Genomic DNA, 57,412 nt, shown 5'->3' with positions numbered 1-57,412 from the left:
GCCATTTCCTTCTCCAGCTTATTTTACAGATGAGGAAACTGAAGCAAACAGGGTAAAGTGACTTGCCCAGGGTCACACAGCTAGTAAGGGTCTGAGGCCAGATTTGAACTGATTCCAGGCCAGCACTCTATCCACTGCGCTACTTAGCTCTCCCATACAATCAAAATCCTCCAGGCAATAGCTGCTACAGCCATTCTAATTGAGGAAGCCTCTAAACTTCCACTTGGTTAGCCCCTGGAAGTTCTAAGTCCCCATCGAGTTCAGAGCATCCTGAAAGCAAAGGGCCACCAGTGGCTGGCGAGTGGCAGGCTCACCAAATATCAAGCCTTGCTATTAGATAGATACCCCTGACCTAACCCTTCGGATGTGCTGCACACTTAACCCGGCAACCCTCCTCCCAGACAGTGCCCACTCAGATGTCCCGGTTCATAATTGTGAGGAGACCTTGGACTGTATGTATGACAATCGAGCTGATTTGAAAGATTCTCCTCTCCTGAACCCTGAAGCAGTCTCATACATAGATGGTTCATGCTTTATTGAACAAGGGGTCAGGAAAAGTGGATATTCAGTGGTCACCAAACCATAGAAGCCAAACGAGTAAACATTTTCACTGACTCAAAATATGCTTTCCATGTTCTACATGCCCATGGAGCAATTTGGAAAGAAAGAGGATATCTCAAAGCAAAAATTCCCCTATTAAACACAAACAGGAGATTTCACATCTCCTCCAAGCTGTTCAAAAGCCCTCTGAAGTGGCTATTATCTTTTGCAAAGGCCACCAGAAAGGCTGTGGTTGCCTGGCAGACACCGAAGCAAAGAATGCTGCCCACCAGTTGACTATACTGGCTCTATCACTCCCACAGCTCCCGGATTTCTTCACACCTTTGGGAACAGGCTCTTGCTTGATAAGGAAAGGGGATACTCTCTTTCCTCCTCTGGGTGGTTTCAAACACCCTCAGAACAACTTCTTATCACAGAGGAAAGTGAGTGGAAGCTTCTTTTTGACTTACACCAGGCCACACACCTAGGGAAGAATGCCCTCCAGTCTCTGAGAAAGCCCATTTTTACTGGCAGTAAGCTAGGAAAAAACATCAGACAAGTGTCAGGCTTGCCCAACCTGTGCTCAGGTGAATCCTGAAGGGGCAGTCAAACCTCCCCTTTTAAAACCTGTTCAGAAGAGGTGAAGACTGGCAGATAGATTTTACACATATGCCCCCATGTAGGGGTTTCAAATTTCTTTTGTTTTTTGTTGACACCTTTACTAAATGGGTAGAAGCTTCCCCTTGCAGAACTGAAAAGGCTCAAGAAATATCAAAATTCCCGTTAAAGGAAATTATATCTCGTTTTGGCTTGCCTGACTCCTTACAGAGCGACAATGGCCCAGCTTTTGTTTCACAGATAACCCAAGCAGTGGCAAAGACACTTAAAATCAATTATCACCTCCACTCAGCCTGGAATCCAAAATCCTCTGGTAAAATAGAGAAAATGAATCATACCTTTAAGTGAGTCCTTACTAAGTTATGCATAGAAACTCGAGAAGATTGGGTTAAGAATCTCCCCATTGGGCTGTTCAGAGATCGAATCACACCTCGGGGAAAATATCAAGCTTAGTCCCTTTGAACTCATGCATGAACTCATGCCCTTCCTAAACTCTGACATCCTGGTGGACCCAGAACAGCATTTAATTACCCAATTTGCAACTCAGTTAGGAGCTGTCAGGAATGCTCTGACTGAATATGCCAATAAGTATCTCCCAAAACCTGTTGGCAATGAAAAGGAGTGTCCTGCTGCAGTACAACCTGGAGACTGAGTCTACTTAAAGTCATGGAAAACCCAAAAAGAAGAACAGTTAGATATCAAATGGAAGGGACCCTACCGAGTCATACTCACCACTCCAACGGCAGTAAAACTCAAAGGTCTCCCCAGCTGGACTCATAATTAAACCAGTACAACCTCTTGTTTCCCCCCAAGAGACTCCAGAATATACCTGTGAGCCAATGGAGGACCTCAAGCTACTGTTTAGAAAGACCCCTTCCAGCAAAAAAGATAAAAAGAGGTAAAATTATAACTGCCCTTTTCCTTTTGGCCTTGCCATAGTCATCTTTAATTCCAACCAGGAAAATTGTCCTTTATACCAGGGAAACTGTCTTTTCTCTTTTTTTTTTTTTTATGGCTTTTTTGTCTTTGTTTGCTTAACCTCTTTGACAGGTTTGTCTCCTCCAGGGTTCAAGCCATCAACCTCTGGATGACCACTAAGGCTATGCAAATCTCCGACAATCCAAGTTCTCCAGCCCACTGGACCTGGGATCATCCATGTTTCAGAGTCTGACCCTTTGAATGTGAAGGCTGACCTCTTTGAACAGCACCCAAAGAGGCAGGGACATCTCTATGCCCCTTGCCAGCAGGAAGCACTTTCAGAAGCTGAGACCTTCACCCCAAAGGAATTTGGGTCCCATTTGTTTGAGGGGGGAATAATGAGGTACAGGCTCTGGGAATCCCCCTTGAACTCTAATTAAATCATCTCATTTGATGAGGCATTTGCATGAGGGAATAAGCCTTACATTGTGGCTGGGCCCAAACCTTTGTTACTAGACTTCCCACTCTTGAGCCTATCAAAATATCAATCCACCCTTGAACTGGCCTAGCTCACCATTGTCTGTAGTCTCCAGGTAGCCTCCAGCAACTTCCCATCCTTAACCTCTCACTAACCCTCCCCAAACTCCTCCTCTAGACCACCCCTACATTCCTCCCACAACCTTCTGTATATAAGACCCCATCTTGTCTGTGAGAGCACCATAGAATGACCTAACCCAGAATTAACTGTGTCTAATACAAGCGAACTTTTAATAAACTTTTCTTTGGCTGAGACGAGTCGAATTCATTCAGCAGGACCTGGCATGTTGGCATTTTGGGGTCTCCAGGGCAACCCTAACCCTCTTTATGGGTAACCTCTCCAAAAAACAGTATCCTATCCAGATCTTTTCACTGTCCCTTTTTTGTATATAAGTATCAGTCTCACCCCATTAAGTTATAGATTCCTTAAGAATCTCCATAGTTACTATTGTGGTTACAATAAACCTTGTCATTTGACTGGAAGAAGGTTTGAGTGTGTGAATTCATTCCAGGTGGACACCAGCCTATACCCTATACATTTTGGGGTGGCCTACATGGGGATCAAACCCAAGACCTTGGCATTATTAGTCTTCCTAGGTGCTTAGAGTAACCAACTGAAGAGCAAGGAAGGGAGAGGGGAGGCTTTCATGCCAGATTTGACTGGAAAAGGACTTGAAGAAGGGGGTCAGGCAATTCCCCATACAGAGCCACCAAAATGATGTAGCTTGGCTTTTCTGGGAACCCTGAAATGTCAGGGCACAGGGAAGCATCTGCCTAGAAAGAATTCATAAACTGAAAATGTCTGCCAGTCAAAGTTGAAGAGGTTACCCATAAAGAGGGTTAGGGTTGCTCTGGAGACCCCAAAATACCAACACTCCAGGTCCTGCCAAATGAATTAGAGTAAGTCTGTGCTAGGTCACTCTATGGTGCTCTCTCACCATGTGTGAGATGGTGTGAGATGGGATCTTATATGCAGAAGGTTGTGGGTGGAATCTAGGGGTAGTCTAGAGGAGGAATTTGGGAAGGGTCTTCAGGAGAAGTCAGATGAGGTCAATGAGTGATTAAGGGTGGAAAGTTGCTGGAGGCTACCTGGAAACTAAGGCTGTGCAAAATCATGAGGCTCACTTTCACCTCCAAGGCCTTCCTGGTCCAATGGTCAGATAGTGATCAGGACAACTGGAGATGGCCCAGAATGCAGTGGGAAACCTTGGCCTTTTCAAGCTAAGGTCTCAGTTTGACTGAGACAACACCTATTCACTAATTAAGGCTTAATAAGAAAAGAAGCAAAGAATGTCCTCATTAAAAAAAAAATAGATCTGAAAGTAGAAGACCCTTAAGATTTCTGGGCAAAACAGAAAAAACTTGCTATTTACATTCATTCAGAGCCAATAAGGGTCCAAACAATGACCAAACAGGGCTTGGCTGGAACCTATTATTGGTCCATCCAGAGAGCTGGAGTGATTTAGGGTTAAAGGTAGTCTTTAAGAGAAAAAAACTTTCAGATTAAAAGTTTTACATTCCCTTTGGGCAAGAAATAAAGTAAGGAAGGAGGGAAGAGAAAGAAAGAAAGAAAGAGAAAGAGAAAGAGAAAGAAAGAAAGAAAGAAAGAAAGAAAGAAAGAAAGAAAGAAAGAAAGAAAGAAAGAAAGAAAGAAAGAGGAAGAAAAAGAAAGAAAGAAAAAGAGAGAGAGAAGGCAGGAAGGAAGGAAGGAAGAAAAAGAAAGAAGATAGGGAGGGAGGAAGAAAAAGAAAGAAGAGAGGGAGGGAGGAAGGAAAGAAAGAGAAGTGTTGCCCAACTGGCCAATTCTAGTTTGGTTGCCACTGAGCAGCTCCTTTTCTCCTCACAGAGGTTGCTGTTTGTCCTTTGTTTTCAAAGAGGACCATGGCATCAGGATGGAGATGCCTTGACATGCAAGTGAATTGGATTTGAGGGATGGAGGGAGGATTGTGCAAAGTCACCAGCCTCACTTTCACCTCTGGAGCCATCTGGGTCCAGTGGCCAGATAGAGATCAGGACAACAGGACATGGCCCAGGATGCAATGGAAGCTTGGCCTTTTCAAGGATAATAGGAATCCTTAAAATGAACTTCCCTGGCCAAGAAATGCATGATCAGAGGTAGAGGATCTTGGGAATGCTGCCTGAGAGAGGGGCCCATGGGGGTTATTTCTGAGTTCATTCCTCTTAGAGCAGTTGGGTTTCTAGCAGCAGGCCCAATATATTGTACTTAGAGCACAGAAAGGAAAAAGCAAAAAGTGGCCCATAGTCCTACTAGATAGGCTAGTGCAAATGAAGAGGTTACCCATAAAGAGGGTTAGGGAGATCCCAAAATACCAACATGCCAGGTCCTGCAGAATGAATTTGATTCAAGTCTTTCACAGTCAAAGAAAAAAAAGTTTATTAAAAGTTTGCTTGTATTAGACACAGAGTAAGTCTGTGCTAGGTCATTCTATGGTGCTCTCACATGGAGAGAAGATGGGATCTTATATACAGAAAATTGTGGGAGGAATCTAGGGGTGGTCTAGAGGAGAAGTTTGGGGAGGGTCTTCAGGAGAAGTCAGATGAGGTCAATGAGAGATTAAGGGTGGGAAGTTGCTGGAGGATACCTGAAGACTACAGACAATGGTGGGCTAGGCCAGTTGGAGGGTGAATTGATATTTTGATAGGCTCAAAGGTGGGAAGTAGATGGACAATGGAGGGTTAGGCTAGTAACAGAGGTCTGGGCCCAGCCACAACTTAAGGTTTGTGGCCTCATGCAAATGCCTCATCAAATGGGATGATTTAATCAGAGTTCAAGGCGGGTTCCAGAGCCTGTACCTCAAGGACTCAAGGAGAGCTGAAGGGGGCTCCCAGAGCCCACACCTCATCACAAAGAGGTGGTTACTTCAACAAGAATCTGTCTTCCCAAGATTTCAAGACAACCATTTCACAGGAAATATCTTTTATCCTTTAAATAAGATACCAATGGAAATATTCACTCACCTTCTGTAGGAAGAGGTATGACTACAATTAATTTTCTACATACCTGCAAAATCGTCACTCTGACCATGTCATCATTCCTTTGCCCAAGAGACTTCATGGGCTCCTTCTTGCAACTGAGATAAAATACAAACTCTTCTGTTTGCCATTTTAATGCCCTTTACAATCAGGCTCCAAGCAATCTATCCAGGATGATTTCACATTTCTCTCTCTCTCTCTCCCTCCCTCCATCTCTCTCTCCCCCCACCCCTTCCCTCCTGCATTCTTTGTTCCAGTCACACCAACCTACTTGCTGTTCCCAACTATCTCATTCCTTTCTCCCAACCCTCTGCCTTTGCCAGGCTGTCTTTCATGCCTGGAATGTTCTCCCTCCTTCTCTCCTTATCCTACAATCCTGACCTTCCTTCAAAGCATAGCTCAGCTGATTCCAGCAGTGATTGGTGGTCTCTTTCTTTAACCATATATCATGGTATCTTTCTGAGTCTTTTCATCATTCCTGGTTCTGGACATCCTAGTTTTTCTCTATCACTCTTAAAAAGATTGCCTCTAGAGTCAAATATAAATTATGCTGCTTGGCATTGAAAGACCTTTACAATCTTGGCTCTATCTTTTGGACTTATTTCACATTTACTCCCCTTCACACAATGTAAACTGGTTCACCTACTGGGCTGTTCTCTATGCACAATATCCCATTTTCCATTTCTGTACCTTTCTACAGGCTGTCCCCTTATACCTAGTATATACCTATATACATTCTCCTTAATCTCAACCTCTTAGAATCCCTATTTTTTTTTTCAATGCTTGAGAGCCACCTATTATTTATGAAGCTTATCCTGATCTCCCCAAATGCTAGTGGTATCCCCTTTTTGTATTTACTGTATATTTAATGTACAGCTTGTTCCCTCCACCTTGCCTCAAGTAGAATTAAAACTCCTTGAGGATAGGGATTAATTTTTAGCTTTGTATCCCCAGCGCTTAAAGCATTTCGTAGTACATAGTAGGCAGCTAGGTGGCATAGTAGAGAGAGCGCTGGACCTGAACCTGGGATAGGAAGTGAGATCAAATCCAGGTTCAGACACAAGTTATGCAACCTTGGGTGAGTCATTAAACTTTTGGCAACCTCAGAAAAAGCACTGTTCAATTTCAAAGATGTAATCTCGCTTACTCTCTTCCTTCTATTCAGTTCTGGTTTAATCAAGAAACACTTATTAAAATCACCTACTATGGGGGATATGAGACGAAAGACAGTCCCTGCTCACAAGAACCTCACAATCTAATGGGGAAACAACATTCAAACAATTATAGATAAACAAGATATATAGGACAAGTATATATAACAAGATATATAGGACAAGGACAAAGTAGATGAGTGAAGAGATAGAAAGTAAAGCCAATAAAAATCTCATCCACAACCCAAGAACTCAAGGGGATTTCACACACAACGCTAATTCCTTGTACATGTGTGTGCACACGTATATGTGTATATATGTATAGATACACACGTATCTATGCATATACATATATGTAGACGCATGTGTATATATGTATACACATGCATACAATACTTTCGAGTTTAATTTGTTTTATTACTAATTTTCACCATCACTTTTTTAAATCTCTAGACAATCAACAAAACAATAGATTAAGAACTGCCTTTAAGCAAGTCATTTCGCCTGCTTAGGGCCTCGGTTTCCTCATCGGTAAAAGGAGGAAGTTGGCCCAGATGGTTTCTGAGGTCCTCTTGCAGCTCTTTGAGTCTATGAAATACGATGGAAAGCTTTCCGAACAAGAGCCCCTGGGCGGCTGTCGCAGAGGTGTGTGAGGCACCTAACAAAAGTCCCGTCATCTCCTGGTCTAGACAGGGCGAAGTCGCAAAGAAAGGCCCTCCGCCCTCCGCCCTCCCAGCGCCAGCAGCGTCTCCAGCACCCTGGGACAGCCCACAGTTCCCCAGGCGGCGTTTATCAGCCCGGAACGGAAGTACTTGAGCTTTTAGGACCCAGAGGGGAAACTTTGAGGAAGGACCAAGATGGAGGCGCCCAATTCTGCGCCGCCGGTTGCTGCCGGAGGCGAAAAAACTCGGGGTTCCGCGGTCCGCCCCTCAGATGGGACCCCCCAGAAAATCCGGCAGTTGATAGACGAAGGAATCGCCCCCGAGGATGGAGGGTCGGACGCGTGAGTTTGTCCGGGCCGCTTGGAAGGGGTCAGGCTCCGGGGGTCCTGCCCAGGAGAGGGGGCTGGATGAACGCAGGCCCGGGAGGCCGCTCGTCGTCGTCTTCCTCCTCGTCCTCTGGCCGTCGGGGGCTTCGGTTGGGGGGTGGGTGAAGAGGACGGCCGCCATTTCTGCCCCAGGAGGAAGGGACCGGAGGCTGGGTCTGCTCCGAGTCGCCCGAGCTGCGCGCTCTGAGCCGTTAACGTTAACGGAACGTGCCCTCGGCTGCGCAGGCTCGCGAGGCCAAGAGCTAGCGCGGGGCTGCGGCCTGGCGGGCCTGGAAAGCTGGCGTCGGCAGCCTGGCCTGGGGGCGGAGGGGTCCCCGGGGCAAAGGAAAAAAGATGGACAGACAGCCAGATTGATTGATTTATATCGTTGCCTTCTACCTTTTAAACAGGAAGGCACGATCTCTTAAAGGATTCAGACGTATTTCACAGGTTCTTAGAGTCGGAAAGGGACCTTAGAAAGCATGCAATCCAGCCTCCTCTTACAGATGGGGAAACTGAGGCCCCAGCAGGTTAAGTGACTTTGTTCAGGGTAGCACAAATCGTTAAGAACATCAGGAGTAGGATTTGAAGCCGAGTCCTCTCAAGTCAGAGCCAGAGGAGCACAATCCAGGGTGCAAAAAATAAAAAGGAAAGAAGGAAACGAGCATAATTAAGTGCCTACTACGTGGTAGGCGTAATCATACAAATATTCTTTCCTTTGCTCCTCAGGACACGTCCCGGAGGTAGGTGAAAGGGTTTCACCAGACTGCCACGGAAAAGGTTCAGAACCCCTGATTTAAAAAAAAAATAAGGACCCAGGTGGAGGCCTGGTTTTCTTGCAAAGAGAAACTTGAGGTCAGAGAGCTTTCCTGTGTTTTACAGCATATTCAATGTCAGTTCAGTGCAATATGTGCTTATTAGGGACATCTAACTGCAAGGTCCTCAGGAGAAAAAGGCAGACGTTCCAACCCTCAAGGAGTTTGATGTTGGACTGTGGGAATACAACAGGTACACAGATAAATGCAATGCAAAATAGAAAACAAAGGGGGCAAAGAAGAGACCAAAGCGTTCTAGAAAGAATGAAGGGTATCAGTGCTGGGAGGAACTGTAGAACCCATCTAATACAACCCCTCTCGTTTTACAGATGAGGAAATTGAGGCCCAGAGAGATATAAGTGACTTGCCAAGTTCACACAAGGTAAATAGCATAGTCAGGATTCAAAACCGAGTCTTTTGAGTGCTTTTTCCCACTACAAACTCACCCAATGTCTCTTATTTCCTCATCTGTAAAATGGAGGTGATAATGCTCTGGCCTCACAAGCACATAGTGGTGGTTATGAGGAAAGTGCCATGTAAACTAGAAAGCACTATATAATTGTGAGTTGTTTTTAGGCAGAGGCTGTTGGAAAGAATGAGATGTATGAGTCCTCCTGGCCCCACTCCCATAGGTCTTAATCCACTGAGTTGTCTCTATTTTGCTGTGATCAGATACTAGAAGAGTTTTCCTTAACTTCTAATTATTAGTGTAGGGACACCAGTCATCGAATTTCTTTTTCAAGAGTGATACTGAAATGCCTGTGCCCTTCCAGGTCCTCTTAGATATTAGGGACTTGCTTTGATGTTTTCTCCTATTATTTTTCATGAAATCTCCTAAGGCTCTTTATTTTGTGATTATTAGTTTCTGTGTAGCTTTGGGGGTAGGTGGATTGGGAGGTCAGTTATAAAATAAAATGTGTCATCATGTGCCTCGACCTGGGCCAATCTGGACTGCTATAGGATCCTCTTATTTAAAAACTTAAATATTTTTATTACTGAACTGTAGAGTGCTCAACTGAAGACTGGAGCACAAGATTCATTTATTTAATATATTTTATTAAGTATCTGCTGTGTGAAGCTTTGTAAAAAAATAATAAAATGTTTAATGAGGATATCTGAGAATAGATGTTAGATTTCTGGACCATTGCTTAAAATATGGTAATGATAAGCTCTTGGTCAAGGGTGGAATGTGCCCATTAAGGGCTAGTAAAAATATATTTGCCTAGAGCTTTGTAAGTCTAATCATAAGGGCTTTAAACAGAAAAGGAAAGTAGAAGAAAGCTATATCTGTACCAAGCTAGTTACCATAGAGAGAAGCTATACTTTTTTTTTTTAATATAAAGCAATTAGGGTTAAGTAACTTGCCCAAGGTTACACGGCCAATTTTTTTGTGTGTGTGGGTGTTAAGTATCTGAGGCCAGAACCAATCCCAGAACCAGTCCTCTCGACTCCAGGGCTGGCGCTCTTACTCATTGTATCACCTAGTCGCCCCGAGAAGCTGTGCTTTAAGAGTAATAGAAAGTAAGTATTTTATATACTCCAGAGACAGAAATCCCAGAAAGGACATAGCAATAAAACCTGTGACTTCAGATACAAAGAATGCTCCAAGTATAGGGATTAAGCAAGAGACAGGGTGCTGTCATGGACAGGAAGAGGACTTAGTGAAAGGAAGACCTGGGTTCAGGTGTTGCCTCTATTCTAGGAGTGTGACCAGGACAAGCCACTTATCCTCTTGGTACCTCCAGGCAGCTCCCTAAGACTATATAAAGTTGCAGACAAGTTGCTGGTCTTTCCACAGTATAAAAAAGTTACTTCCATTGATGAAATCCAAAATTTGGACCCTTTCAAAAAAATAGGTGGGGAGTAATAAGCAAGGTAAACTAGAGATCCTAATACAAAAAGGCAATTTGATTTCAAAAGTATCACTGAGACTTAGGGGGAAGGACCACTAAACTAGACTAAACTGTGATTCTGGAAAGGTTCTGGAAGGATACTCTATTCAAAAGGCATAGGATAGATTCAGATGGAGTAGCAACTTATTAAGGTATACTCAGATGAGGAAATTCAAGAACCAGAGAGAGGAAGCATGGTAGAGAGAAGCTGGGTGAAGACCAATAAAGGCAGAAACAGAATTATCATAGATTTAGAGCTCAAAGAAACTTTTAGGATCATATAGTCCAGTTTAAGTGTTATACAGATGAACTGAGCGAAAGAAAGAAATCAGAAAAGAGATTACAAGCCTAGCAGAGTTTGTATCATGATATTTTTACTTGATGATGTAATGATAGAGGACTTCAGTTATCCATGTATAGGATCTAAGGCTAGAAATTGTTGGTCATTTAGTCTAACCTTTTCATTTTATAGATAAAGAAACTAGCTCACACAGAGCCGGAGTGATCTGCTACAGCCAAAAGCAGAGCAGCTAATGATTTCTTGGCTTGCCTTAATGATAACCATAACTTTCATAAGGTGGAGGAGGCAATAAAGGGAACTACTTTTCAGTATTTTATTCTTACCAGAAAGGAGAAACTGGTTGCTTGGAGAGAAGGAATGGGAGCCTTGGTGGGGCAGTGATGACACCATCTTGGAATTTGTGGTAGAGGAGAGGAAGACTATGCTTCATTTGACACATACCCTAGATAGCAAACTTTACAGGGTACAGAGGAAAGATAGGATTTTATGACCCAAAATTATACAGGGAAAAGCAACCAAAGAGAAATAGGAAACTCTCAAAAATACAGTTGTGAAAATACAGTGAAATGTTTCCTCTGAAAAAAAAAGGGGGGGAGTTGTCTTAAGGGAACAATATGAATAAACAAAGAACTCATCTACCAACTTAGATGTTTAAAAAGCTGTACATAAGATGGAAGCCAAATGGCAAGTCTCTTTACATTTGTATTAGGAATGCTAAAATTCAGAATGAGCTGCATCTTGTTAGGCATACTAAAAAGACAAACTATTATGGAGGAACAAAGAAGGAAAAAGACTACTGGGTGAGGTGACTAGGACAGTTAAAATAGCTAATATTTTTTTCCCTTTTTAAAAGATAAATTTATTTTTAGTTTTCAACAGTCACTTCTGTAAGCTTTTGAATTTAAAATTTTCTCCCCCTCCCTCCTCTTCAAGATGGCATGCAATCTGATAAAAACTATATATATACATTCATATTAGACATATTTTCACATTAGTCATGTTGTAAAGAATTATAACCAATGGTATGAACCATGAAGAAGAAACAAAGCAAAACAAAAAAGAGAGCAAATAGCATGTTTCGATCTGCATTCAAACTCCATAATTCTTTCTCTGGATGTAGATAGCAAAAAATAGCAAATATTTATATAGTGCATGAACAGGTTACAAAGTGCTTTACAAATGTTCATTTTATCCTTACAACCTCACAAGGTAGGTACTACAAATATTATTATCCCCTTTCTCTACCTCCTGTTTTTAAGGAAACAGGCATTAAAGATATTGAGAAATATCTTTATTATCCAAGATCACACAGCTAGTAAGTTAGCAAGTATTGAAGCAGGCTTCACATACAAGTGTCAAGCTTAACTCAAGGCTTTATCAGTCTTTCCACTCTACTACGCTGAGGGAATGCTGAACCACTCTGGTTTTATTTTGCTTCTCTTTTCTGTGTCAAGGAGCTTTACTTTTGGTCTAGAGAGGACAGAAGAAATGGCTAACAGATTTGAAACCCAGAATAAGGAAGGATATAGTTAAAGAGCACCAGCTAGTCATGATTAGTTCTTGTTACTTAGGATCAAAGAACGGCATCCCAGGATATTAAAAGCACCGATGGCTGTGATTGCTGAGCTGCTGTCGATTGAACTTGAAAAATCATGGAGAATAGGAGCAGCTCGATAGTACAGTGCATAGAGCACTGGCCCTAAAGTCAGGGGAACCTGAGTTCAAATCCATCCTCAGACACTTACTAAGTAAGCTGTGTGATCCTGGACAAGTCTCTTAACCCCAGTTGCCTCCAAAAAGAAAAATCGTGGAGAATGAAAACCATTGTCATTGTATTTGACAAGAGCAAATGTCCCAGTTTTCACAAAAGTTAAAGAGAATGGAGTCTGCAAGTAGTTGGTCAGTAAGCTTGACTTTTGTTCCTGGCAAAATTCTAAAATGTATTATTAAAAGGAGGGTTAGTGACTATCTAGGAAAAGAAGCAGTGATTGCAGATCTAATATGGTTTCCTCAAGCTAATTTCTTTTTTTTGGCAGTGTCAGATCAGGAGAATGCTGTAGATATAGGTTACCTATATTTGGCATTTGTCAGGGGAACTGTTTGTCTCCTCTGTATCAGATGTGTACCCTTTCCCCAGGGACAAAATCTCTCATACTATTCTTGTGGAAAAGATGACGAAATTTAGTGTTAGACCAGAGAGTAATACAGGAAGGTAGATTTGGAACGGCTTAGATCGCCAGATCAAAAAAAATAGTTATATAGTTCATCATCTTGGAGGACTCTGTGCTTGGTCATGTGCTATTTAACATTTTATCAATATCTTGGATAAAATCTAGAAGGCAAGTTTTTCAAATTCACAGATGGTATAAAGCCATTACATTCAACATGTGTTCATTTCTTTAAAAATTTTTATTATGAACTTTAAAAATATCTTTATGAACTTAAAAAGTGTAAACATACAAAGAACAGACAAGAGGATTGTGTGTTGAGATGAACTTCTAATTTTACAGTTTGAACAAGCATTGATCAGGCACTGGCCAGGCATTATGCCAGATTCTAGAGATAAAAATTGAAAAATGAAACAGGCCCCACTTTAAAGCGTTATATTCTCTTGGGGAGAAAACAACATGTGCACACCTATTTAAATGCATACCATACATCTTCCACAGTGAAAGCACAGGCTTAATATAAAGGGCAGTTTCTTAACATGTTTAAAACAGGGTTTCCAGAGAGCACAACAGAAAAATAGGAAAGAGTGGGATAAGGGACATCAAAGACTGGAGCCTACAGGGATAGGTTTGAGGGAGGAGGGAATCAGCAAACATTTATTAGGTGCCTACTATATGCCAAGCACTGTTTTAAGTGCTAGAGACAGAAAAAAAGACAGAAGACAGTCCCTCCTCTCTAGGTACTCATAGTCTAGCGGGGGAGACAACATGCAAACAGCTACGTACAAACAAGCTGTATATAGCGTGAATTGGATATAATTAACAGAGGGAAGACATTAGACTTAAAGAGAATCAGGAAAGGCTGCTTGTTGAAGATAGGATTTTTGTGGGGACTTAATGGAAACCAGGGCAGTGAGGAGGGAACACGTTCTGGATATGGGGGGCAGTCAGTGAAAATGACCGAAGTCAGGAGATGGAGTGTCTTGTTCTAGGAACAACAAGGAGGCCAGGGTCACTGGACTGAAGAGTACATGGATTAAGTATAAGATATAACAAAGTGGGGGGTGAGGACTGTCAGGTTATCAAGAGTTTAGAAGGCCAAAGGATTTTATATATGAACTAAGAGGTAATAGGTAGTGACTGGAATTTGCTGAATTAGGAAGGTGACGTGGTCACACCTGCCCTTTAGGAGATCACTTTGACAGCTGAATGGAGGAGGGGGGACTGGAGTGGAGAAAGGCTTGTAGAAGGGAGACCAGCTAGCAGGCTTTCACAGTGGGTAGTAGCAGTGTCCAGATAGAGAAGGGACACTATGTGAGATGTTACAAAGATTAAATCAAAAGGCCTTGGCAACAATTAGATATGGAGGGTAGAGAGAGTGAGGAGTTGAGGATGATGCCTAGGTTGTTAGCTTGGGTGACTGGGACAATGGTTGTGCCCTCCACAATAATAAAAAAAACTAGGAAGAAGGGGGAGAGAGGGTTTGGGGAGGGAGTTAATGAGTTTAGTTTTTGACAGGACCAAGAAATAGACCTCTGTTCACTTGCTCCTCCCATTCCATATTAACCTGAACAAAGTCCAGGAACAAATACTTCTCCTTCCCTCTCCTCTCTCTCCCTTCTTCCATCTCTTCAAGGAAGGAGAAGAAGTAATTTGTGTTTATGGTGATCATGGGATGCCTCATGGAAGAGATGAGATTTCTTTCAAATCCTTGAAATATGAATAGTTTTTGACAAGGAGAAATGAAGGGAACATTCTCTGTGAGGAATTTATATTAGTTAGTAAAACATGGGGAGAAAGCAAACAAATCAGTCTAAGTTGTAGTAGAAAAGGCTGTCAGGTGAGGAGTGGATTTGAATATTAGAAAGGTATATTGGAGCCAGTTCATGGAGGGTCTTAATGTTTCTAGCAGGCCACTCAACAGAGCAGGATGGTGCAGTAGGTAGAGTGCTGGACTTAGAAGATGGGATTCTCTTTCTTGTTTTAGGCAGATTGTGTCACTTCTTGGAGCCTGTTTCTTCACTGGTCAAAATAAGGGTTTGGACTATGTAATCTGTAAGGTCCCTTTCATCTTTAAATTCAGTGATCCTTTAAGTCCCAGTTCTAACATTTACAAGCTTTGTGATCCTGGGCATGAATGAACCAACAAACAAATGAATGAACATTTAAAAATCTTTTGCTATTTCCCAAGCACTGTGGTCAGCACTGAAGATACAAACAGAAAAAAAATTAGGCAGTCCCTGCTGTCAAAGAGCCCATATTTTAAATAGGAGAGATAGCACATAAAACTAAATTCAATTGGAGGATGTATGAGAAGCTCTGTAAGTCTTAAGGGTGCCAGGGTGGGGGAGTGGAGTTGGCAAGGCTTTCTGTTATGTCAGTAGGTCAGATAACAGTGCCAGGGTCTGAAGAAGGTATAGAGGAAATGCAGATGGTAAGATTTAGAGCAATGGTTTCAAACTCAAATAGAAACATGGGCTACTAATTCATATATGAACATCCCTGTGGGCTGCATATTGACTTAGTTTTAAAATGTAATGTTATCTATGTTTTATTGCATTTTTTAAATTTTATTAAATATTTTCCAATTACATTTTAATATGGTTTCAGCAGCACTGGGAGTGTTAAAGGCTATATTTGACAACTGTGGTTTAGAGGACCTTAGGATGCAATGGCAAGGAACACAGTAAAACTTGGTAGTCTTCTATCTCATCAGGATTAGAGGTGGTGACTCCCATCTCATCCAAGCACTTTGAGTGGTCAGGCAGTCTAGATAAGTTTTGAGCAGTCTGGGATGGGGGGGAAGGAGCAGTGGCAGAAAGGCTCCCCTGGGGGTGGCAGCCATGTCCCTTAACCTCTCTGAGCCTCAGTTTTCTCATTTGTAAAGTGAGTCTGATAATAACTGTACTATCTTCCTCATTAGATTGTTGTGAGAAAGAACTCCAAACCATAAAATATTATATAAATGTGAGTTGTAAAAAAATATGGCCTGAAGATATTTACCTGTATATGAGACCCCTTTGGCAAGCAGTCTGGTGAAGCCTATGGACTCCTCCAAGAAAAGAGTTGTTAAATTTTTAGACTAGAATATGTAGGATTACAAAGGAAATAAATTATATTGAAATACAGTTATCAAAGAATGTTTTTTTCTTTTTTAAATTCATAGATTCTAGCTTAAGACCCCCCTTTAGAAAAGAGACAGTAGGAGCAGCTAGGTGGCGCAGTGAATAGAGCATCATCAGTCCTGGTCAGGAGGACCTGGGTTCGGATAGGGCCTCAGACACTTAACACAAAAAAACTACCTTGGGCAAGTCACTTAACCCCAATTGCCCTCCAAAAAGCAAAAAAAGAAAAAAGAAAAAGAAAAGAGACGGTAAGGAACTCAAAGGTTTTTTTAGTAGGAGTAACATTATGAAAACTGTGTTTTTGGAAAATCACTTTGGTTGGGGGGGTATAGGATAGACTGAACATTAGAGAATTTGGAGACAGGAAGGAGAAATATTTTTACAGATATGTCATTTTGTCTTTTAGGAAGGATACATCTGTCTTGTCCCAGTCAGTTAACGGATCCCCTCAAGCAGAACAACCTCCTTTGGAATCTACAAGCAAAGAAGCCTTCTTTAACAGAGTGGAAACATTTACTATATCCTTTTAAGGATAGATATCCAGTGTGAACTTTGATGTTAGAATTCTTCAGAAGCACCATATTCCTATCCCCAACCCCAATTTTATCTTTTTATACTTGGAACAAAACCCACTGAAAACCACCAGATACAGTCTTTTCTAAAAGTCTTGTATTTGCAATTTCAGTTTTACTTTACCTAGTCCAGAGACAGTCTTGAGGAGCTTCTTCTGGTGCTTTTACAACAAACTTACCCACTTTAATGCTTCTCTTCTTTATACCTAAGTTTTGTGATATAGAGTTTAAATCCACTTACTTTTTTTCTTTCCTCAGTTGAAATGGAAGAGTACACCACCATCTGGGAGGTGAATACTTTTGTATGGTTTAAATCAGTTTAAGTCTCCACATAGTAGTTTTCTTTTTTTCTGACTGAATAGTCCCAGTTTCTTTAATCTGTAGGTCTAAATTCTGTTTTCAAGCCTTTTAATCAGTTTTCTTAGTCTTACAGTGCCTTTCAATCTTCTCATATATATCTTAAACATATAGAAACTACTTATTCTGTTAAGAATTAACCAATTTTTTCCCCTTTTGTTCTGATTCTTCTTTCACAACACTACTCATGCGGAAATGTTTAATGTGATTGTACATCCTTAGGGATAGAGAAAGGGGTGAAAAAAAAATTGGAACTCAAAATTTTACAAAAATGAATATTGAAAACTATCTTTATGTAATTGAGGAAAAAATAAAATATCAAGGAAAAAAAATAAAATAAAACTATTATCAGAAAAAAAAAAGTTAGCCAGTGCCCTGGATAATGGAAAGATTTATTCCCAGCATGCTTCAAGCCTGTTATAGCATGTATTAAAAGGGTCCCCAAACAATTAGTGGTTACAAATTTAGTGTTCATTTTTTTTTCATCTTTATTTGAGTAACTGTATCTATAGATGTATTACGTTTTTTAGAGATTTATATACAGGGTGTCTGAAAAGTCTTAGTGTAGTTTTAAGCTTTAGTAGCTTTAATAAATTGCACTAAGATTTTTTGGACACACTGCACATCTTTTATCATTATTATTACCAGTATTACTATTATTTATTATTAGTACTATTTATTAAATAGTTTTAATAACTTAAAATTGTACTACAACTTTTATGATACCCTGTATGTCTTTTTTAATGGTTCTACAGGTGCTGTTATTTAAATGGATACCAAAAAAAAGAATATTGAATCCTTATTGCTATTATTTTAGGATCTTTTTAATACCAATTCATAGACATTTTTCCAGGTATTTGGTCCCAAGAGACAGCAAAGAGGTAGCCAGAGGTTTGAAAACAACACTCTTATTTGTTATCATTTACCAGAAGCTCTTTTTGAGATGTCACAGTAGCAGATGCAGCTTGGTCAATTATAAAATAAATATGGGTACCATTAATATCACTGTCATTTCCAGTACCTGTGATGTTCTCCCTCCCCCACCCCCATTCCCACCTCTTCCTTAAAAGAAAGAAGCCAAACAAACCAATACATTGATCTTGTCTGACAGAGGAGGTCTTATTCTGTACTTATATCTACCACCTTTCTCCAGAGAAGAGGAAGGCATTTTTCCTCACTCATCTGGAGCTAAGATTGGTCATTATATTGATCTGAATTCTCTTCTTTTAGCAATGTGTACCTTTACAAAGTTGTGGTCCTTGTATATATTCTTCTGGTTCTGTTTACTTCATTCTGCATCAATTTTAAAGCACAATATCATTTCCCAACTGATGAGCACCAACTTTGTGTATAGTTTTATAGTTTTTTGCATTCTTCAGTACATGAGAACTTTGACCTCCTTGGGATATATGCCCAGTATTCATTGCTCTGCCTCCAACATTGACTATTCACATCTTTTGTCATCTTTATCAGTTTTGGATTTATTTTTGTTTCTTTTATTATTAGTAATTGAGAGCAGTCTTTCATATGATTGTTGATAAGGAGACCTTCTTTTGAAAACTCCATATCCTTTGACCATTTATTTAGAGAATGATTGACTCTTGGTCTTACCTGTTTTTGTCAATTCCCTAAGTACCTTGGATATCAGATTTTTATCAGAGATATTTGATTTTTAATTCCCCTCTCCACTCAACATGATCTTTTTTGGTCTTTCTTTGGTTATGAATCTTACCCCAAACCATGGACCCATTCTTTAGGCTTTTTTTTTTTTTAAAGCAATCAGGGTTAAGTAACTTGCTCAAGGTTACACGGCCAGTTATTGCTGGGTGTGGTGCTGAGTATCTGAGCCCAGATTTGATCCAGGTCATCCCGACACTGGAGCCAGTGCTCTTACTCGCTGAGCCACCTGGCCGCCCCTAAGCAATTGGGGTTAAGTAACTTGCTCAAGGTTACACGGCCAGGTGTTTCTGGGTGGGTGCTAAGTGTCTGAGCCCGGGATTCGATCTCCAGGTCTTCTCAACACTGGAGCCGGTGCTCTTACTCGCTGTGCTACCTGGCCGCCCCATTCTTTGGGCTTTTTAAAGAAATATGTAGGGGCGGCTAGGTGGCGCAGTGAGTAAAGTGCTGGCCCTGGAGTCAGGAGGACCTGAGTTTGGTTCCAGCCTGAGACACTTAACACCCACACAAAAATACTAGCCGTGTAACCTTGGGCAAGTTACTTAACCCCAAATTGCCCTCCAAAAGGCAAAAAAAAAATATGTGATCTTTTACATTAAGACTGCTTTCTAGTTTTTCCAGTGCTTCTTGGTGTATAGCAATTCCTTATCCCAGTAACTGGATTTTGTTTTTAATTCTTCACCTTATTAATTTATTTGTAGTACTCCACTAAAGTCCCAATCCAGTGTCTTATCATCTTTGATGCTGAGGAGACTATGACAATGAAGCATAAACTCTGGCAGGTTGTTCCAAGGTGGAAAGAATTGGTGGCAAGTACAGATTTAGTGATAGACTGTATATCTGTTGTCTAAGAACCAGTCTAATAAAAGTATTGGAAATTGAGGGGATGCCCATCAATTGGGGAATGGCTGAACAAGTTGTGGTATGTGAATGTAATGGAATACTGTTGTTCTATAAGAAATGATGAGAGGTGGATTTCAGAAAAACCTGGAAAAACTGAGATGAACTGATTCTCAGTGAAGTTACATTGTATACATTAATAGCAACATTGTGCAATGACCCACTTTGATAGACTTCGCTCTGCTCAGCGATACAGTGATCTGAGACAATTCCAAAAGACTCATGATGGCTAATGATATCCACATCCAGAGAAAAAACTATGGAATGCAGGTTTGAATGCAGATCAAACTATCTTCACTTTTTTTGTTTTTTCTTTCTTGTGGTTTTTTTTTTTCACTTTTTCTTTTTCTTCTTTTACAACATGACTAATGTGGAAATATGTTTTACATGATTACATATGTATAACCTGTATCAGATTGTTTGCCCGTTTTGGGAGGGGAGAGGAGAGGGAGAAAAATTTGGAACTCAAAATATTTTAAAAAATGAATATTGAAGATTGTCTTTACTTGTAATTGGAAAAAATAATATACTATTAAATTTTTTAAAAAGAGTGAATAACTATGATAATAAACTATGATAAACTATATAATAAACTTAGCCTAGCTAAGTTTATAGAGGCTTATCACAAGATTGGATAAATGGTGAATTTGTTTTTAGCCACACCACAAGAGACTTTCAAAGACTTCACAGATCTGAATCAATGGAGGAAGTACAAACAATGATGAAATCACAGGTCATTAAAGTATTGAAGTGTGAAATAATATATTCACAATGTTTTCCTTAACATGAAAACTCCTTGAAATGGGCAGGCAAACCCCATGAGCTGTCTCCCCTGGTTTGTGCAAAATATGGTTGGGTCACAGTTGAGTGTGACATGCTTAGGTGTTCGAGCTGTCAGGCTTTCCTGTGTGCCAGCCTGCAGCCAGCGTTTGACTTTGACAGATGTAAGTATAAAGTGGGCAAATGACATCACTGTCTTCCATATCTATTCACATAAAGGGTACTAGGGGCTGCTAGGTGGCGCAGTGAGTAAAGCGCATGCCCTGGAGTCAGAAGGACCTGAGTTTGGATCCAGACTCAGACACTTCACACACACACAAAAAACTAGCCATGTAACCTTGGGCATGTTACTTAGCCCCAATTGCCCTCCAAAAGGAAAAAAAAATTTTAAAAAAGAGCTGGTACTTTCTTGGTATAGTATATAAACTTTTTTGAAATGTTTGAGTCTGTAGTTGCCACATTTTAATTTGTATCCTCTTCATTGTTATTGGCCCCACACTTCTGTGAGTTTTTGGGGTGTTTGTATTCAAAGTAGTTGAGAATAATATGTTTTTGCTTATGGTTCTAAGGATTAATCTTCTGGGGTATTAATGTTTTCTTTCCATGCTTTTCTTTCCATGTTATTTTTAGCACTCCTTGCCCGATGATAATCTGACAAAGTCCTAATTTGTCTACTTAATTAATCAGGATCAGTATAATCTGGAATATACTTGGGAGTTTGAAATGTATTTTGAGTTTTTTCTTTCAATTATTTGCTGTTTACTTGTGTATATACTTTTTTTTTTTATGAGCAATTGGGGTTAAGTAACTTGCTCAAGGTTACACGGCCAGGTGTTTCTGGGTGGGTGCTAAGTGTCAGAGCCCAGATTCGATCCCCAGGTCATCCCGACACTGGAGCCGGTGCTCTTACTCGCTGAGCCACCTGGGCACTCCTATTGTGTATATACTTTTAAGGGATCTTTAGCATTGGCATGCATATTTAAAGGTCCACAAGTATATTAGAATATTAATAAGGATTACATGTATCTTTTTAATGTTTTTTAAATATATTGCTTTTGATATTGGTTGCAGATATTGAAAGATGTGCCGAGCTGAAGAAAGCTTTGTGTACTGCTCATGAGAAGTTCTGTTTTTGGCCAGACAGCCCTTCCCCAGGTACTTGTTCCTGAGACCAGCTACCTGCCATTTAGTTTGGGTCAACATCTTCCTCATGTCATAATTATTTCTTTATAAAAGACTTATTTATTGAGTATTGCTTTAAAAAGAAAGTATAGATGGAGAATTCCTTTGATCCAGGCCTCCTTTGGAGAATTGTCTAGAATTGCCTAGACATGTCTAGGAAGAAAAGAGAGGGTGGGAGGTGACCAAAGAATTCTGTCTAATTTGGGGGGACGAAGTAGGAGTTCAGCAATATTATACATACACCCCACCCCAAAAGGAAGAATGGCAAAATGAAGAAAAGGAAGCAGAGGTAACATGCTATAGGTAAGATAAATATATTGTTAATTGCTTTATAATAAAGATTTCTTCCCTATGGTTTGACTATTTAAGAAAATAGTTAATACAACAGAATTGTAGTAAAATAAGCATTTGAATGGTTTTCTGTTCAATGCCTTTAGTCTAATCTTCTGGTATTAATTTGGGGACTAAGAAAAGAGTGCAGAAAGAACTCTTTACAAAGTTAAAATGGTCATTTAGGTGTATGGTGTTTTTACATTCCATCAGCCTCTAAGTATGGGAAATACTCTATTGAGCCAGATTCTAGAGTCCAGCAAAATTCATTTCTAAAGTGCAGAGCAAACATTGATGGGAACTATAGTAGTATTCTTGCCATCACTACAATTATATTTGTAACTTTCAGTGTTCTTGCTTGCCAAGAAAAAAATTTCAGTGGGAACTGTCATTTTAACTCTCTTTTTGATTATCTCTTCTTTCTGGAATCTTCAGATTCTGCATCATTGTCTCCAAAGGCATTTTCATTCCTTGCTCTAATAGATAAGGTGGTGTGGATTCTATTCTGTCACTTCCTGGTTTTGCTGGCTCTTCTGAGGGGAGGGCTCATAGTAACCCACCAAGGCCTGTCAGTATTTCTGCACATTTTGTAGAGCATATCAGTGGACATGAGTGCTTGTTCTAGGAATCAAGTTTAAATTCCAGAATATCTGTAATGGGTAAAACATGAATTTTCAAGCAACACATTATTTCTTTCCAAATTTATGAATAGTCTTACTGGTTTTTTGGAAGGTGGGGAATTGATTTGGATCACTGTTCATTTGTGAATGAAACTTCTGGTGAGCATGTTGTTCCCTTTACCAATGCAGATAAGACAAGTGTCGTGAAACTTAGAGTCTTAAAGAGTTACCTGAGGCACTGAGAGGTTAAATCACCAGCCCAGGGTCACACAGTCTGTGTTTGTTGGGGGTGGAACTTGAACCCAGGTCTTCCTGACTCCAGGATCCACTGAGTAACTCTGGCTCTTTTGTTTCTCATGATCAATGAATATGTTTTTATTAAGTGCTTGCTATACACTAGGTACTGAGAATACAAAGAAAAAATCGGCATTCTCTGCCCATTTTAAGGAGGATAGGGGAGAATATGACAACATGAATCTATGTCTAAACCACATAAAAAGCAAATACAAGGGAACCCTGGTGGATTGCAGGCCTAGTAGCTAGGGAGACCAGGAAAAGCTTGATTAGAAGGTGGTACTTGATTTGAGTCTTGAAGGAATATTAAGGGTTTAAGAGGGGATGGGGAAAAATTGAGTAAATGGCAGGCTTGGGAGGCAGCTAGTGTAAAGGGAGATGGAAGGTAAACACTAAGGCCAGTATGACCAAACTACAAAGTTTGTGGAGAGGAGAATATGAAATATATAATAAGGCTAGAAAGGTAGGATGGGGCCAGGATATGTAGCGTTCTAAGTGCCATACAGAGGAGTTTCTGTTCAATCTTAGAGGTGATAGAGGCTAAGAGTTTATCAACTGGTGAAGGAGTAAGATATGGTCAGACCTGGGCTTTAGGAAAATCAAGATGTCTATTTTTAGGGTAGGTTGGATTGGACAGAGATCATTAGTCCAGGGAAGAAACAATACTTAAACTAGGGTGGTGACTGTAAGTGGAGAGAAGGGTACATTTACAGAAGATGTAAAAATAGAAAAGCAAAATATGACCCCTGATTAGATATGTGGGATGAGGAATTCAGGGTGATGCTAAGACTGGGTGACTAGAAAGAAGAATGGCAGAATAGAGGAGATAGGATTAGGAGTGGGTTTAGTGGGGATGGTAATGATTTTTGTTTTGGACATGTCGAGTTTGAGGTGCTTATAGGACTTATTCTCATATTTAAATGTCTAGTAGGCAGTAGGTGATAGAGGTTGAATTCAGGAGAGAAACAAGACCTGGACATAGAGATGTGGGAGTTACCAGCTTAGAGATGAGTTTATCTAGGCCAATAAGATCACCAGATGAGACAGTGCAGGGAAAGAGGGGAAAGAGGACCCAGAACAGAGCCTCGGGGGGGAGCACAGCCACAGCTAGGGGGTATGACAAGAGTGCAGGTTCAGTAGAGTGACCAAGTCAACAGCCATACGGCAGAGGGTTTATTTTTCTGTTTGGTTCCATCCCAACTTGTCTATTCGAACTGTTTCTTAGTCTAGTTTCGCCATCAGGAACACCTTTCTACATAGCAATTGATTAGTATACTGTTATCTTTCACATACTTATCATACTGACCCATTCACAATTTTAGCTGTTATTTTCATCTAGGCCCTCTAGACACATTCCCTCCTTTCCTACCCCCTACCAGTCTAGTTGTGTTCCAGATGTCATGTGAAAAAAAGTTCATGCAGAGCTCAAGAATGTGCTAGCTATGAAAATTTGGTTTAAATTTTAGATGTCCTGGGAAAACTCATTTAGATGCTGACTGGAACAGCTGTTGATGAGCTAAGTGATTTTTAACGGCTCTTTTAAAAAATTATTTATTTATTTTTAGTTTTCAACATTCATTTCCACAAGATTTTGAGTTCCAAATTTTCTCCTCACCTCTCCCTAACCCCCCACTCCAAGATGGTAAGCATATTAATTACCCCTTTCCCTGGTATGTTCTTTCTTCTATCCCCCAGTTCCCCCCTTCCTCCCTTCCCTCTTTCTTGTAGGGCAAGATGGATTTCTATACCCCCTTGCTTGTATATCTTATTTCCTGGTTGCATGTAAAAACCGTTTTTTTTAACATTTATTTTTAAAACTTTGAGTTCCAGATTCTCTCCCTTCTTCCCTCCTCATCCACCCCCATTAAGAGGACAAGCAATTCAATATAGGTTATACATGTGTAGTTATGCAAAACATTTCCATAGTAGTCATATTGTGAAAGACTAACTATATTTCTCTTCATTCTATTTCGCCCCCCATTTATTCTATTTTCTCCTTTGACCTTGTCCCTTTTCAAAAGTGTTTGCTTCTGACTACCCCCTCCCCCAGTCTGTCCTTCCTTCTATCACTCCCCCCTTTTCCCCTTCCCCCCAACTTTCCTGCAGGGTAAGATACTCAATTGAGTGTTAACAGCTCTTTTAGCCAGACTTTCTTTACCAGTTGTCCATTCCTTGATTGTAACCCCTGGAGCCCACGGAATAGCCAGTGGTATTAATGTATGGAACTCCAAAGCTGTACCAGACACAGTTTGGGCTCACTCACTCTTACTTTGACCAACACCCAGGAAATGCTTTTAAGTGGCAGAATTGAAAATATGCATCTGCCCAAGAAAATAAAATCATCTCTAGCCAAGGTCTTAAGGATGTACAGCATTGTTGGTTGTAGAAGCATACAACTGATAAGTAGCTAGGTGGTGTAGTGGTTAGAGTGCTGGGCCTGTAGCCAGAAGACCTGGGATCAAATCCAGCCTTACATACTTATTATCTGGGTGACCCTGGGCCAATCATTTAATTTCTCTTTGCCTCAATTTCCTCAACTGTAAAATGGGAATAACAGTACCTACCTCCCAGGGTTATTGGGAGAATCAAGTAATATGTTTGTAAAGCACTTAAAATGTTTGCTTTTATTGTTAAGCCTTATCCACTTATCAGACTTGTAAAGTGCATCCCAAGTTAGTGAGAGTGACCAAAGGGAAATGGTTCCACTGATGACCTCAGACATAAAAAAACAAACAACTCCAACCCTTGGGGATGGGGAAGGAGAGAGTAGAAATACAGTAAAAGGCAAATAGAACACTTCTAATCTCCACCCCCCCAGATCGCTTTGGGATTTTGCTATTGGATGAACCTGTTGCACTTCTTAATGAGTTGTTAGATCGTTTTCAAAGCCTCTGTCACCTGGACCTCCAGCTGCCTTCCCTGAAACCTGATGACTTGAAAAATATGGTAAATTTTCCTTGGCTATTAGACATTGTACTCAGTTATTGCAATCACTCATACATAATACATACTGCTTTGAGTTTTCTTTTTTAATTTAATGTATTTCAATGAACAAATAATCTATTTTTCCTCCTCTCACCACCATTTCTCTCCTTCCCCCATTACTGGAAAAGTATAAGAAAAAACCCATGTAACAAATATGCACAGGTCAGTCAAACATTCTTCCAGTGATCATGTACAAAAAAATGTGTTTCATTCTGCCCCTGAGTCCACTGTCTCTTTCAGGAAGTATAAGTAGTGCGCTTCATCATCAGTCCTCTGGAACTGAATGAAGTTGGTCATCGTGTGGACCAGAGTTCTTTAAGTAGAAAGAGACATTTCATATTGTCCTAGACCAACACACCTCTTTGTTATCAATCAGGAGGGCTTTTTCAATGAAATATACCTGCAGTAGGCTAGTCGGACATTTAATAAATTATTCCCAATTTTGTACCATTGGGAAATATTTCATATTAAATAAAATAATTCAGTTATTCTTGATTACAAATTAAAACTACTTGGCACTAGTTAGCATCAGGTGAGGAGAACACACTGTATTCTCTAGGACTATGTGATTTAGACCATGCTTTCCTTGTAAGCCTGTGAGGTAGGTAGTATAAAGTATTATTTTCTTTATTTTACAGATAGAGAAACTGAGATTTGGAGACATAAAATGACTTTCTAGTAATTGTCTGAGCCAAGACTTGAATCCAGGGCTTATAATTCAAAGTCCAGTATGTTGTCCACTGTACTACATTGCCTCTAGCTTACCTGACTTTAGAATAATCCATTTGCTGCTTTTCTCCCTTGATTCTCTAAATGCAGATCTAAAAGAGAAGTAAGAACCTCCTTCTTGAAAGGAAATATTGAAATATTTTGACCCATTTTAGTCCATTTTGCCACTGTGTACTTCCTGTCACTTCTGATCACTCTTGGGATGTGAAGGTTAATTTCTGATTAGCCTCTCCACTTGATGCACCAAACTGTTAACCTCGGTGATTGGTGTAGATTAGGAATGTCCTTCTGTCCCTACCAGGGGAAGTGTTCTTTATTATTCATAATGACAATTTAACATGTGGCTGAGTCTGTTCTTATGACCAAAAAAAAAAAACCCAACCTGCTGCCCATTCCAGGACATGACTGATTATTGATATTTGACATTGAGGTTTTATAGGTTTCAGAGAAAAGCCTATAATCAGTGATTTGAAAATTACTTAATACTGGAAAAAAATATTGCTGTCATATTTTTTTAAAATCTCATATTAACATCTTTTGTTTTTTATAACTTTCATCTTTAAATATTTCCCTACCCACAAGCCATTCCTTGTAACAGATTATAAAAAGAGAGAAAAAAGCTCAGCCAAACCAAGTATACATTAATTTTATCTGACTACGTATGCAGCATTCTACACCCTGGTCCCCCACCTCTGAAAAAGAAGGGAATATAGTGCAATTTTTTAAGCTCTTCTCTGGGACCATTTTCTCAGTATCATTATGCTGTCATGTTTGGGTTTTTGTGGGGGTTTTTTCTAAAATTTATTTATTTTTAGTTTTCAACATTGATTTCCACAAAATTTTAAGTTCCAAATTTTCTTCCCATCTCTCCCCTACCCCCCACCCCAAGATGGCAAGCATACTGATTATCCTTACCCAAGTCTGCCCTCTCTTCTATCCCCTCTATTCCCCCCTTACTCCTTTCCCCCTTACTTGTCTTGTTTGTTAATCATCTGTGCCACAAGCAAATTGGAAAACTGTCTCCTTGCTGGTTGCCTCAGCCTCAGCTTTTTTTTACTTTGGTTCATTTGCAGTGCCTGACTGAGGACAAGATCAGTCTTCTTTTGCACCTGATTGAAGATGAACTTGAACACAAAAGTGATGGGGAAAAAGCTCCAGCCAAACTGGGCTCAGACATCCAAGTTCATGTCACTGCCTGTATTCTGGCTCTCTGTGGCTGGTCATGTAGGTTAGTGTGTGAACTATAACTACGGTTTATGAGTGGTAACACATGAATATGCATTCCTCATTTTGAGAGTCAGTAATGGGGAGAGAGTGATGTTACTTATTAGTATCAAAGAATACTGGAGTTGGAAGGGACCTGAGAGGTCATCTAATCTAGCTTCCCTGTGGATACATATGCCTTTCTAAAATATCTCCAGAAAGTGGTCATCTTGCCTCTGCCTGAACATTTTCAGTGGTAGGGAGCTCACTAACCCCATTAGGTGGTCTACTCTCTGCTCACAATATTCTGTAATTCTTAGACCATTGTTCTAAAATCTGATTCTCTGTAACATGAGGATAATCTGTGATATTTGAGTAGAGCTATGCAAACTGATCACAAGGTGATTCAGTCACATGTAAGTTGAATCATTAGTACCAACACAGACATAAAAAAGACATGTCCCCTGAACTGAAGGAGCCCCAGCTCAGTATGGAAGATGACATGAACATGACTATTTGTAATGTAAAATGTGATAAATGCAGCACAGAAGAGAGAGAATAGGGAAGGTTTCGGTAAACACAAAGTAACCTATTACCACTTTTAGTAAATTGATCTGAGTTTTATGCTCTCAGGAAATGTTTAACTGATATAAATTCAATGAATGCAGTATTTTTTTGAGGGGGGGAGAGGAAGGCGAGGCAGTTGGGGTTAAGTGATTTGCCCAAGGTCACACAACTAGTAAGTGTGTCATATGTCTGAGGTCAGATTTGAAGTCAGATCCTCTTGACTCCAGGGCCCATGCTCTATTCACTACACCACCTAGCTGCCCCGAGTGAACGCATTATTTATTTGGGATCATGCAGGTAGGTAGCTTGAAGGGGAGAAATCAAAACAAAGATGGAAAAGCAGTTGAATTTGATTCAACAAGTTGACCGTGTTTCTATTATATATAAGGATAATATGCAATATTTTTATAGCTCTTAAGGGTTTGCAAAATGCTTTAAAAACATTGTCTTATTTGATCCTCATTACAGCCCTATGAGGTAGGTTCTCTTCTTATCCTCATTTTACAGGTAAGGAACTATGCCTGTTAGAGTTTAAGGGTTTATTGTGATTGTGGAAGGTTTCAAACTTAGGTCTTCCTAACTGCAAGTTCAGTACTTTCTATCTAATATGTCACCTCGCTTCCATTTCTGAGTGCATATAGTGCCCAACACTGTACTCAGGAGCCTGGGCTTGATTCTTTAGTGATTTTGTAGTGCTTCTTGTGAACAAACTGAAAGAGGGTGCTGGCAGTTCATCTAAAAACTGAAACAAAGAGAGCCTAAATAGAATAGCAGAATTCAGGAACAAGACCAGAGTGAGGGCCCCAAGTCTTGGCTTCTGCACTTTCATTTTGCTGCTTCTGTCTGATGCAGACACAGTAGCCAGCTGGCAGTCTGTGTGCCCACAAATGTAACGTTCATCGGAGTCCCTTGTCTAATCTTAGTAAGGAACAAAATCAGTTTAATTGATAAAATGACCAAAGAAAATGCCAGCTGGAGTGCTCTGGGCTCCCAGGTTGCTGTTTGCATTCCAGCTGCTTACCTTGGCACAAACTCCCTCAGAGATGGGGAGATTGTCAGATCCAGGCTTGATTTATTTAAAACATATTTTCTTTTGACTCCAAGGTTTTAAGGAATGCTTTTAATTTAAAAGAAAAAAGTTTTATGAGGGGCCAAAGCAATATATAAATTGCAAGACATCCTTGAAAAAAGAATACCGTAATGCTTCCTAAACTTTATTTCAGAGACCCCTTGTGGCATCTGGCAAAATTCTGAGGTCCTCATTTCTGAAGTTAACTTCTTTTATGCTCAACAGTCAGTGGAGTCCTTGTCCCCACAATAGCATCAACTCTCTTCTGCATTCTCTCAGAATAATCCTAGACTCTTCTTTTCCTTCAAAATAGTCCTATTGTTTTTCCTTTATTCATTCTAATAATATATTCGTCTATTTGTTTACATGTGTGTATATATACATATATGTATACTTATACACGCATAAATATATGTGTATGTGTGAATATATATATATATATATATATATATATATATAAACTTTAGGTGCTGGGGGTCCTTACATTAGTTATAGTGATCATTAAGATATCTCTGGATATTACTATTAAAAATATATGATCCTAATATGAAATTTAAGGTCTTAGTGTTAGGGATAGTTGGGATTATCCTTTTTGAGATCTCTGTGAACTGAACAAAGAGAACTCAGTTCTCAACAATTCTAGAGATTTTTATTGGTTTTTGGTATAATTTAATAAAAAATCTTGATTAGACACCCTCTCTCCCCCACCCCCCAGTAGTGGATTAGTGGATTGTAGGTGTTAACTCTTTCATACAATTTTCTTTCCTTCCCTTTCCCATATTCAGTTCTTCCTTGGAGTCCGTGCAACTTTCTCTAATCACATGCTCCCACTGTATGAGAAAGGTGGGGCTTTGGGGCTTCCAGCAGATTGAGTCTGCCTTGGCTGATCTAGATGCTTCCTTTGGCCTGACAAGCACCCCTATTGCTGTCCCTGATGGGCGACTGGAGCGCTTTCCTTTGGCTTTAGTGTCTCCAAGGAGAATGATGACACGTAGCCAGGATGCCACATTTTCCCCAGGCTCTGAACAAGTATGAACTTTGATTGTTTTGTTAACTCCTAGTCTTAAGGGATTGATCAAAGAATTTAGTCTTCTCAATATCAGAGATTTTTAGGGTAGAGGAGAAGGCTTAAAGTCTCCTAAAAAGGGTGGGCTTCATCACATCTCCATGTGGAATTCTTATATATCACTGTTAAAAGGAGGCCAAATTCATAATTTTGTATTGCAAATCTAATGTTTCTTTGAAAAACTCAATAACTGACACACTGCTGAAAGAAATTCCACAAGATGAAAAAAGAAGTAGTAATAAATGCAAGTTCATAGACCCCAAGATAAGAACCCCTGCCTTAGATTAATCCTGCTTTTTAATGTTTGAAGATGTTTTCTTCCTGTCCTCCCTTCAGCTGGAAAAGAGTCCAGGTCTTGTCATCTCCCGAACACGGAGCTGGGACTGCTCCAGTCCTATTGATCGCCCTGAGTCAGAGGCTGCCAGCCCCACCACCAGAAGCCGCCCAGTGACCCGAAGTATGGGACAAGGAGATAGCACTGGGTTGGAGGTGCCATCTAGCCCTCACCGAAGAGCCAAGCGGGCACGCCTTTGTTCTTCCAGCAGTTCAGTAGGTCTATCAGAATTATTTGATAGTCCTAGTATATAAATTGCTGGAGGTCCCATGCAGTCCTTAGAATTAAACTTGAATCCATTCAGTAGACTTAGGTTCTGAACATGAGCACAATATAATTAAGTAAGCTAGTAAGCATACATTTTAGGATGGATTCTGGGGAAGACTTCAAGGAAGGAACTAATTTGGAAGTTCATTTTGAAGGGAGGGATCAAATATTTCAGGCATATGTGTAAAAAAAAAATGTAGATGGAAAGGAGAGGAGAGAAAAGGACAAATGATGAATAGAACTAGTTTATATCCAGCGTAAAGAGGGAGAGGCTAGGGAAGATGAGGAAGGAGATAACAGCAAAATGTGAAGGACACAAAGGGGAAAACCACATTATGGCAGATAGGTGACTCAGTGTGAGTGCCAACAGTTGCCATCTTCTCTTGAAACTTTAGTAATGCCGCTTCATGGGTATAAGCATTCTCAGCCTCTGGTACTATTTCTTTTTTTTCCCCTTCCTTCCCTAGGACACATCTGCCAAGAGCATTTTTGACCCTGTTTCTCAGCACCGAGACTGGTGCCCCTGGGTCAATAACACACAGATGGAAGTAGCCAGAGAGAATAATGAGAACGAGTTAGGTCTGTGCACACCAGCAGGACCAGGCTGGAAGGCCGTGCTACACATCCTCTTGGCTCACAGACAGTCTAACTCGCCATCTGATACAGACTCAACGGTGAGAAACGTGGTCCTTGTCTCTGTGTGCATGTGCATATATGGGAGGAGAATGGCAGAGACAGGGCCTATAAATAGCCCCAGTGGGCCTGTAGCTTTCTTAAGCTGAGCTGTGCCGTGTCTAGTTTCATCACGGAAAGAGAAGAAACTGATTGTATCTCTGTAATTTATTGAACAGTCATCCATCAGGTTCCAGTTAATTCTCTTGTGTTCCCAATTGGAATTGCTAGGGGTTCGAAAAGAAGTACAGAAACAGATGAGCATCCAGCTGCTCAGGCCTCGTGTTGCAGAACAGCTGCTCCTTCCATTATTTGCTGTCACTTGCAATTGAGACCCTGGCAGATTAGCTTAGTTGTTTAGAGCACTGTGCTATGATGTCAGGGTCATGAGTTCATTCCTCATATGGGACAGTTAACTTCTCCCTGTTCCATGGTCACAGATTGTACCCTTATCCCCAGGAAACAAGTGTGAATAATTGAGTGCAAATCCATCAGAAGAACTTCTGGGAAAAAAACTCAAAATGCATATAATCTTTGTGTGTATATAGAAATTGAGAATTTTAAGTTATAATAATAGCAGTTAAGAGACCTGGTTCTCCTATTTCCAACTCACTAACTAGTTTTCTACAAAGTAGATGATTATAAACCCTAGAGCAAATAGTTATTGACCTTATTACGAAGATCTGTCTCTGTAGAAAGTACAAAATAATACTTATAAGCAGGTAATATTTCCGGGGAGTGTTATAGGGAGACAAAGCAATGCCATTAACACCCCAAACCAGAATTTATTGCAAGGTTATATGCATGTGGAGAGAGATGATAATACCAAAAGCTCAAGAATTATAATAGTCCTTTATCTATGAACAATGTTTTCTAGATTGAAATTGTATTATTTGAGTTTTCTCCAGAAAATTTTTTACAAAAATCTTGCTCTTCGTCTTTTTTGTCTATACTTGAGTTGGAGGTGTTAAATATTTGTTCCAAATATTAAGTCATAAAAATAAAGCCAAGCCATCTCAGCTTATTCCATAGCACTCTCTGCCCTCTTATCCCCCAGGAAAATGGCCTACATTTTCAGTGAAGGGTTCTGTTGGAAATTTTTATTAAAACTACCCTGTTACTCTATATGAGAGAAAATGGTTTCATGATTGGAACTGACTTTGCAATGAGTGGCAGTTACAGAAAGAAAGATTTAAACTCTATGGAAAATGTCCTAACATTGAGAGCTATACAAGAGAGTGATGGACACTTTGGAGGTACTTAGTACTCTCATGAAAGGGCCTCCACAGAGGTTAGGAGATCACTTGTCACCAGGGTTGTGAGGGTTGGATAAAATAAATGGCCTCTCTGGGGGCACTTCCTGTTCTAAGGTTCGATTTCGTTATTGGAGAACCATAGGATTTAGAGTTGAAAAGGACATAGAAATACTCATTTTACAGATGAGGAAAATGAAGCTCAGAGAGGTTAGTGACCTACCCAAGGTTACACAGGTGGCAAGTGGCAGAGCCAGGATTTGGATACATCTTCTGACTCTAATTCCATTGTCCATTCCACTACACTTCACTGTGTTCCATTGTTTTATTCTGTGTTCCACCTTACTAGCACCTGGTTTCTACTGTGGTAACTGTCTTTTAGGCAGGCATTTAATGGACTGGTTAATACAGATAGCCTAATGTCCTATTTTATAAATTGAATTAGGTTGACCATAAGGGTTTGTGGCTTGTTAGATACTGTAATTGCTTATATTTTCCCTGAAGATTCCACAACATGGAATATAAGTGTTTTTCTTAATTTTCTGGATGACTATTTGTTGGGAATGTTGTAGAGGACTCTTTTTTTGGGGGGGGGTAGGGATTGCACTAAATGGCTTTTTTTGTAAGTCTGAAATGTGATTCTCAAGTGTAGAAAAGGCCAAATCTTATGAATCACTTGATAATATCCTTTTTAGTGGCGTTGAACTTTTGTTTCCCTATAACACTATTTCTGGACATTTCAAACCATTTTGTTGGTGTGATCCAGGAGCAATGGAATCTTCCTATAATTAGCTCTGTTGACCTAAACATGATGGTCATAAAGACACAGCCACAGATCTGACTCTAATAAAGGTCAATTCACTTTATTCCCTCACCACAGATGATATAGAGCTAACCTTGGCCAGGCATTTTGTGTGTGAGTAGGACTTGATCACTATATGTCTGTCACTACTATTAGAGAAAAGCAGCTCAAAGTGTATGCTTTACCAGTGGCCGAACACTGTGTGATCTTTGCAGTAACTGAATAGATGAGAATAGCTTACTGAGAAGGGAAATAGCTTCAGTTTCAGTGATACTGCAGGAGAGGTAAACATGCTCAGGCTTTCTGATTTCCCACCTGGCGTTGTTTGCTCCCTATACTCCCTCCCAGCTTTCAGCCCCAACAATTAACCAAATGTTGAGTGCTCAACTTGGGCCCAGTGTCACTTTTATTTGTGGAAGAAATTCACTAGCTATATCATTCTTTGTCCCTATGGAAGAAACTAATCTCCATTATTCATCTTTTCATCCCATAGAATCTCTCTGAGAAATCAAGGAAAGTATTCCGAATATTCCGGCAATGGGAGTCTATGTGTTCATCTTGAAAACATTCCATCCCCTTCATAGAGAGAAGCAGAAAGAGAAATGTACCCCCTGGACAAGAAAACCTGACCCCCTTTGGGATCAGTGATGCTAACAGGGTTTCTTACAAAGTGGTTTAATCATAAGGGAAACCAACTGTTGTAAAAGGGACAAATGTCACCCACATCCATCTGCCCGAGCAGACCTCTGTCCGAATGCTTGGAAAAGAGGAGGAGGTGACAGTCTTACAGGGTCCCTGGTCATAAGACTGCCCAGAACATCAAGGATATGAGTGCGCCTTTTAGTGCCCAGCGTGGAGGAGGGGGCCTGTGTTTGAATGGCTCTTAAATTCCAAAGGTTGTGAAGAAATGTTGGGAGTAATAAAGAATTTCATTATGGTTTTTCTTACTTCTCAGTGCTGTTCTTTTTCTTGAGTTATGGCTTTTAAGTTAAGGAAGTGTAGACTGGAGAGCTTCTCATCAGCTCCAGTTACAGTAACCATCCTGATCCAGGTAGACTGCATAGCCTAAAAACCACTGTTTTGTAGTTCTATGAATAGAAGAAGATTTATAATCTATCTTGGCCTCTTGGGAAATAGAGATCACCTTGTGGACAAGATAACTAATCTTTGAGGTGACACCAGGAGCTCCTGATGTTATATTACCTGTGTGATAGTGTGCAAGACACTTTGTCTTTCTGGGCCTCAGTTTTATCACCTGTAAAATGAGAGAATTAAATGGGAATGATGTCCAGACCCCATTTTGGCTTTTCAAGTGTATGATCCTAGCTTTAGCCCTAAACCATAACTTTCATAACTTCTAAACCATAACTTCTTTTTTGGTTCTATAAAAGTTCTTGACTTCGCTTTTTCAGGAGCTAGTATTTTTAAATTATGTTTTTATTGCTATTTTTTGTTTTTACATCACCTACATTCCCCAATGTTTTCTTCCCACTTCTCCCAGTCATCCATCTCATAACAAAGAATTAAAAAAAAAAAGAAAAAACTTAAGCAAAACTAATAAATAGCACATTGAAAAAGTCTAATAACATATGCAGTGTTCCACCCCAAGACCATCCATCTTTGCAAAGCAGGGGCCAACCTTGGTCATTGTACTTTCACAGTTGTGCTAATATATTTCTTTTAAAAATTGGATACTTTTTGCTTTGACACAGCAGACACTAAACAGCAAACACCCAAACAACCCTCAAAAGCAATCTGTTGCTTGTTAACAGAAGCTTTGTCTTTTAATTTTGATAACGATACTAACATTGAACTCTATATTTAAACCAGAGTTTTGTTGCTCCTCCATGTTGACTTTACTTACATTGTGGCAATCATTGTTCTTTTGGCTCTGCTTGCTTCACTCACGATCATGTTAAGCCTTCCTATGTTCCTCATATTTATTGTTCCTACTATGCAGTACTACTCCCTTTATGTTTATACCTTAATTTGTTCAGGCATTCCCCAATACTAAAGCACAGGTTTTAGTTTCTAGCCTTTTGTTGTCATAATGCTGCTTTTAGTATTTTTACATACACGATCTTTTTCCTGCTGTCACTAACCCTGGCTTTTATTCCTAGCTGTAGCTCTCTCAAAGGGTATGAGCATTCCATTAACTTCTTACACATTGTTTTCTAAAACATGAACCATTCCCTTTTGGCTTGTTCCTTGGAGAATATAAATGCTGGTCCATCTAAAATGACACCTTGGCTATCTTCTCTCAGGAAACGTGCTGTAGGAGCTGACATTCTCAGGAATTCCTCCTTTTAACCATAGCAGCCAGTGTAGCCTGTGTGGCAACCCCTCCTCCTGCTTCCTCCCAGTAAATTGATCTTCCATTTCCTTTCCCCCTACATCCCAGGATGATGTCCTCTCAGAGAGTTTTAAAGCAAGACGTCACAGAAGGTCATGTAATCCCTGGAGAACAAAGATGAGATTAGTAGTATGGACTAAGTAAGATGACAGTGCCTTTGTGTAAAATTGAGGGGCTGAACAAATGATAATAGTAAAATCTGCTCAAAAAGCAGGCCAGACTGTCTCTGCTTGAGTATCCCACAACCCCACGGGTGACAAGAGTATCCAGAAAGGCTGCTTTCGCAGCTTCTTGTTCTGCTGGCTTTGCCCCCACTAGACACAGTCTTATTTCCCTGTTAGGTAAGGGCTTCTGCTGGCCCCAGAACCAGCCTGGTTAGGTGGCTTAGAAAGAGCTTGTTTGCTTATCCCTTGACTTGTCCCTCCCCTTTCCATCTCAGCAAGGAAAAACAGCTGCTCCTGAAGCCACAACCAGCAAAAGATATATAAACACTTTCTTCACTTCATTTTTCCTTTCTATTTTTAGATTTCTTCCTGCTCCAGGTTTTCCTTGGCTTGAGTTAGTTGCTCTCTGGGTCACACAGCCCATGCATGTCTTTAGGAGTGTGGACTAATAGAAACTTTTTGAAGAACTTTTATTCCATTTTTATTTCTTGACCCATTTTCTCCCTCCATCTATAGGTGGAAGCTTTGATAACCAACATAAAAGGACATTCAGAGTAAATAAGTAAATAAATAAGTTACAAACAAGGTAGTTTTGTGGGTAGGGCACTAGGAGTTGAGAGGGATCAGGAAAGGTTTTATGCAGAAGGTGACACTTGAGCTGCATCTTGAAGAAAGAGGGCACTCTAAGGGGAAGTAAAGAGCGAGTATATTCCAAACCTGAGGTTGATAGCCAGTACAAAGGCTTAGAGATACAATATTGTGGAAAGAACAGAGAGAAGGCCAGCTAGACTAGCTCACTACAGGAGAGAAGGTAGATTGGGGCAGGGTGTATTAGACTTTAAAAGCCAGACAGAGTTGACATTTTATCCTTGAGTCAATAAGAACCCACTGGAGATGACTGAGTAGGAGTCATATAGATCTGTGCCAAGGAAAATTAATATGGCAACTGTAGGAATGACTGGAGTATTGAAGGCCCAGAGGTTGGGAGACCAGTTAGAAACCCATTGCAGTAATCTAGCTGAGAGGTGATGAGGGCCAGAAGCAAGGTGGTAGCTGTAGAAGTAAAGAAAAGGGGTCAGATGGAAGATACCGTGAAGGTAGAATGGCAAGATTTTGCAGCTGATTGAATAAACCACTTGGGGTGAGAGTGAGGGTTTGAGGATGACACCAGTATCATGAATCTGGGATAGAATGATGATTATGCCTTCGACAGAAATAGGGAAGTTCAGAGAGGTTAGGATTGGCGGGGGGGGGAAGGTGATAAGTTCAGTTTTGGGCATGTTGAGCTAGAGATGTGTCTAGGACAGCCATTTTGAAATACCCAGTAAGCAACTGGTGAGGTGAGACTGAAGCTCAGGAGAGATCCAGGGAGCAAGAGATAGAGATCTCTGAGTCATCTGCATGGAGATGATAGTTCAGTCCTCTGCAGATCCATGCTGGCTGACATGGCCATCTTTGCTGCTCAATACTGTCTTTCCCCGCTTTGGTGGCCATAAGCCAATGTCAAGGAGGTGGGGAACTGTCCAGCTATCTCCTTTTCACAGAACCAAAACACTACATGGAGGACCTGACCTTTTATCTGAACTACCAAACACACATATTTGTTGAAAAGAGCCCAGAACTTAGAAGTCCATAGGCAAGGCTTATAACCGCTTCTACCTTCAATTTCTTCATCTATAAAATAGGAAGGGTAACAGCTAGGTGGTGCAGTGGGTAGAGTGCCAGGTCTAGAGCCAAGAAGACCTGAGGTCAAATCCAGCCTTAGTTGTGTGACCCTGGGCAAGTCATTTAACCCTGTTTGCCTCAGTTTACTCATCTGCAAAATGAGTTGGAGAAGGAAATGCCAAACCTCTCCAATATCTTTGCCGAGAAAACCCCAAATGGAGTCACAGAGTCAGACTGAAAAATAACTCTAGTACCTAGCTCACAGGGTTGTTGTGAGGCCCAAAAGAGATAACGTTTATAAAGCACTTTGTCAACTTTTAAGGGTCATATAAATGTCAGTTGTAGAGATGATGAGGCCTGAATTAAGATGATGGCCTAAAAAAAAAGAAAAAAAGGCTGTTGAAGCATTCTTAAATGCATAGAAGGGAACAGAAGGAAAAACAGAAAGAATCACAAAGCAGCACAACTTTGAAAGTTATATGTTGCATTTATTACATATTTACAAAGAAAAACAAATTGGACATGATAGAGATCCTCAATTCCAGGCACTATCCCTTTTTTTCTATTTTACTGTGTATATGGAAATGCCTATTTTATGTGGTATTTGTTAAATTGAGAATAAGAAATAAAACTAAATTTTTAAAAAGCTATTAACAATAGTTCAGACAAAATGTGATTAGGAACAGAGCTAGAGTGGTGGTTTGGTTGAGTGGAAAAAAGGGTGTTTATATATATGTATATACACACGCAATATACATATGTATATACATATACATACATACACACATACATGAGATGTGAAGGTAGAAATGCAGTGTTTGGCAATAGATTGGCTGTGTAAGGTAAGTGAGAGCAAGGAGTCAAGGATGATTCTGAGGTCATGAGCCACAATGACTGGGAGGATAGTAGCATTCTGAACAGAAACAGGGAAGTTTAGGGGTGGCTAGATGGTGCAGTGAATACAGAACCGGCCCTGGAGTCGCAAGGACCTGAGTTCAAATCCAACCTCAGACACTTAACACAAAACTAGCTGTGTGACCTTGGGCAAGTCACTTAATCCCAATTGCACTCCAAAAAGCAAAAAAAAAAAAAAAAAGAAATAGGGAAGTTTGGAGTGGAGGAAGATTTAGAGAGGTAGCTGATCACTTCTGTTGTAGACGTGTTTAATTTGTGATGTTGACGAGATAATCAAGTGGAGATTGCTAATAGGTAGTTAGGTCTATGGGCCTTGAATTTAGGAGAAACATTAGGGATATATACCTATTTATGTGTGTGTGCATATATATATATATACACACGTATACAAACATATAGATATGCATATCCACATAGATGTAGGGAGATTGTGTTTGTATATATGTAGGAGAGGGGGAAAGATTTATGTAGAAAAATATGTACATATGTGTATGTATATATATATGTTTTAGATTATATAGATAGATCTATCTCCCTAATATCTATACTACATATATATGTATAGTATAGATTATATCTTTCCCTAATATCTCTCATAGGAGAGATATAGATCTATCTCCTCTATCCCACATACATACACATACTATCTCCCTAATATGTATGTATATACACATATGTGTATGTATATATACATATATGTAGGAGAGACATTAGAGAGATAAAGATGTAGGAAGATATATGTAGGAGAGATAGTAAGGAGATAGTATATATGAAGGAGAGACATTAGGGAAATAGACTATATCTAACTATGGATGGAGGGAGATGGATCTATATATCTATGTAGTTAGATATTTTTCTTTCCTTAATGTCTGTCCTACATATGTGTGTATACACTATCTCTATCTCCCTAACATGTATACGTAAACACACACATGTGTGTGTATGTGTAAATGAATCGCCTTCATAGAGATAATTGAGCACATGGAAGCAGATAAGATCTCCAGTGGAAGTTCTGAGATAAGAAAGAAGACCCAGAACCTTGACCCTTGAGGGACAGACAACCCTACAGGGGGCCGAGAAATGGATGTCAGTCTAGGTAAGAATGGCATCACTAAAGCCAACAGAAAGGGGAGCATCCAGAAGGAAGGGCTGGTCCACAGTGGTGAAAGCTGAAGAGAAGTCAATGAGAAGGTTTGGAAGGTCGCTGTGGGAAGACTTGTCATTGTAATGGAGAGACAGCACAACAGGGTTGGAATCAGAGGACCTGGGCTCACATTCTACTTCTGCCATACAGTTGCTCACTGGGAGACCTTGGGGAAGATTTGCCTTTTTTTTAAATTTCTGAAGGCCATTTATACCTTAACAGCCCTATGAGGGACTTTCTCTCCCCTCATAGTGGTGGGTGTAGGGGGCTACTAGAAAAGAAAATTGTCTTATGTTGTTTGATGCTGTTACTGTATCAGATAATTTTGATTTTCTTTGTCATAAGGAAAGGTGTGTGTGTCTGTGTCTGTGTGTGTGTATAGGGTTTTCTCCCCAGAAATGACTGATATAGCATAAATAAGAGCTGCTCTTTAAAAAAAGAGAGAGAAGAATCCTATGCTCTTACAATTAGGACATGATATATGAGGAGGAAAAGTGACATTGACATTTTGGGTCAATAAGAGAGATGGAAAGGGGAGGGTAGTTGAATTACAGTGTTAGAGCTGGCAGAGACCTTGGAGATCAACTCACCAGACATCCTCATCTTACAGAGAAGGGGAAACTGTGACCCAGAGACAGATGAAGTGACCTACCTGAAGGCACAGAGTTAGTCCCATCTCTCCTGGTTCCACAGCTAGAGCTCTTGTCCATTCAGATATGAACCAAAAGGGGAAAGGAATAATCATGGCTTAATGAATTTCCACAAATTCTCCTGTCTACCATTTGATCCTATGATCTTACTGTGCACTGTTGGAGTGATGCCTGGCTTTTGTCTTCTGAGTTGCAAGGAAATAAGAAGTAGGGAGAGGATTTGAAGGAATAGCCCTGACTAGTTGGCTGGGTGGGTGTGCCAACCCTTGGACCATGATAATATAGCAAGAACTCCCATTTAGACTGTCTCAAAGTGATAAGCAGAAAAAAAAGTGCTACGTGAGAGAGGAGAAGGAGGGGGAAACATTGACAAGAGTCAGCAATGATGCTTTTCATGTGATGGACAGTCAATACATTTTTGACAAATGAAGGTTACAGTTCTTTTATAATGTTTGGTAAATGGTGATCAGTGGACTGACAAAAGATGCTGGAGCCCTTAACATCCCCAATTTCCACCCTCTAGACATTATGTGTATGTGTGTGATTTTCTCTTTTACTAGGGATATAGAGGACCTGAGTAATTTTAACTGGTTGAATGATAAGATATAGAGAAGAGTGAGATTAAGAAATGGCAGTTTGAAAGTTGCCAAATAAAATTTATGCTGTCTGAATAAATGATATGCAAACATTTAATAGCCTATGGTCTTCCTAACTTCCCTAGGTAGCAAGAATTAATTCTCCAGTTTTTTGATGGGCAGGGAAGTTTATTTTTCTGGATCACACAATAGTAATATATAACTAGTTATGGGTATGTGAATCTAGGCAAAGGACCCTAAAATCTATTCTTACCATGCCTCAAACCTCCCCACTCCCACTATTTTAATTGAGTTTAACCCCACAGTAGGACCTGGCATGTGAGCTGAATCTCCTGGCAGTTGAGTGGAAATGGTCACTCCTACAAATACCAGCCTCTTACATACTTTGATGGATCTGTAGTTCTTGGGTATCCCTTCCCAATATTGCAGTTACTCCATATCTTCTTAACCTACATGATTCTCATTCAAATGTTTCCATAAATCATCCATGGAGTTTCCATCCAAAGTGCTCAAGGCCTTCTATTTTGTTGTCTTTCTTGCTATATGAGGCCATTTTCTTTTTTGAACAAATATGTCTTTGATGTGATCTTTTATAACACTTTTTTAGAATAAATCATTATTGGTAATAGGCTTCTGTCAAATTATACCTACTATGTGTCTTTCCATTGCCTTTTGGGTTAATATAAAAAAAGTTCTTCTTAAATCACAATGTACCATGATTTAAAGCTATATAACATCACTAAGGGAATATTAGTATTGAAGATATTTTTACATTTTTTCCTATTAATTGAATATTTTAATTTTAAAATAAAATTTTATTTGTCTTTTATTTAAACATTGCCTAAATTTCTCCTTGTATCCCTCCCATTGTTCCCCTCTCAGTGAACCCTCCCATATAATAAAGAATATTTGTTTAAAAGAAAAAAAAATAAAGGAGAGAAAACAAAATTGACAAAGCCTATTAATATATTGAAAAAAAAAAACTAAAAATATACACGTTTCACACCTGTGGACCTACCATCTCTGCAAAAGAGTAGGGGGAAGTGTCTGCTCATATCTCTTCTTTGGAGCCATGCTTGTTCTTTGTAATTTTGCAGCATTCACTTTTGATTGTTTTGTGGTCATTCTTTCCATTTAAATTGTTGTGATCTGTGTATATTACTATCTTGGTTCTGCTTATTTTACTGTGAATTAATTCATGTAAGTCTTTCTATAGAGTCATCATATTCATTATTTCTTATTGTACAATAATATTCCATTACATTCACATGCTACAATTTGTTTAACCATTCCCCAATTGATGGATTTCTACTTTCATTTCTAGTTCTTTGATACCCTAAAAAGTATTGCTGTATATATTGTAGTGTATATGATTATAGTCTTTTTATCAGTGACCTCCTTGGAGTATGTGACTAGTAGTGGAATTTCTGAGTCAAAGGGTATAGATATTATAGTTGCCTTACTTGTTTCTATTTTACTTACATTCTCCCGTATATTCCTACCCCTAGCCTTCTAAACCCTCTCAGAGTCATTCCGTATAACAAAGAATTTTTTAAAAAAGAAAAGGAGACAGGCAAAACTAACAAGCACATAAATGGCATTATCTGTAGTCTTCCATTCCCATATTCCCTGACCTCTGCAAACAGAGGGGCAGGGAGATGATTTTCTGATCTTCCCCATTTCTTTCAAGAACACCATTTCCTTTCTAGTCACTCAGATCTGAAATTTGACCATTATCTACTTCTCACCTTCACCCAATTCACATATCTAATCAAATCGTTGTCTTTTCAGCAAACAAAACGCTGGGTCTAGAGTCAGAAAGACCTAAGTTGAACTGTAGCCTCACACACTCACTGACTGGGTGACCCTGGGCATGTTACTTCTACTTACCTCTGTTTCTTATATGTAAAATGGGGATAATAATAGCACCTACCTTTCAAGGTTGTTGTGAGGATCAAATGAAATAATATTTGTAAAAGTGCTTAGCTGCTTAGCACAATGCTTAATATGTGGTAGGCACTTAATAAATGCCTATTTCCTTTCTTCTTTCACTTATACTTCTACAATATCTCTATCATTTATCCCCTTCTTTGTATTCACATGGTCACCATATTCATTCAGTCCTTCATCTCTTGCCTGGAGTCTTATAATAGCCACCTAAATGTTCTCCTTGCCTCAAGAATTTTACCACGTCAATCCATCCTTCACACAGACTCTAAAGTGATTTTCCTATAACCTAAATCATAGATCTGACCATGTCACTCCCCTACTGAATAAACTTCAAAGACTCCTTTTAGGATCAAATTTAAATTCTTCTCTTTTAAAGCCTTTTACAACTTTGCACTAATCAATCTTTTTTTTTTCAAATAAGTTTAATTTTTTCAATTAACAAAAACCTATTTTCTTTCTCTCCTATCTCCCCTTTGCCACTACTAAAAAAATTTAAGAAAGAAATAAAAAGAAAATACTTGTAAGAAATATGTGTAGTCAAGCAAAAGAAATTCCTTCATTGTCCAAAAAAACATGTCTCATTCTGCATTTTGAGTCCATTACCTTTTTGTCAAGAGGTGACTAGCATGCATGCATCATTGGTACCCTGGAATTGGGGCTGATTATTGCATTGATCATCTTTCACAGTTGTTTATCTTTACAATCTTTGTGGTGGTGGTGGTGGTACTGTTATAAATCGTTATCTTGGTTCTATTGTCTTCACTCTGAGTTAGTTCAAACAAGTCTTCCCAGGTTTCTCTGAAATTGTCCTTTTCATTATTTCTTATAGTACTGTAATATTCCATTATATTCATATGCCATAATTTGTTCAGTCATTCCCCAACTGATAGGCATTCCCTTAGTTTCCAGTTCTTTGCTCGCTCAAAAAGAGCTGCTATAATTTTTTTTTTTTTTTTTGCTTTTTGGAAGGCACTTTGGGGTTAAGTGACTTGCCCAAGGTCACAACATGGCTAGTTTTTGTATTAAGTGTCTAAGGCTGGATTTGAACTCGGGACCTCCTGATTCCAAGGCCAGTGTTCTATTCACTGTGCCACCTAGCTGCCCCTATAATTTTTTTTTTTTTTACAAATGAGTCCATTTTCCATTTCTTTGATCTTTTTGAGATATAATGATTTTTCTCTGCCAAAGGGTATGCACAGTTTAGTCACATTTGGGGCATAATTCCAAATTACAATTCACAGTTCCACTCCTCAACCTTTCTTTCCAGTCTTATTATTTACATTACTCCCCTTCCCACATTTTGCAATCTAGCCATATCAACCTTCTTTCACACAACATGCCATCTCTCCTCCCCATGCCTTTGTATTGACTATCCCTCATGTTTGGAACACACTCCCTCCTCACCTTCATCTTTCAGAACACTGTATTTTGATGACTCATCTTTCTCATTTCCCCATTAACACAGTACATCTAGGCCCAGCTCCATTCATACTTCATTTCACTTTCCCCTACCATCTCCTCACCAACCACCAAGCCACCCAGACCATGTCCTGAAAGGCTTAACTCTTTCCTCCCTAGAATTCCCAGTCTGGAATCCCTGTCTCCATTAATGGCTGCCTCAGTTGACCACTATAAGTAGGCCATCCATCTCTGTGCCATTCACCATGGGAATGTTCTCTCAATGTGCCCTTTCAGTTCTGCTACTATAATCAAATAAACTCTGTCATTGTTTCTGGAAGGGGTATGTCAATTTCCCGTGGTCCCATTCACTATCCTTGTAACTTTACAAACCAAAATACCTTTTTTCTAACTATCCCTTCCCTTTATATGGTCTCCCATTTGTATAAAAGCTCTTTGGAGTCAGAAGCTGTTTTTGATTTTGTATTTGTTCCTTAGGAGCTTAGTACAATGTTTGGCACATAGTAAGCTCTTAATGCTTTTTTGTTCATTCATTCACTTATTCATAACTCAGCTCTGACACCATCTTTTACATCAAGCTTTTCTTGATCCCCTAGTTGCTAGTACCTTGACTCCAAAAATGACATTTTGTGTGTGTATGTATGTGTATATACACACAGAGACACACACGATATATATGAATATATCATATATACATACACAATATAAATATATATATATACATAGAGATACATTAGTGTTTCAGAACCCTGAGAATAAGTTGAGTCAAATCATTGTTCCCACTTTGAAAAATGTAAAATTGTGAATTCAAGGAGGACAGTTCTGGAACTTTAGGGACCAGGTGCCAAATGCTGCACTACCCAATCATACCATTAGAGGCCCTCTTTGTTCCACATACCTCTAGCCAAATGAGTATTTATTTGCCTAAATGCTCTGTGAGACCTCTGAAGTCTAAACCAATCTCCCTACCATCAAACAAGGTCTTGTTTCCCCAATTAAACTGGAGGCTCCTTGAGGGCAGGCCTGGGCTGTTCCTTCTATTTCTTTTTGTACCCTCATAGCTCTAGTGTATTGCTATAATCATAATGAATGTTGAGTGGCTAAACTAGAAAGTAGCTCCCAAACCTTAAATTCAGGATATGGGTCTTGATTGCACCCATCAGCAAAATATTTTTTTGAGCATATACCCCCAACATTTTTATATTTGCTTATTTATAGATTATATTCATACTACCATACTAGGAATTATGTATGTTATGAAACTCAGACAAAAATATTAATTAAAAAGATGAGTTAGAGTGAAACAATATTAACCCTAGAGTCAGTAAATAGGGAGTTACTGAAATTTATTGAGTGGAAACATGTGACGTGAAAGAAGGGAAATAAGCATCTATATAGTACCTATTATGTGCTATGTGCTGTACAAATATTATCTTATTTGATCCTCACAACCGCTCTGGTAGATAGGTGCTATTATTATTCCCATTTTACAATTGAGAAAATGGAGGCAGACAGAGGTTAAGTGACTTGCCCAGAGTCACACAGCTACTGAGGTCACATTTGAACTTTGGTCTTCCCAACTCCAGACCCTGCATTCTATCCACTATAGCGCCACCTAGCTGCTATAATCAGATCTGTGCTTTAAGAATATCGTTTCCTGGAAGATGAATTAGCTTGGGGAGACCAATTAGGAGGTTATTCCAGTAGTCCAAGGGAGAGGCAATGTGGCCTGTGTGAGTGGTGGTTGTGTGAATAGGGGAGGACCGTGAAAGACGTAATGGAAGTTGAAATGACAAGATAATTTATTAGATAACCCTGATGAAAGAGAAGGAAGAGGCAAGGATAACACCATCTAAATGATCCAAAGGAACCCTGTTCCAAAGAATACCCCAAACAGAAATTCTGAAGAGGGATGAATTTTTAGGAAAAGATAATAAGACTGAAATCCATCTATGCTTTCTAATTCTGGTGTGATTCATTGGGAAGGAAGGTGGGACTCCTACTCAGTTTCCCCCGTCTTGGAGTATACAGTTGACTAAGAGAAGCCTGCTACAGTCACAGAGTGATTTGTGGCTAAGCTGGGGGGCTAAGACAAAAGTGTTGACTGCTGGCTCGGTTCAGGGACCCCTGTTAGGTAATAAATGTCCTGAAGGGCCAAGACCAGGAATAGAAGGAGAGAGGTTAAGAGCTCACACAGCCATAGACCATTAGAGGGAGGGAATGGAGGATGGTAATCAGTTGTAAGACTGCCTCTCTTGGGGAGGGTGGGATGCAGCTTATCTTCCCACTCTCCCATTGGTTACTCCTTGGGCTCATGCTGTGACCTACTGGGGCTGGAGAGGTGACATTTTGGAAGCCATTGTTGAGTATCAATGACTGATCTAGAATGTGATAGAAATAGATTGCTACCACTGCCAGATACTCCAGGCTGGGTCATCTTGGGGCCAAGCTACAAAACAGGACATTTTTAGCCCCACCTCTGAGGATGAGTATGTAGAGGGCTGAGGCTTGGGTGGAGGCTAGTCTGGTAGAGTGACCCCCTTTCATCTAAGCATACCAAAGCCCTTGACTAATGCTAATTAACTCTGACTCAGAGCAGTTCTAGGAGGGAGAGGTCATTATATTCATTGAGTAGAATGGGGAAACTAAGGCACAGAGTGGAGAAGCAGCTTGGTCCCACTGAGTCAGTGGCATCAGGCCCTGAGATCTGATTGTTGTGTCCAAATCTTTATTAAGATCCTGCCATAATTATCATCATAAGACTTTTTTTTTTCTGACTCTGGAGACTCCCAGTTAAGAAGGCATTCTCCAATTCCAGAAAGGCATTTGAAGGTTGGGATAAGGCAGCTGCTTGAAGGAAAGCAAGCCTTAATAGAAGCCCCTCAGGCTGGGATGTTCTACCCCCCAACCCACCATGTGTCTATGGATAAATCTCTTCTCTGTGGCCCTGAAGTTTTATGGCTTATAGAATGTTTTAGATTTCTTGGGGAAAGGGGCTTCAAGCTAATAAAAAGATAAGCATTTATATAGCACCTACTGTGTGCCAAACATAATACTAAGAGTTTTTTTTTTTTTTTACAAATATTATCTCATTTGATAAGAAGGCCTTTTAGTTTCTTCCTGCAGTAAGCTTCAGGACAAATTTCTGAGCTGACAGACAGTCTCCACTTCCACCCCCAACATGCCCAAGTCTTGGAAAGGTACCAACTTTGCTTTTCTCATTCTTTTTTCTTTGAATAAGGATCTGGCTGAGCTTGCCTGGCCAGGGTTCTCACTTTGCCATTCCCCAAGGCCAAGAACCCAGATCTGTGGTGGTGTGCCTTATTAACCAATACCTAGCATTGCAATGAAATTGATTCCTCTTTAACCTTGGCTTCAGAGACATCAGGAAACACCTTAGGCAACTGGACACAGACCAAGCTAACTACATTCCTGACAGTCTCCTTGGACCCTGGCCCCAACGAGCAAGGGCAGGGCCCACCCTTTAAGGTATGACAGTACCAGGACGGGAAAGCTAATTATAGTCATTATCCAGCTGAGGCAAGAAAACTGGCTTGTTTGTCCAGCATAGTTCTCCTGAATCACCCTAAACCTTCCAACCAGCTGGAGCTTGAGCTGGCCAGGCAGGCTGGGAGTTAACAGCTGGGTATGTGGGATACGTTCTGACTTCTGCACCTGGCTAGTCCCTACTTTGCCCAGTTGTTTTCTTGCCTGAAAAATGAATCAGCATGGCAGGGCCCTGAACTTGATATAGCTGGTCCAATATCAGGACAAGTAGGCACAAGTGCCCTGAGGTAAACACTTTGGGGCAAGGAAATAAGGACAGCTGTGTTCTCTGAGTCCTAGGAGCACCAGATTAATAAACTATCAGAGCTCCAGCCAAGAAGCAGTGATTGGAATAAGGAACAACACACATCACCTCCCATCTTTCCTTTTTCTTCCTTCACAATTTTTCCATTCTTTGTCAGGATCCCACATTTTTTAAGTCCTTGGGAACTCTAGATTCTAGTCCCATTGACTTTACAACAGTTTTTCTTTCTGCAAAATGGAAAGAAAATCCTTGCTCTTTCTATATTGGAGTAAGAGGGAAACAAGTATAGATGAAGGCCAAAGAGCCACAGGAAAAGGTAAAAAGAGTTGAAATGGAGGGGAAGGAATTGTAGAGACATTGAGGGACTCCAAAAAGAAACTAAGAGAAAATACTTGGAGATGAAGTGGGTGCTCATCAGTTGGGAAATGACTGAAAAAAAAACAAACTATGATGGCTGAATATAATGGAATATTATTGTGTAGTAAGAATGATGACTATGAGGAATTCATAGTCATAGGGCAACAACTGTGAAAAAGATTTGTATGAACTGATGAAGCTCGAAATAAGCAGAACCAAAAGAATAATATTCATAATGACGGCTATAATGAGAGCAAGAAGGAAACAAAATTCTGAACAAATGAAAAATTAATGGTGATCCTGGAGAACAGATGATGAAGCATGCCTTCCTCTCCCATGGCAGGGAGGTGGGGGCTTATTAGGGTAGAATATTACATACGTTATCAGATGTGGTCACTGTTTTTCTTTGTTACAAGGGAGATTCAATCTGGACTCTGGGGAAGACTTGTTTTCTACCAGAGATGAGTATGACATAACAAAAGAAGATATCAATAATCTTTTTTTTTTTAAGACAGAGACTGAGAGAGTCAAGATAGCCTGCCCACCAGATCCATAACTAGGAAATCTTTTAGGGGAGGCAATCTATTTTAAGTGACTTGCCTGGGGTCACACAGTAAGTGTCTGAAGTCAAATTTGAACTCAGGTCCTCCTGACTTCACACTGGTGCTCTATCCACTATACCACCTAGCTGCCTGTTATGGGAATGGGAATTTAAGATCTTCCCTGCCCCTAGACCCTTTGACAGGCTTAGGTGACTCTAAGAACCTTCCTTGATTTGAAAATATACTCTGCCCCCTAATGTAGACACATGGAGCCTGTGGTGGGAGGCAGGTTTTTCAGAAATGACCACACTTGTTGCTTTGTGATTGGGCAGTGGGTCAAGAGGACTGTGACATTCTCCGATCCAGGAGAAGGCTATATATACCCTGATGTGAGGTTTTGTTTTGGGGCTCACTTTGTGAAGAGTTGTATGATTTGACCAGACAAGACTCTGGGCAGCCATTGAGTCCCCCCCGGCTTTGAAAATCCAGATGTTGGTTGTAGCAGCAAGCACCCCAAGAGTCCTCAGGGTTTGCAGCTACCACAGGTTCTTGGATCTGCTTTGTTAAAGGAAAGCAACTCAAAATGGGTTAACAAGCTTACTTTAATCAGTCAGACATATTTCGTTTACCTTGTTCAGGAGAAAAGGTCAGCACCCTGAACCTCAAAGTATACAGGCATAATTATCAAGACAGAAACATCAAGTAGACAGATTTCCAAATTGTCCAACCATTACATCCATACCCAGTCAACATCTGGGTTTCCACATTCTGGGTTTTTCAAAGCCGGGGGACTCTCAACAACGGCTTCCCAGAATTCAGATCAAATCACAGAACACTTCTCAAAGTGAGTCCCAAAACAAAGCTACACATCAGGGCTTATATAGCCTTCTCCTGGCTCAGAAAATGTAACAACCTTATTGACCCACCGGCCAATCAAAAAGTATCTACTGAAAAACAAGCCTCCCACCCCAGGCTTCAGGTGCACTTTAGCCTAGGGGCAGGGAAGATCTTCCAAATTTGCATTCCCATTACATTGGTGCTTCCCTCTCTGGTAACTGACTAGGTATGGATGTAATGGTCAGACAGCTGGAAGCCTGTCTGCTGATCTGTTTCTCTGTCTGCTTGTCACTTCTGCTTGTAATTTGTTTGTATTTTCTGAAGTTTGGGGTGCTGACCTTTTTCCCCTGAACTAGGTAAATGACATATGTTTGATTAAAGCAAGATGGTTAATGCATTTTGAGTTGCTTTCCTTTAGAAAAGCAGATCTAAGAACCTGTGTTGGCAGTCACCCTGGGTATGCTAGGGTGCTTGCTGCTATACTGCCCCATAACTAGGAATTTTTGAGCATTGGGCAAGCACTACAAACCTTGACTGGGGTGAGCCCTATGAAAAGTGTCTTCAGTTATACATGGGCAGAAGGTAAGCAGGGAGGAGCCAGGATACCAATCTGTTGAGCAAAACTGACCCAAGAACCCTGAGTCCAGGTGGAGAGGCTGCCACAGAGTGAGAGGGGAAGGGGCAGGAAAAGAGGAGGAACTCTCCCTACTACTGAAGAACTATAGGAAATTTCAGCATCCTCTAAATTTGGGCAAGGTCCCTATTTTAGCTAAAACCTTTATTACATCTCTGGTACCTTCCCCCCATTTGAGAATTACTATTGATGAAATTTGCTTTTTAGAGCTGATTCTCACAGCAGAGACCTGGAAACTTTTCTAAGACATAACTATTATAAAGGAAAAGAAACATAAGTGGCAAGGCCCAGAGCCAGGGCACTAAGTAAGATGAAATATAGGGGGAAAAGCTTAAAAAAAAATAAGAGGTGACAAGCTTCCCATGTAGGGTCCCAAGGGGGTAAGTGTATGACTTCTTCCTAAAAGGAGGTGGAAAGAAGGAAAGAAAAAAATCAACTGTTGGCCAAGAGGTTTAATTTCCAGTGGGTGTATGAGGGATGCAAAGGGAATTACATCTGGTTGCATCTGCTATTGTACCATCCCAGTCTCCCTGTGGCAGGGCAAGGACACAAGTCAACTTCCCCAGATAATTAGAGGCGGTGGCGGTGGCAACCTCCAACACACCATAAGTGCCCCAATAAAAGCCTTGGCACACCTGCTGCCACCCACTGCCCCACAGGCACTCTCTCAGCTTGGCAGCAATGTGGGGTGGAGGGTGGAACAGCCCTGAAGGTGTGGGAGAAGGAATGGGTGAGGAGGAAAGCTTTGTGGTAGCAGTGTTCATTAGCACATTAGCTCAGCCCCATGATATGTAGCTTTCCAATCAGTCTGTCACCTTAGCAGAGAAGAACCATTGGCCAAGGCTTCATAGACCTCAACTGAGATCAACCCCAACTAATACATCATACCTTTTGATACAATCTTAACCCCACCCCATGATTTCAGATGTCTATATATCAATGCAGGGAGGATGTATGATAAATGAAGAGATCTTGAAATTTTAATTCAAAGAAATAAATACAGTCTTGTAGGTAATAGGGATACTTAGTGGGATGGGATTCTAGATTGAATACAAGGAAAGGACATTTTCCCCCCAAAACATAATAGAAGCACTATGGTTTCACAGAAAGAACATTTACCCCAAAGAGATCAAAGGTAGAGGAAAAAGATTAATATTTACAAATATATTTATAGCAGCTCTTTTTGTTATAGCAAAGAACTAGAAATAGAGGATGTGCCCATTGATTAGAAAATGGCTGAATCAGTTATGACATGTGAATATAATGGACTATTGTGGCACAAGAAATTACTTTGGAGATGGTTTTAGAGAAAACCGGGGAGACTTGTATGAGCTGTTGCAGAGTGAGGTGAGAAAAACCAGGAAAATAAATTATACAATGACTATAATATTATAAAGTAAAACAATTGTGAGAAAGACTTAAGAATTCTCTTCAATGCATTGACAAACCATAATGCTAGAGGACCAGTGATAAAATAAGCTTCTCATCTCCTGACAGAGACGTGATGGATCCAAGGTGCAAAATGAGACATACTTTTTTTTTGTATTTTTTAATGTCCTTTGAAGTTTATTTATTTTTAGTTTACAACATTCTGTTCCACAAGTTTTTGAGTTCCAAATTTTCTCCCCTTCTCCCCCTGCCCCCAAGATGACATGTAATCTGATATCATTTCTACCTATATCTTCACATTAAACATATTTTCACAATAGCCAAGTTGTAAAGAAAAATTATAACCAATGAAATGAACAATGAGAAAGAAGGAACAAAACAAAACAAAAGAGAGAGCAAATAGTTTGCCTCAATCTGCATTCAGAATCTGTAATTCTTTCTCTGGATGTGGATGGTTTTTTCCATCATGAATCTTTAGGAGTTGTCTCAGAACCTTGCATTGATGAGAAGAGTCAAGTCTATCAAAGTTAGTCATCACAGATATGATGTGTCTATAACTGTACAATGTTCTGCTCTTCTCACTCAGCATCAGTTCATATTAGTCTTTCCAGGTTATTATGAAATCTGTCTGCTCCTCATTTCTTATAGCACAATAGAATTCCATTACATTCATATACCAGACTTTTGCTTGGGCATTACTCAATTGATGGGCATCCCTTTGATTTCCAATTCTTTGCCACCACAAAAAGAGCTGCTATAAATTCTTTGCCACCACAAAAAGAGCTGCTATAACTAGTCATATGGGTCCTTTTCCCATTTGTATGATCTCTTTGGTATACAGCCCTAGAAGTGGTATTACTGTGTCAGAGGGTATGCACATTTTTATAGCCCTTTGAGCATAGTTCCAAATTGCTCTCCAGAATGGTTGGATCAGTTCACAATTCCACCAATAATGCATTAGTATTCCAATTTTCCCACATCTTCTCCAGCATTTATAATTTTCCTGTTTTGTCATGTTAGCAAATCTGACAGGTGAAATGTAGTACCTAAGAGTTGTTTTGATTTGCATTTCTCTAATCAATAGTGATTTAGAGCATTTTTCATATTATTATAGAAATTAAAGATATCTATAATCATATAAAAATGCTCTAAATCACTATTGATTAGATATACATTTTTGATCATGGCAAATGTGTGGATTAATTTTGCTTGATTATGCTTATTTGTTAGAAGGATTGTGATTTTCTTTTATGTGGTAAGGGAAGGATCTAGATGGAGAAAGGTGATCTAGAGATAGTGAGGAGGAGGAGGAAGAGGAGGAGGAGGAGAAGAAGAATTAAAGAAGAGGAACAGGAGGAGGAAGAGGAGGGGGAAGGGGAGGAGGAAGAAAAAAAGAATCTTTGAAGAATTTTTTTTTAATGCAGAGAAAACAATTTGGAGAAAGTTTAGAGAGAAAAGTAGACAAGCAGGATAGCTATGAAAATAACACTGAATTTATTATGTACTTTTAAAGAAAAAGCAAGCAGTATATAATGGAGATTTGTGGTTTCACATAGAATCTGTTTTTTCTCTTTTGTTTTGTATAAGACAATGTTCTTAACTGTTTTGGTTCTTAATAAACAGAATTAAAGAAATAAAAAATTAGGAAGATGAAGGAACACTGAACAAATCAAGTCAGGACACCTGGGCTGTAGTTCTGGCTCTGTCATTGAATAACTGTATGATATTGGGCAAATATTTCCTCATCTGAAAAATGAGATTGGACTAGATATTCTTTTTTCTAATGAGGCTTTTTTTAAAAAATGCTTTTTGTTTTTATATCACAGTCATTTTGAGATACACCCTCCCAGCCCCCACCTCAAGGGGTTGTTCCTCTGTAACAAAGAAAAATAGTTGAGCAAAACCAACTGACTCGGTGACCTTGACTGGTTGTTTATGCAACATCCCATACTGGTAGTACCCCACCTTTTTACAGAAAGGAAGGAGGTGCTTAGTCTCTCATCTTTTCTTGGGGATGAGGGGGAGGGGAAAATTAGTCATGATAATTACCCAATGTCAGCAGATTGGCAAAAATAGCAGAAAAGTAAAAACTTTCTGTGAGAAGACAAATAAGATAATGTATGAATTGATGGAATTGTGAAGAATCCATGCATTCTGGAGAGAAATTTAGAACCAAATCCAATAAAATCATTAAGCTGTGCATAACTTTGCCACTCAGAGGCATATACCCTGAAGAGATCAAAGAAATGACACAAAAAATATACACAAAAATATTTATAGCAGCACTTTTTGTTGTAGCAAAGAACTCAAAAACAAAGTGAGCACCTATCAGTTGGGAATCAAATTATGATCAAATTATAGTTCAATGGAAGGGGGACATCATTGTACTATATAAAAATAAAAAATTATGAAAGAGATGGTTTCAGAGAAACTTGAGATGAATTGATGCAGAATGAAGTGATCAGAACCAGGACAAAAATGTATACAATGATTACAACATTGTAAAGGAAAGGAATTCTGAAAGGCTTAAAAACTATGATCAATATAATGATCAATCATGACTCCTGAAGAATGATAATTAAGCATACTTTCCACTTCTTGCCAGAAAGGGAAAGAACTAGAGGTGCTAAATCAGATATTCATTTTCAGACAGATAATACATGGATTTCTTTTGTTGGACTATACTTATTTGTAAGAGAAGGCATTTTTTGGCAGGAAGGGAGAATTATTAAAGATAGGGTGAATACGATAAGAAAAGAGAGTATTAGTTAAATATGAACTTTTTTTTTCTTTTTGGAGGGAAATTGGGGTTAAGTGACTTGTCCAAAATCACATGGCTAGTAAGTATGTCGAGCATCTGAGGCTGGATTTGAACTCAGGTCCTCCTGACTCCAGGGCCGGTGCTCTATTCACTGTGCCACCTAGCCACCCCAGTAATGAACATTTTTTAAAAGTGCACAGAAAGGAGCATAGGGAAATTTAGAAGGGAACACAGACAAGCAGGGCAATATTGAAATTATCAACCTAACTTTAATATATACCAAAAAAACCAAGTTGTATGTAACAGAAATTCAGTGTCATATATAATCTTTTAAAAAAAATTGGTCTTTCTTCAGATAAGAGAATGTTTATGTTTTTTTGATATTTGTCACATTTATAATGATAATTTTAAAATAAAATATTTTTTAAAAATTACTCATCATTTGGTTTCATTTTAGTTCAACTAGATTATCTTGAAGGCATCTTCCAACTCTAAAATCTTGTGAGACTTCAATCTAGTAGAAAGGGTAACAGAATAACTTTGTATGTGAACATATACTCTATATGTTAATCTTTAAACTTGAGAGTAGAAAACATATATATATTCATTCAGCATCATATATTAACATCTAACTACATACAGAACACTGTCCTCGGTTTTGGAGGGATACAAGGTTTAGGATAAAACAGAGTCCTCTCCTGCTGGAGCTTAGTAATAGAGGAACATGACACATACGCAAATAATTTTTTATACAATATTGCATGATAAATACATTAGGAATGTTGTTGTTGAGTCATTTTTCAATCCTGTCAGACTTTTTATGAGGCTATTTGGGGTTTTCTTGACAGAGATCATGGAGTGTTTTGTCATTTCCTTCTCCAGCTCATTTTATAGATGAAGAAACTGAGGCAAATAGGGTTAAGTGACTTGCCCAGGGTCACACAGCTAGTATTTGAGGTCAGATTTGAATTCAGGTCTTCCTGACTCCAGGTCAAGTGGTGGATTGTGCTCCGTTCTCACCCAGGTGCAACAGACCTTCCCTGCCAACTTTTCAAAAAAAAAAAAGTTGTCTTTGGCTAGAAAATTATTTCACCTCATCCTTTTGTGGGTTCTGCTGCTCTAAGAATAAGGTGAGTAGGCAAGGTTGGTCACCCTTATGTAAATTCTCACCCATATGTAAGTAAATATAAATGACGGTAGTTGTCCCTTTATGTACTAATGCATGTAACGATAGCAGGAGAGGGGAATGGGATAGGGAGTCCATTTCATTTGAAAGCCTGTAAGGATCCAAAAGGATCAATATAAGAAGCAGAGCCAAGATGGTAGAGAAAAGGCGGCAACTCACCCGTGCTCTCCCCAAAACCCTTCTGAAAACCTTTAAATAATGAATGACATAAAACAATTCCTGGATCAGCAGAACCCACAAAAGGACGGGGTGAAATACTTTTTTAGCCACAGACAACTTGGAAGGTTGGCAGGAAAGGCCTGTAGCACCTGGGTGAGAGTGGAGCACAATCCAGCACCAAGCCAGGGCAACAACACCCCCCAACAAACTGGTAGCAGGCTTTGGGAGCCACTGAATCAGTAGCAGCAGCAGCAGCAGCAGCAGCAGCATCTGCTTCCAGAGCTCTCAGCCCACAGACAGTAAGGGGGTTGAACAACTGATCAGTAGGAGATTACAGGGGTCTCTTTGCTGGCATTGGAGACAGGACTCCATTGCTTTGCCCATACTCAGATCTGGGTTCCAGTCCTGGGTGGTAGTTCTAGGGCACAGAGGAGCACTAGCATAGGAGAGCTTGCAACACAGTGGGGTGGAGACCCTCCTCATAGTTCTAGGGCAGAAAAGAGTACTTGTGGTCCACTCACAGATCGGAGCACAGGCTAGGAGAATAGTAAACACACCCCTCTTTAGATCATACCACCTTGGAAGAACTGAAAACTTACAGGTTCCTAGGAGTATCTCTGAAAACAGCTGCACAAAATCCCTGAAGTTCGGGACAGTGCCTGGAAGCAGAGTTAAAGAGTTAAAAGTCAAGAAATAGACTGGGAAAATGAACAAACAATAGAGAAAAATTCTAACCATAGAAAGTTACTTTCATAGCAAGGAAGATTAAAACACATTCAGAAGAAGATAACAAAGTCAAAGCTCCTACATCCAAAGCCTCCATGAAAAATGTGAATTGCTCTCCAGCCATGAAAGACCTCAAAAAGGATTTTGAAAATCAAGTAAGAGAGGGAGAAGAAAAATTGGGAAGAGAAATGAGATTGATGTAAGAAAGTCATGAAAAGAGAGTTAACAGCTTGGCAAAGGAGACACACACAAAAAAATACTAAAGAAAATGACACCTTTCAAAACAAAATAGGTCAAATGGTAAAAAGAGGTACAAAAAGCCAACAAGGAGAAGAATGCCTTGAAAAGCAGAATTGGCCAAATGGAAAAAGAAGCACCAAAATGCACTGAAGAAAAAACTTCATAAAAA

The 57,412-nt window shown here is 39.8% G+C and overlaps 1 protein-coding gene across 1 annotated transcript; it reads left to right on the top strand.

Annotated features, from left to right (window-relative positions):
- Positions 1-7,217: 7,217 nt before the first annotated feature.
- Positions 7,218-34,692, top strand: ZC3HC1 (zinc finger C3HC-type containing 1). The gene is made up of 10 exons (XM_069087209.1): positions 7,218-7,761; positions 16,493-16,604; positions 20,386-20,536; positions 21,444-21,527; positions 25,617-25,744; positions 27,586-27,740; positions 30,137-30,380; positions 30,754-30,966; positions 31,486-31,692; positions 34,239-34,692. The coding sequence occupies exons 1-10, from the start codon at positions 7,616-7,618 to the stop codon at positions 34,305-34,307; spliced, it is 1,509 nt and encodes a 502-aa protein (XP_068943310.1). The 5' UTR covers positions 7,218-7,615; the 3' UTR covers positions 34,308-34,692.
- Positions 34,693-57,412: the final 22,720 nt, after the last annotated feature.

This window comes from Petaurus breviceps, unplaced genomic scaffold, assembly GCF_028583685.1.
Source record: "Petaurus breviceps papuanus isolate PSGF00001 unplaced genomic scaffold, PetGlider_PUasm1.0 181, whole genome shotgun sequence".
Taxonomy (NCBI): Eukaryota; Metazoa; Chordata; class Mammalia; order Diprotodontia; family Petauridae; genus Petaurus; species Petaurus breviceps.
This window is presented reverse-complemented; position numbering and strand designations above follow the sequence as displayed.

Coding starts and splice junctions, on each gene's coding strand:
- ZC3HC1 (XM_069087209.1), top strand. CDS start 7,616: ATGGAGGCGCCCAATTCTGCGCCGCCGGTTGCTGCCGGAGGCGAAAAA. Junction 27,741..30,136: donor CTCTGTGGCTGGTCATGTAG/GTTAGTGTGTGA, acceptor TCCCATATTCAG/TTCTTCCTTGGAGTCCGTGC. Junction 30,381..30,753: donor TTTCCCCAGGCTCTGAACAA/GTATGAACTTTG, acceptor TCCTCCCTTCAG/CTGGAAAAGAGTCCAGGTCT.